This window comes from Anastrepha obliqua, chromosome 5 (genome assembly GCF_027943255.1).
Source record: "Anastrepha obliqua isolate idAnaObli1 chromosome 5, idAnaObli1_1.0, whole genome shotgun sequence".
Taxonomy (NCBI): Eukaryota; Metazoa; Arthropoda; class Insecta; order Diptera; family Tephritidae; genus Anastrepha; species Anastrepha obliqua.
The window spans coordinates 125,643,038-125,715,126 of NC_072896.1; the positions used below are offsets into that span (position 1 = coordinate 125,643,038).

The 72,089-nt window shown below is 38.0% G+C and overlaps 1 protein-coding gene across 1 annotated transcript; it reads left to right on the forward strand.

The window, feature by feature from the left end:
* Nucleotides 1-1,640: 1,640 nt before the first annotated feature.
* LOC129248607 (uncharacterized) lies at nucleotides 1,641-41,505 on the forward strand. Its single transcript, XM_054888228.1, has 6 exons — nucleotides 1,641-2,648; nucleotides 37,187-37,511; nucleotides 37,690-37,889; nucleotides 38,006-38,261; nucleotides 39,618-40,243; nucleotides 40,361-41,505. The coding sequence occupies exons 1-6, from the start codon at nucleotides 2,294-2,296 to the stop codon at nucleotides 40,627-40,629; spliced, it is 2,031 nt and encodes a 676-aa protein (XP_054744203.1). The 5' UTR covers nucleotides 1,641-2,293; the 3' UTR covers nucleotides 40,630-41,505.
* Nucleotides 41,506-72,089: the final 30,584 nt, after the last annotated feature.

Consider the following 72,089-nt stretch of genomic DNA (forward strand, 5'->3'; position numbering starts at 1 on the left):
ATTGCTTTGCTACGGTCAGGATAATTGCCGGTCATGGGTCAGGCAGCGCTGGAGTACTGCAGTAGTGTAAAAAATAGAACGGAGTGAGCGGACAGAGTTACACCTTTGGTTAATTTTTACAGTTTTTCCAAATCAAATTACAGAAAATATTTTCCATTAGGGAAATTAGTGCCCAATTTTTTGAGTTGAATGGATATTCAAATTACAGAAAATATTTTCCATTAGGGAAATTAGTGCCCAATTTTTTGAGTTGAATGGATATTTAGGATAATGGGTTTTCATTTTAAAAGAAATTAAGAAGAGTAACTAAAAATGCAGACTATTTTATTTATTAAATTTCGCAACGCCTATCTCGTCGAGTTGCAAATAAAGCTTTGCAGTGAATGATTTTTAAATGATGATTCTGCAGGATGAATATGACGCTGCTGCAAAGAGCAATTTCGCAACTTACTGGGTCATGCCGCGTTCAAATGACCCCTTTCTAAAAAAAAACACAACCAAAGAAAAAAAGTGCGTGTAGCGTAGTACACATAACAGAAGTGAAACTTTCAAAGCAGACAAAGAAAGAGCGAGAGACCCGATAGAGAATGAGAGAGAGAGAGAGAGAAAGAAAGAATATATGTATACCTAAATAAATTCACAACATTCTCGCTCGTCCAAGGCGCCTAAGAAGTTTCATTTCAAAAATACAAAAAAAGGACACAGAAAAACGTTAGTGCGTACCAGTTGATATGTTGGCTGAAAAGAAAATTTCCCGTGATTTCACTTGAAAGTACGGCGGCTTACGCAGGCATTATGTAATTTTTGGATTATGGAGTATTACTTTTCTAAGTTGTTGAATGATTAAAAATATAAATAAATAATTGCCGCGTACACTTCTGTTAGGTGTTTGGCCGAGCTCCTCCTCCTATTTGTGGTGAGCGTCTTGATGTTATTCCACAAATGGAGGGTCTTACAGTTTTAAGCCAACTCCGAATGGCAGATATTTTTTATGAGGAGCTTTTTTATGACAGAAATACACTCGGAAGTTTGCCATTGCCTAACGAGGGAAATAATTTTTTTTGTTTACATTTTTTCGATTTCAAATACCATCCTAGATTTTACTATTGAATATTGATGATATTACTAACTATAATACTAAATTTTATTATCAGTTCGTAAAAATTTTCTTGTTCAACTGGTCTAAGTGGGAACGGAAACCACTTAAGTGCGCAAAAAATGTAAAATACTAATTATTATGACAAACATTATGAAAGTATTTAAACTGCGTAGGTAAATACATAAAATATAAAAAATACATACATAAAATAATACTAAATTATTCAAGTTGCACTCACCATCAACTCTCCCATTCCGTCATGCGCCTTCGAGTGAAAGCTCTGCTTTGTTCAACTTGGTGTCGGCGTCGCTCTGTTTATGGCGAAAAGCACTCAGCTCAATTGGACGCCAACTAGCGTTCAGCCTTGGCATTGGCAGAAGGCCAAAGCCGGCAACTGTTGCTCCACAACAACAACAATCATAACAAACAAAACATGAGTAGAAGCGTTAGCCGCAATAACTTTGGCTGGCTGGCTGGCAAGTTGGTTGGGCGCTTCGTTGACGGGTTGTACATGCAGTTGCCGCAACCAGCCCGAATCAGTTGTTTACTACACTGGTAGGAGGACGGTTGCGTTTTCGGTTGCACAGAAGGTGGCGAATAGTGAACGAGACAAATCATCAAAAGAACGCAAAAAGAAAATAGTAGAATCGAAATTGCGATTTTTCGATTTGGCGTCGTGTGCCGTGTGTCGTGTGTCGTAAAGTGTGGCAAATAGCGCGTTTGTCGTTTAGATCTTTTGTTACACACATACACACACAAACTAATGTATGTATGAAGCTGTAGAAGTGTATTTGGATTCAGACAAAAAAATTGTCAACATCTTCGACAACAACTATATTTGTGTCACTTACCAGCCAGAATATCTGTGCTTGCTGTTGTAACCTGACCGCAGCGCGTTCTTTGTGTCGTCGCGTTTGCCACTCCGCGTGCGCGTCTGTATGCGCACCCACTTCTGCGTTGTGTATGCATCCACCTGCGAGCGTAGAAAGTGTCGCGCTCATTATACGCTTCTTTGTGAAGCGAGCAATTTGTAAAATCAACAAAGAAATTCTTTCCAATACGCGAAGAGAGATTTTTAATTAAATCTTCTTTTGCAACCAAAAAAAAAAACAAAAAATATATAAATAAAATAGAAAATAAAAACTCTTTGCGAAAGCATTTCATTGAAAATTTCTGCGCAATCAAAGAGCGAAGATGCGCTTTGGTTCCACAGTTAGGTTATTCCGGCACAGCTGTTGCAGACTGCTAAGCACCAGCAGCATAGCCAAGTGCATTCTATTTGCTGCGTTGTTGTTGCAGGCCTTAGTAGTGGCAGCAGCGGCCGATGGCGTAACAGCTGGTAGAGGTGGAACGAAAGGATTACCGCGCATGCGGGCAGCGAAAATAGCCCGCGTTCATGGTCTGCAAGCAGTGCCGGAGGGATTCGGTGCAAGTGATTCCAACGCCAATAGCAAGAATAACAGCACAGCGCCTGGGACGAGGGCGCGAGGCGAGCAGAGCAGATATGGTGGCGTTACGGACAGCAGCAATCAGTTAACTGGGAAATACGGTGAGTTATGCAACCAAAAGCTGAGATGAGAAGTTTCTTAGCAAATTTCTGTACTGAATAGAAGGTTTTCCGTTGTTAAATAAATATGGTTATAATATGTGGCTTCTCGAAATTAATTTTCATATAATAAAAGGACTTTCAGTAGGGGCATACACATTTTATACTTAAGCACAAATGCACCCTTCACAGCCTTTTTGTGACACTGCAATGCACAACGGAAAGCAATGCTTGCATTTTTATTATAGTCAAGTTCAGGAACAAAAAACATCGACACATCACACGTTAAGATCCCACTGTAAGTGCCAAAGATATGATGAAAAATGTAAAAAGGCACAAAACAATTCTCAATTGTCTCGAGTCGAATCGAAGTACTTTCTCAACAAAATTTTAATGATTTTTGGCGAGCATAAATTTATTGACGTTAGGGTAGAGCGTTAGGGGTGCAGGAACTGAGATCTGGCGAGTAAACACTAGAATGGGGTACTTGAGGTCATACATTAAGATACCACTGTAAATGCTGAAGACATGGTGAAATGTGATTTAAATGTAAAAAGGCGATCCATAAATTTGGCAAAAAAAAAAAAAATACCAGTCTAACGGTTAGACGCGATAGAAGTGAAACCTTCCGTAAAACAAACTGAGAGAGAATGAGACGAAAACAGCATTAGGGGCGGGATAATTATAGGTTCATTATAATATTGATATAAAGTTCATATTTTATTTTCTTCATTTTATTATTATTCATCCTCAATGTTTTCAATTTCAACAAATGATACGAGTGGCTTATGATAGCTAAAATATGATACAAATGCTTTGGTTTCGATGTTGTCAACATATCTTTGAAATACCGCGTCAATTGTTGTTTTTGATCGTGTTGTCGATTCAGTGCGATTGTTACACATTTTTAAATTGAATGTTGTATTGAGAAAGTCAATTGAAGGAACCGCTGTGTCCAATGCAAAATTTACGTTGAAATCACCTCTTAAAATCATTGGAACTTTATCGTATCCGCGATACTTCTGGTGTATACTTTATTAAATTTTCGTGAATGAATTCCGTGATACTATTTATTGATTTTGGTTCTCCGTCACCTTTGGAAAATGTGTAAACAGTAAGCAAACTTTATTCAAATATTTTCCCTCATTTTTGCATCAGTAAAATTAAACAAACGCCGTAGCCGAATGGGTTGGTGCGTGACTACTATTCAGAATTCACAGAGAGAACGTCAGTTCGAATCTCGGTGAAAACACCAAAATTAAGAAAAACATTTTTCTAATAGCGCTCACCCCTCAGCAGGCAATGGCAAAACACCGAGTGTATTTCTGCCATGAAAAAAAGCTCCTCATAAACATATCATAAAAAAAAAAATAACTGTATAAAAAAATTTTTTTTCTTGTGATTCGAACCAAGGATTTTGGATCGGAAGCTCACATTGCTAGTCGCTCGGCTACCGCGCCATGCTGTCGGCGCTGGCCTAAAAGTTATTTAGTTCGTCGCTACGTTTATATCAACATATAATATAACGTTTCGTAGCTAAATAACTTTTAGGCCAGCGCCGACAGCATGGCGCGGTAGCCGAGCGGCTAGCAATGTGAGCTTCCGATCCAAAATCCTTGGTTCGAATCACAAGAAAAAATAAAAGTTATTTAGTTCGTCGCTACGTTTATATCAACATATAATATAACGTTTCGTAGCTAAATAACTTTTAGGCCAGCGCCGACAGCATGGCGCGGTAGCCGAGCGGCTAGCAATGTGAGCTTCCGATCCAAAATCCTTGGTTCGAATCACAAGAAAAAATAAAAGTTATTTAGTTCGTCGCTACGTTTATATCAACATATAATATAACGCTTCGTAGCCAAGAGGGTCGCTATTTCCGTTTCACTTTTTCTCAAATCACTCCCAACGATTCTAAAGAAGTTTTCACTTCAAAAATAAAAAACTGCGAAATCACCTTGCAAACATACGGTGAATTTTTTTTCGGCGTAAAATTATCTACCAGATTATAATGAAAAAAAAAAATAATTTCAACAATATTTCAGGCGGCATCACAATGGCTATGAAGCTGGTGTATTACACAGTAAACAACCGATTTAACCTAACCTAATAATATTTCTACTTTGTATTACCTTTTTAATTTCTCCAGCCCTGAAAAAAAAACACTTGATATAATGTTACCAAATAATTTAGTAAAGTAAGAATACTAAAAAAATTACTTTTCACAAATTTTGGTACTTTTCAAAAAATTACCAGGGCATTCTTTTTTCAATTCTGGCACATTTCCTTAAAAAGAAACAATTTCGTTGCATAGCGCAAAAATTCGCAAGTTAGGTACAAGCACTCCACCAATCCACGGTAACATAAATCAATTGGAAAAATATCTACACATACATACACATCTACAAATATACATAGGCATTAGGTAGCTCTAAGAAAAAACTTCTACTTACCGAATAAAACACTCAGAAGCACTTTTCGTATAGAATTCGCTTAAAAATATTTTTCTTAGAGGTTCTCTCCAGCTTTTGCTAGCCGCGGATAACCTTTTGAACTCACCTGTGCATGGTGGTTTCCCATTGAGCAGCGTGAGAGTTGTTGCCCAACATACGAAAAAACGAGCGCTTATATTAAAAAATTACCAAATGCTGATTACCACTCATTAGCATTATTTTTATTCAAACACTAATTAGGCAAACTCAAAAACTTAAGCAACAAAACAAAACACAAAAAGAAAAATACAAAATACAAAAAACAGGCAAACAGGCAAGCAAAAACATTTACGTAAAAACCACCAGAGTTTTCTTTTCCGTAAACAATGACATATTGTGAAGGAAAGCTGTATTGGTTTTGGCTTTGTTTTTGCAGCGCAGCTCAAGCTTCGATTTAGAAACTTGAAGCCAAAGACTTAAGCAGCGAACCTTCATCACGATTAGCAATTTGTCTGTTGTGCTTCGGAAAAAATGGCAAATAAATTCAGCGCAACAAAGAAAAATGTAAAAAATGTGTAGCGCTGGTGTTGCGGTAAACGTACGCTTGCTTTTAAATCCCATCATTAAAAGCAAAACAGAAACAAAACTCTAAACAATGGTAACAAATGCGGTGAAGCAGCGCAGATACCTCCAACATCGACTTTCAACTTTTAACTTTCAACGGAAACACTAATATTTATGTAGCTGAACACAAATCAAAAAGCAAGAAATTAACTTTGCAAAACACCAAACAAAAAAAAAAACAAAATACAAAACCAAACATAAGACAAACGCGGCCAACTATACACCTCAAACCAAAAACGGCGCAAACAGCCGAACTTTGCCCTGTTACTCGGACTGTGGCCAAATTATCCGCCGGATGAAGATATTTAGAAGCAGCTGAGTCAATTGCATATATTTTGTTGTTGTATCCGTTTTACCTTTTTCGCTTTTGCTCACCTTTGTTTGCTTTGTCCTACTATTAAGCGACCTGGCTGAGCTTTGTTGCTGTCGCAGTTGGACGAACTGAATGATGGTGAAATGAGGTGTAAATGCATCTAATGAGTCCATTTTAATATAAAACAAATGCAAACACGGAAAACGGAATCAGCAGGCACAAACAACACTGCAAACAAAGGGGGCGAACGCACGGTAATTAAATGCAAGCAGTCACACTTTTCATGCCATGCAAATTGGCTATTCGAAAGCGAGTACAGGCCACATATTTCACATAGGACAGAAATAATGATTTTAAGGGTATGGCTGACAGAAGATATATTAATAATATTTTGATATTTGCATTGTTTGGGCTTGGTGTTGAAGTTACTGCAGTTAATGTTGGGGTACAGGGTTCTGAATAGTGCAACTTATCAAAATTCAATTCATCTGCTCGCGAAAATAAATACTTGGGCTGTACCTCAAAGTGCACCAGTTTTGTTTTGTTTGCTTCCTTCGATACTCGCCGTCGCCAACTTGTAAAGTTCTAAAAGTCTTGCGCAGAATCTTCTTCTCAAACAGTCCAAGGACGCCTCATCGGATTTTGTTATCGCCCACGCTTCTGCGCCACTCAACAGGAAGAGTATGATGGGAGCCTTGTAGAGTGTTAGTTTTGTTCGTCGAGAGAGAAGTTTATTACCCTATTGACTACTTAGGCCAAAGTAGCACTTATTGGCAAGAAATGTCGGTGTTAATGCTGGTTCCTAGATAAACGAAGTCTCTTACAACCTCGAAGTCATAACTGTCAGCGGTGACGTGGGTGCCGATACCCGAGTGCGCCGACTGTTTGTTTGATGACAGGAGGTACTTCGTTTTGTCTTCGTTCACCACCAGACCCCTTCGCTTTGCTTCTTTACCCAGTTTGGAAGCTGCAGAACTAATAGCGCGGTTGTTATGGCCGATAATGTCAATATCATTGGCATACGCCAGCAATTGCACGTTTTTATAGAAAATTGTGCCTGAGCGTTTAAGTTCTGCGGCAATTAATCGACCGGGAAACTTAGATCGCACCCATGCTGAGTGGCTTCTGACCCTATCATTTTGAAATTAAAGATCGTCTACGTCAAAAGCCTTGTCTAAAGTGATGTCCATTGACAGTAACTGATTTTTAACTTCCATATTCGAAGAAAATCTTCGGGTCAATTATTCCACCAATCCAACACACCAAACAGTACATTTTAGAGGATGTAATGATTTTTCTGAAATTACTCAAGGGCTTTCTTCTCCCAGATGTGGCAATTTAGTTTGTTGACAAATCCATCCAGTGGGAAATGAACTTCATCACTAAAGAAGATTTTGCGTGAAAAACCAACATCAAGTTCAATAACCAATTTTCACTTTTAAAAGACCTGTATTTTGCTGCACTCCACATACCATCATCATCATCCTCATGGCTAGCATTTCTTCAAAGCCGATGATGGAGTCACACCGCTCTTTCTCGGTCTTCAATCAGAGCCTTTTTAGCGTATACAGTAGGCACCACGCGAAGGCGAGGTTAGCGGTTGCGTAAGAGTGGCTTTATTTGCATGTTAAGGAAAATGCTTCCGCATAACCAACCAGGAATTATCAAATTAGAAGTTATAACCCCACCCCCAGCACTCCCTACACTATTCACAATATTTTTTCGGAAAATAAAATTTTTAAAGTACACGCAATTGTAGGGTCAGTTGTATTGCAATATATGGATGTAGATGGATGTTCATTACACTATTCACAATATTTTTTCTGAAAATAAAATTTTTAAAGTACACGCCATTGTAGGGTCAGTTGTATTGGAATATATGGATGTAGATGGATGTTGGCATTATAACTCTTGTGAAGAAATAAAAAGAAAAAAAAATAGAAAAAAAAATACTAAAAAAGAAAAAGCAAAACAAATAGAATACATCATTTCGTATAAATTTAACAAAGAAGCCATAAACATTTGTCTTTCTGAAAAGTTGATGTCTGCATATATGTGTGAATGCATGCATGTATGGGTAGTTGTATAACAAAAATATGATATACAATAGTATTTTTTGTTAGCCGTTTTTTCGTACTGCAGCAATTAGGAATTTCCTAACACACTTTCTTCACACCATTTCGTCTTATAGGCAGCTGAATTTTCACTTCAATTTAACGATCGCCCTACGAATAATCTGCTACTGGTACTAAGCCTTGTGTACTTACATACATTGGCATGTAAATGAGGGAAGGGAGAATCCGATACTAGCGCTGAGAGAATGGCAACTCATTTATCACAACCTACACTGCGTGCAGACCTTTTAGATATTCAAAAGCCAAAGCAAAAAAAAAAAAAAACAAATAACAAAATAGAAAATATTTAGAAAATAGAAAAAAAGCACTGCACAAAATTTAAATAATCTTTTGGCATAAGCAGCGGTCAGCTTTCTAACCACAATTCAAAAATGGATTTAAAACCTAATGAAAAAATTACGAAAAGTATACATTGACGCTAAACAATGGCGTATCATATGGCATGCCATGTATGGAAATGCACACAAAACTACTATGAAATTACGTTAGCAAATATCGTAAGTGCAAGTGTTTCAACAACTATTTTAATAAATAAAATAAAAATAAATAAAATTACAATAATCAAAAGCAAATGAGAAATCAAAAGTGCATTTTTGCTGCGCCGAGTGGAAAATGGTGCATGAGCGCCAAGTGAATTCACGCGAGGTACGTATCTTCATAGAGAAAGCTATGGACAGAGAAATAGTGCACTTCCCTCAAATAACTAATTATAATGATTATTTTTACTAGATGACCTAGTAAAACAGTTATTTTTCCACAAGTATTTCCCTTTATTTCAGAATTATCAAAAAACGAAAAATAAATAAGAATTGCCATTATAAAGAAGTCGAAAAATCTTAATTTATCATATTTTAAACTGGACATTAAAATAGCGCACTTTTACCGACCTGCAAGAAAAACAGAAATTAGTTTTTTCAACTTGGTTACATTTATATATTTATTTCTTACTTTATTTGTACTATTAGTACTTTGTTGAGTATCCAATATTTTCTAAAATTGCTTATCACCTTTGAGGTAAAATTTCTATTAACTTTTGGCATTTCCCCAAACTTCTTGTTCTTCTTTGCCATAGTTCATTGGGATTTTTTAATTTTTAGCGCATCTCTAACTTTAGTATCGCTCTACAGATTTTCCTTGAGCTTAAGTTCGTGGTTTTGTGCTGACTAATTCAGTAGTAAATTTTTTCCTTTCTAAAGCCAATTTTTCATCACTTTTGCTGCATGCTTGTGGTATTTTTTATGCATGAATAACCAGTTTAATGGCAAGGACTCAAAAGAATATGACTTCATAGTATTTTTGAGAATATCAAGATATGCAACCATATCCATATTGACATTTATGCTCACTATTGGGCCAACTCTATTCTAAAGGCGGAGGCCCAATACAGGCTTGCTTGACTTAGATAACTGGAAAAAATAAATAAAACAATACTGAAATATATGAAATGAGACCAAATGGCAGCTTTACTTCAAGCGCTTGAAGTACAACGAAATTTCAAATAGCTCAATGTTCTATTTGCAGCGGTTTTGACATTAGGAATTTAACATCCCTGTCTATCATTTAATTTGATTTGGTTTAGCTTCATTCGTGAATTTTATGCTGCAGAAAGAGTGGAAGCGTAGGCGAAGTCGAAGATGAAGATACAGATATTTCGTTAGTGCTACCCTCTCATAGCAGTAGTCACAAAAAAAAAAGGTTAAGTGCCCTCTGTAGTTGGAGTAATAGTGAAGAACTTGGAATCGGCCGCAGCGCTTTTTGCGATATTCATGTGTACGAACTTTAGCAAGTAGGCGAGTGGCAATGCGAGACAATACAAGCTAGCGATACTGGAAAATCCTAATGAAAATGCTTGGTGAGATAATTAAGCTGTGAGCAGCTGTTACCTACCCCAAATAGATAAAAATGGAAAAAGGATCAAAACCACTGTATTATCGACGAGCGCAACCATAACAGTAAAAATTTAGATTTCTGTTGTCTGCCTGCTCTTTCATGTTTTATCTTGTACAGTTTTCCTACATTAAAAGAAAAATTGGCAATATTTCTTCACAGCTTCTAGTTAATAAGATGATTCAAGAAGTTATTATGTATTACTGAATATTGCTAATTTTTTGTGAATCATATCCTTGTTATGACAGCGTTCAAAGCGCCCATTTCCCCATACAAGTATCCAATACCAAGCAAAACAAGTACAGCGAGCAAAGCCCGTCTGCATTGGGCCAGCACCTTAAGAAAATGATACCCAAACATTCAAGTTACCTCACCTTGCTTTACGGTCTTTGTTGTGCGCCAGGGATTAAATTCTTGGTTTTTTCACGGTGAACAAAAGTCGGCTCTCCAGGACCAAACATATTAATTTTAGTTTCGCCCGCAAAAAGTATTTTTTCCAGAATTTTACGCCTTTGCCTCTATCGGCATTTGCGAAAGGCAAATGTGCTTTAAAAAACTTTTCGTCAGTAGCGGTTTTTTCCATTGACTCGCCCATAAAATATATTTTGGTTAAGGGGTTTTCGCACAAGTCTGCTTGATATATTCAGGCTATATTCCTCACTTATTTCTAGCGTTCTCCCTGGAGAGGATTCAAAAGTGGCACGCGTACTCTTCTTAACGATAGCTTTGTCCCGCTGAATTGTAGTCTTACGCGCAGGCGTCTTTTGAACTTTCTTCTTTTAAGCATATTTTTGTCTGTAGTAACACATTTGATGCCCATGATTTGAATGTAGATGATGATTTGAATACCATTTTGCGTGAACAAATAATTATTTCTCCACTTTTTGTTTGTTTTGTACTTTTTTCGAAATTTTTTTCCTTTTCAGTAGTCAGTGAGTGCCCAATAGCGATTTTAAATAATTTTAATTATATTTGCAATTATAAAAAACAAGAAGTTAGCGAAAAAAGTAGCTTTAAACATCTCCACTAATGATTGAAAGAGAACTGCGTTGTAGAACGCAAAAATATGCGTTTCAAAAGGCATTTAAAAAGAAGCATTAAAAAGTTAACGGAACTTATTGTCCGATTTTAGAGAGTACTGAATCACAGCATAACATTGGCATACAAATGTGTACGAATATCAGTTAATCTTCTAAGAAATACCAATTCGCATAGAGGAGACTAAAGGTGCATTATTTCTCTGGCCATCGCTGTATGTACGAGCATAAGCAGCTAAGCGTTGGACAATGTGGAAATATTGTAAAGAAAATACAAATGAAACAAGTTAAGTTGATTGTGTAACACCTAACCGCGCTCTTTACATGATTGTGTTACTATTTGTATTTTTTGTTCATCTTTTTTTTTAATTTTTGTTTTCTGATGGTCGGTTAAGTGTTAAAATTAGATGCTTTTCATATTAATTAAATTGCCGTGTAGCATGAAAAAGTGAAAGTTTGCTTCAATAAATATTTGTGGTGCTTAGTGTGCAACGCACTGATTGGCAGGGGCGTCTTTCAGTTTGGAGCGGCATAACGAGATTAGGTACTTTGAATAAGCAGATAATAAATTATGTTCGTACACTTACGATCTTACGCTGAATTTTTTTGTGAAAAGCCTTGTGAAAGAGTTTCGAGTGTTAGCTGCATGTGGCTGAAAGTGAAAATAGGGCAAAGAATTTAACAAAACATCAAAAATAATAAACTCAAAACCGCAAGATGCGCCGCACAATAATAGATGGTCGGCGGTATTTACTGTTCGCTGCTTCAGTCTTTTATGTCAATGCTGATGGCGGGATTGATGGTGGCGCAGCGGGCGGCAGTGGTCACCGCTAAGAATGAAAGTCTATAAAATTCAATGAAGCGCTGCATTAAATTGGCGTTGATGAGTGTTTTCAAGCGGTTGCGCTCGACTTTGTGTGCACGCATTTGCGGTTGAAACAACAATAAAGTACACACCGAGTGCCATTACATTCAAGCGAGCGGTGAAGTAGTTTTACTATCTGCTTGGCCTTTTGCAAAATGCTGACGCAGAAAGTGCAAATATTTATTTTGCACTAAAATGTTCAACTTAACTGCCTGTTTTGAGTTCTGCGCAGAAAATAACACTTGAAATGTGCGTCTGTATATGTGTTTGTGTGTGTGCGTGTGCGTGTGCATTGCTTTCGCCACGCCAAGCGCAGTAAACTGCGCCTCTAATGAGATTCCACTAGAACGCAACTTGTTCTGACTCGGCGGCACCACAACCACAGCTCATAGATATTCTAGTCACGTTTTTATAAGCGGCGACTTGGTAGTGACTTTCTTTTTATCTACCGTAATTTTTGTTTTTGCTTTTGCCATTGCTAGTGTTGGTGGTGCTGCGTTTTTATGAGGGGGATTTTTCTTCTTTTTGTATTTGTTGCTATGCGCCATATGCAAGTGTCGCACCTTTATAGCCAAAAACAAGCAAAAGCAACAACTAAAAAGCATATTTTGCGTTTTACAAATGCCGATTGCCACATAAATTGTCAACTTTACTGTATACGGTTCAACGCCTGATTTCTCACTCGTCTGTTGACGATGCAGAAACGCAAGAAAAAATCAAAAGCCAAAAGCCGTCGCGGACAACTTCATACCGAATCTCGAGTTGCAAGTGTGGCTGTCAAGTACTTGTCTGCATATAAACAACCACACACACACATACAGAGACATAGTAGTCGAACTGTCGTTGACCGCCTTGTCTGCTGTGCTGTCAGTAAACATGTGTGTGTTATTGTTGCTTTCGGTACTTAATGATATTTTATATACCTATTTAGCACTAAATGCGCACATAAATAAAGGAACTTAAAATATAATTAAATAAATATATATGAACCAAGCTTTTCGGGCCTCCCTGCAGGGAAAATTGGAACTAGTAAAGAACATTTCTGGTATGGAAATAACAAGTATGTCTTTCCAATGGCCGCCCACCTGCACACATATGTAAAGCTCTATTGGTGTCATCTTGTTTCAGAGTATCACAACAAGAATACCAAGGTGGCTTCGGCCAGGTCGTGGAGTCAAACCGTTTCTCTACAACCGTTTTCAAATTGCCACAGCATTATGCAGACGAGTTAAAACCTCGCAACCTCTTTAACCGCTCAGTGCTAACCATCGCATATGCCGATGCCATCCCGATAATCGCGCGAGCCTGGCAAAACCCCCCCAAAAAAAAAACGAAAACCTTATTTTACATTTCTTCTATTTATGGGATGGAACCTATACTTCCTTTGCGCCTCATCGATTCTATATATTCTCGAATATTGCGCTAGTGGCGTTAAAGTGAATTAAGTTACACTTTAGTTTCTCATAGGCACTTTTTTCGGATTTGAAAAAAAGAGAGTTGATGAGATGGCCATTTCCCGTGCTCATTATATGAAAAGAGAAGGAACTCGAACCAGTTATGATTCTAAATTCATAAGAAGTTCATCAAACCGGTACTGGTGAATTTCCCTGCAGGGTTGAAGTTCATCGGTATGGAAATTTTATAGGACCACTTTTCTGCGAACAAGTTTCGTATAATTACCGTATGGCGACTGAATACAAATAGAATTTAATAGGCAAGACTACAACTAAGTAATATTAGTACATGCAATAATTTCTGGTATTCTCAGAAGTGAATAAATTGAAGAGAGGAGTCACATTGTGAAATAGTTACTTCACAAATAGTTCCGCATAATAGAACAAAATGCATAATATGGAAAAATTTTCGGTTCAAGATAGACGGTACGAGACAGAATGGAGTCATGTTTGGTCCATCACTGCGTTAAACAACTAGATTAGGTTAGGTTAAAATGGTTGCCTAAGGAGTGGGCACACTTGGACAAAAAAAATCAAACTCATCCTTTGTAATACCATTGCGAAGGAAGTAAGGTGCGTTAAATAGCGAAAGCACAGTGACTTACTGACCACTTCGGACTATTTATTTGTTTCTTATTTAGTTTTATTCATTTTTTATAAAAATATAGTTCATTCTTCCACAAAAAACCAGCGTTGTTTTAAAATTTTTGTAGGTTACAAAATTGCTTATTTGAATATTTTCTAAAAATTCTGTTTAAAAAGTGCGAAATTTTTATGAATTTTTTTTTTTGAATATTTGTCTAAATTTACATTGACCTTGAAACTTGGATATACTTATACATGATTTTTCTAGGAGAACTGACCCGTGCCTTTTGTGAGTCACTCGCTCTCGTTCACATGGAAGTTTTACTACAAATTCCTCCGAATTGAATTGCCTATTTCTCGTGATCTACTTCTAATAGGTTCTTGTTCTTTCAATTATACACGAGTACGGCAGCAGAGGTTTCGAAACTCAGGCACCTTACAGAAATGCATCTGCAGGTAAACCTAATCGAAAGGATGGGAAAATATGAGATGTGTAGCCATCAATTAGACATATTTCGGGGTTTTCAGACACAACTTCCCCAAGGCTTACCTACACATTCACAGAAGTTTAAACTTGAAGCTGATTAAGGTACTAGGCCTGAAGAAACATCCACTTACCGCTACATCTACAATACTTTCTCAACTATCTAGCATGCAATTGCGTTTTTTTGTACAACTATAGACATAACCCTATCTGAATTCTTAGTTGCATTAAAATACCAAATGAGGGCGTTTTTTATATTAGGTCAGCTGCTGCCAGCCGTCGAGAATGTTATTTATAAGTTTTTTTCTTTGTTAAAGGCCGAAATTAAGGTGTCTTAGCCATAATCTTAAATCTTATTTCGATTGGTTGGTTGGTTGGTTTAAGTGGTGATTCTTTCAGAATCCAACTAGCGCTTCCATTCCGCACCATTTTGTTGCCACATCCTCGTTACCAACTTGTTTACCAGTTATTTACAGCATGACTATATCTAGTCTGTGCGGTTCAGGAACTTTATCAGGTTGTTGGCATCTAAGCCAGACAGCTATTCCAGACTCTCGAACAACGGTATACCCAGGGTTAACATTCTGTCCTTCCATAGGGCAGGGCATTCGCAGAGGAAATGGAAGATTGTTTCCTTTTTCTCCGGTTGTTTACAACTGTGACGGTATGTGTTGTGAGGGATGCCCTGCTGCTTGGCTGCTTGTTCTCCCACAGACCAAAAGCCAGTTATGATTGCCGTTAGTCTCCAGGCGTCCTGTCGTTTCATGTTGATCAATGTTGACGATTGCTTAAGGTTGTAGATGGGCCATAACGTTCTGCTAATTTTGCAATTTATCTGGTCTCTCCATCTAAAATCTGCGATTCGAAGGTATTTTAGGGAAATTGCACTCTTGACTGCACATAGTGGTGTGAATACCGATTCTGCAACAGCGTTATTCATGGCAGATCCCCTTCTTGCCAGTTCATCCGCTTTTTCATTACATTCGATGCTCCGATGTCCCGGGACCCAGATTAAAGTAACTTTATGGTTTTCGCTCAAGGTGGTAAGGCTATTCCTGCTTTACTCTACCACTTTGCACCACTGGATTGCAGCTTGGCTATCCGAAAGAATAGCTATACTGCCCTTAAAAGAGGGATCTGCGATTAGTAGCCTACAAGCTTCCCCAATTGCCAGTACTTCCGCCTGAAAGACACTGCAAGCATTAGGGAGACGCACAGATCTTTCAATTTTAAGTCTATGAGAATATATACCAGCTCCAACACCACAATCCATTTTACTGCCATCTGTATAGACTGTAGTGTCGAACTTGTTTAGTGAGAATCCCTTATTCCATTCTTTCCGAGATGGAAACAGATTGACAAAATTTCTGCTGAATGTCACCGTCGGGACGATGTAGTCAGTCCTCTTCGAGGGATACTGGGTTTGTCGATTATTTCGATTAGTCCGTAAACATAATACCGTAAACAACGGATATTGAAGTGGAAGTAACAACAATAAAATATGAAAGTAAAATTTATAGTTTTCCACTAAGCCAAAAACAAATTTTCGTTTACTGATTTCTAATTCTCATTTTTTTTCATGAAGCAATAATTAAAGGTGATGTAAGTAGCCCAATTTCACCCTGTGTTAGCCATCTTGAAGCTACTTAATAAATCCGTGTTGTCCTCTTGGAAAAGCTACTTTTTATTTCAGAGCAAATTCTAAAGAAAAAGTACTCAAAAGCGTAGAAATTAAAATTTTTGCTGAAAAAGTTAGCAGGCAGTATTGTTTTGCCTATTCTATTTTGCTTAGACCTTCGCATCTTTCAATTCTATTGAAAGTTCTGTGAAAATTACATTGATAAATAGCTGCTACATAGCCACATTTAGGTAAGTCTTTTGTTGCAGATTATCAATCTGATTTTTTGTTAATAACTGCTTAAAATTTATTTACACAGGTGTGAAAAAATTTGTACACAACGCAAAATTAATACTTCGTTGCTCCATCTTTTTGCTTTTCAACGGCTTGGCATCGATTCCACTAACTTTTTGCAAACATCAGGGCTTATTTTATTCCATTCTTCCTGCAGAGCAATTTTCAAGAGTTGAATTGATGTACACTGCCTTTCCTGCATCCGGCGACCTAATTCATCCCACAAATGCTCAATGGCATTGAGGTCGGGACTTTGTGCAGGGGTTTTTATTACCTTTGGACAGTTATATAACAACCAGCTCTTGACGTCATATGAGGAATGTTTGGGATCGTTGTCCTGGTAGAATTGAAAACTACTTTCGATGCCTAGTTTTCTCACGCTCAAATTTTGTTTCGAAGAAGTCTTCTTATTGTTTCGGGATTTACCTCCACCCCAGAAGCTTCTTTAACCATCGCAGTTAATTTTGGAGCAGAAATGAATGGATTTTTCTTCACTTCCCTTAGCACCATGCTCTCATCTTTGGAGGAAAGCTTCTTTAGACGGGTTCTACGATGCTTATTTGCAATGAAACCATTTTCATTGTATATAGCAATAATATCGTGCACTGTTGACTTGCTTTTTTTAATCAATTTCGATATTGCTCGCTCAGATTTTCCGTCTAAGTGCAGTTGAATTACTATTTTGCGTTCCTCCAATGTAGACTGTTTACCATTACGCGGTATTTTGCAAAATACTTTTATAAACTCACCCAATGATTGACAAGGCAACAATGAACAATAACTTTTAATACAAGTATAGAAAATTTAGAAATAACGGTATGCATATTTGCAAAACATGGTTTGCCCGACTTTAAATGTGAGACAGAGAAGTGGCCTTTTTCAGTTTTTTATACATTAACATTTTATAAAGCAACTTGGAATATATTTTTTTTGTTGTTTTTGAATAAAACAATTTTTGTGAAAAAAACAGAAAAAGGTAGAACGTGTTTTCTTTCATCAAAACATAGATATTATGTCTAGAAGTTTTCGTATGCATCTGCCCGACTTTGAATGTGAGTAATCTCGTTAAAAAATCAAATGTATGATTAGCGGACGTAACGAAATAAAAGTGGTTTTTCCTTGTTAAGAGTTTCCACTATTCTGAAGTTGTTTTATTTTTTACTTCAGTGTAGGTTTACAAATGGCACATATAGATTCCAATCCGATGCATGGTCAAAATACATACATATATGACACAAATCCATGGGAATAGTTAAGTTAAAAATATAAATAATTAAGTACCACTTATAAAATAACATAAAATTATTCTATGGCTTACAACGACCTTTTTCAATTTTTTACTACATTTTCAGAAAGGGGATAAACTTATGCCCTTTTTTCCCTTGCTTCCAAATTGCATCAATGGATTAAGTAGCATCCGAAATCAGTTGTCAAACTTTACTTAACCTTGTATAATTGAATCATGATTTTTTTTATTACTAATATCGAAATATTTACTTTCGTCAAATATTTCAGAGCTGCTTCTGATTATGGCGAAAAAACAAAGTTCAATACATGCATACCTATGTTTAGCGTTATGACTGTGCTGTAACATCACTTAAGGTTCTAAATCAGTGAATTTTTTTTGTACTTCTAAGTATATACCCGCTTGTTATCCCATTGCTGTCGAACAGAAATTATTTATGCAACACAGCTATTGCGTTCAGAGATACGCGAAGAAGACATTTTTACTGTTGCTGATGTTTAAAAATTAATTAGCGAATCCTGAAACTAAACGAAAAACGAGTTAATCTGCTCCCACGATTTAGTTTTATTTCCGTATGCTAAAAAATATTATTCATTATTTCATGGGGTAGAGTTCACTGAAGTGAAAGATGTGTTTGCGCAGTAATTTATTTATTTATTATTTACTTTTTTGTTTTCTTGCTAAAATTCTATAATTCCTTTACATTTCACTTAGTTGCTCATCATCGGTGTTGCAAATTTGCTCTATGCTTTATTGCTCATACACTGCAATGTCTATACATGGTATGTGTACGAGTATGTGTAGGTGTATGATTTGTATGTATTTTGCTGTGGCTGGTTTCGCCGAGCACCACTTGACCCATTAACCGCCTGACATTATTGCAAGCTTCCAACTTACTTCCAATTCACTTAGTGAATGTTTGACAGTGGCGTACTTTGCTTGGTTTTTTGTTTAATTAAAAAATCTATAATGCGAGTAAAATATGGCTGGCTGCTGCTGGTGCTGTTGGCCTTTCGTTGATATGTGTTTTTGTAAATTTTCCAAATACGCGTGCCAATGCAAGAAAAACAACGTTGGCAATTTGCTTGATTGCCGACAGCGAAGAAAGCAAATTTGATGCCTTACTTGTTTTTTTAGCGAATTTTGTGTGTCATGCTACTTTTTTTGTCATGCTACTTTTTCAGGTGAATATTATTTCTTAGTAATAGCGGCTTTGTGTGGTTTTCGGTAAGAATTCTTGATCTTCGATAAGCCGGAAGCAATAGCGGAAGCCGACAGACGTGACAGTGGATTATTGCATGTCTAGCAAATGTAAATAATCAGTTGGGGATTTCGGGGCAATCTGGTGTTGAGGTACAGAGGTGATTTAGTGACTGGATAATTTTTCCTCCAAGCCGGAAATGTTTTTCTTTTATTTAATTTCCATAATCTCATGAGAAGTAAAAGCTTTAAATGTGTGGACTCATTTTTGACGCTCATAGTGTATTTTTTATAAAAATTAAATGCAATTTGATATCATTAAATTCTGCCAATAAAGGTTGAGTGCTTCAAAATTACAGCTGTATTTTACTACTCTTTTATAGCTCTTTACACCAAGCACTCTATGACGAATAAAAAATTTATATATGCCTCGTTGAGTTCATTTATTTAGCTGCACTGAAGCATGCAAATATTTTAAAATCAGACATACCAAAGTCAGCAGATCTCAAGCCATTAAATGTTATAACTGCCAAGAGAGAGAATCAGTAAACCTATCATTAGCGTTGAGCCACGTTGCGGACGACACAATCAACAAAGCCGCTATAGAGAATTCGCATTGTCAGAATGATTATAAAGTAGTTATTGTACCTAAGCCTACCGTTAAAAATACATATAAATATGCGAATATGCAAGGAGAAACCGGACTTCAATCCATAAACGATGCGCAATGCCTGTGTTCAGTTATCGACAATAAAATGTTAGCGTAGACTTTTGTTTGCATACTGGAATTCTGATTCTGGCTTGGTGATGCCGTACCCCTTTTGCCGGCATAGCGAGTTTTCGCTTAATATTCATGCCAATCTGTGACTCGAGTCACAATTTGGAGTATTCGGTGGTGGTTAAGTAATTAAATGTCTGGCATTAGTCGAATAAGTCATGCATCGTAATTTTTTTCTGCGTAAGTGGGTATCTTAAACTTATTAAAAGCCTCAAATATAATAATGCCCAACCCTTGTAATCGTTGAATGGAAAATAGAAGCTAGTCAAAGAAATAATAGAAATCGTCATTTGAAAAAATGAAATTTTCAGTATTAAAATTATTTATTTGTATTATATTTCAAATGATCCGTACAGTGCTTTTTTTAATTCAAAAAAAATAACATACACTTATTTTTCGGTATTTTATTGAGCTATTAAACGAGCGGCCCCGTTGCCGCATAGGTTGTTGTCTTTGAATCTCCGTGCATGAAATACCAAATGACAGTAAAAGTGTTTTCTAATAGCGATTGGCCCTTGGTAGGAATGGCATTTCCGAGTGTACTATATTTCTGCCATGAAAAAGCTCTTCACAAAAAACGCTTAGAACGCTTGACTGCACTTTCGATCGCATCCGAAAACTTTGATATCAGGCTCATCTCGGTCTCTAATCATAGCGACATTGCAGGAAACTGTGAGATGGATGATTTAGCTAAACAAGGGACCTGCGAGGTAGTTTCTCCGCAAAAGGAGAGGGTTGAGATCCCATTGACTATCTCGCTTCGCCTCAGCTCAGCGAGGGAATTTCAAAAGACGCACTTAGATGTAGTTTCAAATTTAGATTCTTTCATGTTCCACTATTTTTATTCAAAATATGACTCATACCAATTTCATGAAAAATTACATCATTTAAATGCCCACAAATTTTGTGTGAAAAATTACTTCATTTAAATGAAGTAGAATTAAAATTCTCAAGCACTCGCTCACACATTATCGTATTGAGTTCAGCGAACCCAATTCGAATGTTGAGTTTCAGCAGTGTTGGCTCATTCACACAGACTTTACTTTTCCAAAAACTCAAGTCGGGTCGGGACCATTTGTATATCCGCAACAGAACAAATTTTTTGAAATTTTTTCATCAACCTTGGAATTTTCGACTCATTCGGACGTTTATTACCACAAAAAAAAAATACGAATTTTGCGAAATGTTGTTCTTAAAGATCGATCATTTTCCTCATAAGTTTCAATAACTCTTACGCCTTGTTCTACCGTATAAAATTTCATATCTGCCTACTTGACAAATGCCAAAGATGACATATGAAAAGCTACCATCCAGGAATTATTTGCTCCTGACATCTTTTTTGTCTTTTCGGAAGGCCCTTTACAAACTTGCAAGGTCACGAAGTTTTTCTGGCCACGTATGAAACGGAGGTTTTCGAGGGATCTTTTGAGGGTAACAAAATCTAACAAAATCCTTAGATTTAGGTATCTTGGCGCTCATTTCTTTGTTATGCCTGCTGATAAAGCAGGTCTTGATATTAAGAACATAATAAACTTCATCAGCATGCAGCGTTTAACACAACCGTAACTGAGTCATCGTGAGGACGTGAAATACTTTATACAGAAAAATCGATAATTTGGCTAAATGTGCAATGGCACGCTTCACCATTAGGAATGTCGTCCAGAACACCTGCTATATCACTCATTCGATGTATGATTCTGAGGATATTTTAGCCTTTTAGACATATTGCATATGAACATGTAAAGGGAGAATTGGTTGAGAAGACGTAAAATAAGGGAGCTTCTCCTCCCATTTGTGGTGTGCGCCTTGCTGTTGTTCCATAAACGGAGGGACCTACAGTTTTAAGTCGACTCCGAAAGGCAAACAGTTTTTTTATGCCATTGACTGCCGAGGGGCGACCGCTATTAGAAAACCATTCGAACCTACGCACTTCTGAATGGCAGTCAGGCACCATCCCTTTCGGCCACGGCGTCCGGCAAGAATGTGAAATTATCAACAGCTACTTTGAAGGTCACAAAATCACAGCAAAAGCTGGATTACATTAGTTAACTAGTAAATAGAGTTTCTTAGTGAACAAGAATTACAATAAAAAATCAATAAAAATAACATACGCCTTGACAAAAACCAACAAAACGTTATTAAGTCAAGCGGCACGTTACATGCACCGCAATTTTGGCATTATTGAATCGTTGCATGAATATTCACTTCGCAGACAGGTTCCTCAGTAGCGGCAACAGGGCAGCAGAGCAACATGTGGCAATTGTAACGCTATTTTTCACTGCATATGAGAATATACATGCATGTGTATGTGTGGCACTGCAACCGACAATAGCAACGGCAGTTGCACCGGCTACCGGACTACCGCACAATGCTGGCCAACTCAGTTATTGGTTAGAGACGTTCCGGCGCATAGTGAACAGGGAAAATGGTCGAGTTGGCTGGTTGTAAGCCATGCGAGCGATATAATCATTTACCACTTTTGTACTTGTACGGATAGAGGCAGAAGTGCTTTGTAAGGCCAAGCAACTAACGAATTGCTACAGTTGCCACAAGAACGAAAAACCACTTACATAAAAAACAAAAAAGTGGTGAGTTGATGGAAAAAGTGGAAAGATGCCATTGAACCATTTATTATGCAATCAAAAGGCATTTGATTGCCAGCAATCACTTTTACGCTATCAACGAAAGTGAAGACAAACAACGAAAAATGCAGTCCACTTCCACTCGCCCGTTTGCCATGAATTTGCTCATCCTCAGCACAATGTTGCGGCAATTTGCGTTAAATTACACTTTGCATGCAACAAACAGACTAAAAATGCATTTAATTAAAATTGAATTTACTTGCCAACTGCAGATATATAAGAAGAATATCTACATGCAGTTTGGTTGAATGTTTGTTTGCGTGTATGTTTGTGTAGGTATTTGCGTGTGTGCGTAGAAGTAGGCACGTAGTTTTGAGCCATTGTGTGGCTGCTACTGTTGGCCAACCACTAGCAGCCTGTTGCTCTGCCGCCTTGCGATAAACGGTCAAATATTATTTCGCTTTTTGCTGTCAGCAGCCGGTAATTGTTGGCCATTTCCTGACACAACAAAACGATAAGTAAAAAGCCTTGGCAGCTGCTGTTGCTGTTGTTGTGCGCTCCTTACGGCATGTGCAAACAAATGGACCCTATTGTGTTTTGCATTTCCATATAAACTCACGCGCAATGTCGCTATGCATGTGTGTGTATGCGCATGGTTTCTGTATTGAAGTTGTTTGGGGTGCGAGTAAAACAGGCGCCTTATTAGCTGTGGATATTAGCATAATTGCAAATGTATCGCGTATTTCCACGATGTACTTCGTTTCTCATTGTCATTATATATACATAATTATTTATTGAAGTATGTAAAATAAGTGCCTACTAAATTATTGATCTGCATAAGTGAGAGTGAAACGTATATTTAGCAGGAAGTGGCCGGTAAGTAGCCGCCGGAAATGGTGAAGCGCAACCTGTATCACTGTGTGAAAAAATAAACCTAGCCTGCTTATTTACATTGCAGTCGGGTAGCACAAATTAAGCAAGAAATAATTCTTGAGAAATTTTCTGCACGCGTGAAACTTTAGCGATGAGAAAAATAATCGCATTCCAACATTAGAGCTGTTTTCTTTGAAAGTGGTGTAACTGTATATTAAATGAAATTTAGAATGTAATCATTTTTTATGACTTCAAAAGAACATACAGAAGTTGAAAGCCAGCTTGAAGTAAAAATCTTTCATTTACAAAATATTAACTACGGGATCTCAATTGAAACAAACCAATATGTATATTTTTATGACTTTTTAAATACTTCAAAACGGCTATTACATGTACATTTTCTAAACGCTTCATGCAACAAGAAGCAATTTCTTATGCACCCCTGGATGACTTTAAATTCTATAACAAACGGAGAGACACCGCAATTCCGGGAAACTATAAAAATGTTTGTCATATACAATGTTGCCACACACTAACGAATTTATGTGGTATAATTTTGATTTAAATGGTAGTATGTCTTTGAAGAAAGTGGATTTACACTATTTTCAAAGAAAACGGCTCATATATTAAATAACAGCAAACACTTCAAACATGTAAACGCGAGTTTCGAGAGATTCAGTGAATACGGCAGACCAGATAATACATGCATCGTTGTCTAACTATGCCACAAATATCGAGCAATGACTTAGCTTAAAAGGAAAATTGCAAATGCTTTAAGGGGACATATACTTGTAAAATTTCGAAAAAAAATTTTTTTCATAAAATGTTAATATAATCCTTTAAGAATATGTCAAAAAAAATTTTACAACGTAAATTTAAGTATTTCTTATATTATAGATCGTCAACCGTGACGACTCTATTCTTTGCGTTGGAGCGCTGGGAGAGGCGTTTTAGACGCGTTCTTCTCAAAACTATATTTTTCGAATTGACGTACACGATGACTCGAAAAGTTATTGACCGATCTCCCAGAAATTTTGCACACATCTTTTTTATGATATTACTTTCTATGTGAATTTACAAGTTTTCGAAAATTTTTCGAAAAAATAATTTTTTCGATGCAACAATAGTAGGAAAATTCGCCCTAAAATTCACTTTTTTAAGCATTTTATTCCGAGAATTTTTTTTCCATTTTTGTTTACTTCCTATAGAATTTATGACATTCATAAACAAAAAAATGTTTGGTGTTTTGTATTCAGGTCACTGACGCCGATATGATTAAAAGAAATTTTATATTATTTTAATGTATAAATAAACTGTATGTCAATTTTGAAAAAAATATATTGACTTCTACATTTTAAATAATTTTAATGAAAATCAGGGAAAATATGGCCGTTTCCAGGTATCTGTCCCTTTAAACTACTTACATATGTCCGAAAATTGACTCGCATTAGACCCATTTTCGCTGATGTAATGCGTATAACTTAAGGGTAGATTTAAGAATAAATTCTTCAAAAATGTTGGTTTTTTTATTTTTACGAAGAGTATTGGACTTTAACCCGAACTAAACCTACTATCGTCAAAGTACCGAGTCCCTTTCGATACAACCGTTAAGTAAATCGTCGTGAGGCGGTTTAAGCACTGGGCTCTATGTCAGTTACTCTTCACATGCATGCAAAAAGTTGCATGTACTTTATCCTTCCTGCAGTTTTTGTATTTCCGAAGGAAACCACCCCACTGCGTGCTTTATGCTTTAATGCATATTGTACATCACTGATTCCTGACGAAATCTTATTCCACGCATGCTTTGTAGTCATAATGATGTCGACTAGGTTTCCTGGTATTATCGGTAAAGTGAAACCTCGATATAACGCACCTTGATAAAACGAACAAATTCAATATCAAAACATGTTTGCTGAGTCCGCTGAAAGATTTTCGGACCAATTGATAACTTTTAACAAAATGCTCATTAATAAAAAATCGTAACAGTGTATGCTCTCGTTTATTGGCAAATCTGGATACAAAAACAAACAAAAATTATAATATCTTTGGGTACGCGGGAATATAAAAAAACGAAACTATTATTAAAATAACTTTTTTCTGAATTTTTCATTGGATCGAGGTTTTACTGTATAACGAAACTATAGATACGTCTAACGAGCAATTCAACTCCTTGAATCGAGACTTCACTGCATATAGGAAAATAACATTTTTTTTATCAAGAATCGCACTATGTTAAAAAGCAAACATAACTAAACAAACTTCTTGCGATATCATCCCAAAAAACTCGTATGAAAAATCAAAATTAAAGACTATGATCACGTGGCTTTAGGATTCAAATGAAAAACTATTGTAATTTATTCGACCAGACAAAAAGTTACTGCAATCTTCTATTTGCAGGCCTAAAAACGTTAGGGGCAAAAATACGTTGATTTAGATTTAAGTCAAAGGCCTCGGTAGCTAGTGCTTTAATAGTATACGTGTAATAATTATTATTTAGTTCCGACTCCTTCAAATAAACAAATAAATAAAATGTAAATATAAAATAAGCGCACAATTTCGTTACGCCATTCGTCGTATTCACCTGATTTGAAATTGAGCAAGCAGAGCCTTTTCCTTAAACTACATTTGTCATTAAAAGGAAAGCGTCATAAATCGATTGCAGGTAGCAGCGTAAATGACCCTAAGCAATATTACTAAAAAGTAGATAGCGCGCTTGATAACTAGGAAAAGCGTGAAATATTATTAAAAGAATAAGAACGAGATGATAATTGTACGATAATTAACAAAAAATGCTTTTTACAAAATAATCAGTGGTTAAAATTTTAGTTTTTTCCTACGAATGTGTTTGTAATTTATCTACGTTGTATAACAATAATTTTCTATCATAAATTATATTAAATACAAAAGTAGTAAACTTGTATTTTCTTTGGTAAAAAATTTGTATTGCATCAAATCCACTTTGACTTGTTATTAAGTATTTGTTTCCTCCATTTTAGCAGCAAAGCCTCAAACACTCTTCTGAACACAAAGCCCGATTAGTGATAAATGATTCCACCGCATCTTTCTACTAAATCTTATTAACATCACTTAAATGCATAGCTTCTAAAATGAGGTTCAAATAAATGGCTTTACAGTTTCCAATCTCAAGCGAGCACACAAATTTTCTATTTTCGATACATCATTTCATGTTGAGCTTCGAGCGCATCGTTTGGATTTTCGCTTTAGCTTTAAAGTATTGGATAATTAATTAATGATTTTAACCCAAATCGAAAATGAGTGAAGCAAAAGTTGTTAAAGTGGGTGCTCCCTTGGCTTACAACAAAGTTTTATTTTCGAAATCAAGCAGCTGGCGGTAAGTTCTAGGCGAGTTAATCGTTGCGCAGCTGCACCAAATTCTACAGAGATCTCAATTAGCAGCGCACAACGCTGACCACTGAAAATTAAGATTCAACAAATGAAACGAAACGAACTTACAACACCTGGCTAAGCTTAAAACTATTTGTTGTTGTAGTTGTTGGGACACGATGCACATACCTGCGCTTGATTACGCAAACCTTTTTGCACATTTGCCGATTGATAATCGATGATGTGACGTTATGAAGAAACTGAAGACGCCCTAGAGTGGAACATTTTTGTAAAGCGAGTGGCTATAATTAACGAAACCTCTTATGAGTTATGGAAGATATGTGGTAGTGCTTTGAATAACTACAGCACAAGGATTTATTCACAAATTTAAAAAAATTATTTCTTATTTAATTTCTTTTGACAGCATAGTTAGTTTTCCTATAAAATAAAATATAATATAAATCCATAAAAATAATCTTCTTCTTTATATATAAAAATTAAAAAAATGTTTGTCTGTATGTCATCGCTGAACTCAAAAAATACTGGACCGATTCTTATAAAAATTGGAATATATTTGTATTTTTCCACGGAGAAAGTGGCGCTGCAGAGTAGCAACTTCTGCCCCGTTCAACCCCCGAATTGGTGCAAAAAGTTTTCCCAAACATTGCACAAAACTACAAAAACCATCACTGGCTCAGTACGCGTGCTATATTAGCAGCCGAAAACATCGATGTCAATATCATCAACTTCACCATTCAGCATGGAATACCCAGTGAAACGACAACATATAAGTCCATCGATACTGTGGAAAATCAAGACGACGCTTGATCTGCCAGGCATACCGCCGCACGTTCTTGCATTGAAAATTGTGTCAAAATTTTACACATTTTAAACAGAATTTTTGGAAAATTTTCGGGTATGCAGCTTTCCAGCCCACTAAATTTTGGCAGAACAAAGTTTGAAGAGACTTAAAAATCGCGTTGAATTTTGACAACTTTTTGTTTTTCTTGCAGTTTTGTGCATTTTCTTCTTATATGTAAGAAAATACCCAACCGTAAAAAAAGTCAACGCGAGTTTTATTATTATTTTTAATTAAAAAATATTTTTTAGTATTTTTTTCTGAGCCACTTCAAACTTTCTTTTTGTTAAACCAAATTTCAATGGGCTATAAATCTGCATAACTGCAATTTCCTTAAAAATTCTTATTAAAAAGTTAGTAATTTTGATGAAAATGTGTACATTTTTTTTTTATTTGCGCAAAGCTTGAAACGGTTTTCGTAACCAAAAATTATTACAGTTAAACAAGAAGCAGAAAATTATTACAACTTTTCTAGAAGTATTTATGTTATAGTGCTTTAACGCACTGTAGTTGGCAAAAATGTTGCAATTAAATTCCATATCATAACTACGGATGAGAGACTTTGGCATATCGAGTAGTAGTAGAACATTTTGAAGCTAAATTCGCAATTTGGCTAATTAAAAATACCTTCACTTTTTAATAACTTTCATTTAATTTATTATAAATATTTTATTTCCAAAAAGATGACCCACTCTAATGTGCATATTTCCATACACATAAATAAATATATTACTAAAATATACAATCACGCATTCGTGTAAGAACATAACTTAAGCGCTACTTCGATCGTGAACTTGGCCTTTTATTGCTCAAAATATTGCAGTAACACAACACCAGTGACTGCAGACGTACTTGTCTACAAATACCCTAAAACACATGTATGTATATGTGTGTGTATGTATGTAGGAATGCTTGATTATAACGTTTAATGTTACAGCACGAATCCGTTGTGCCAAGAAATCGTGCCGCATTCATCAGCAATAACAACAGAGGCAAATTAAACACGAATTAAAACAACAAAAAACCTCGTATGAAGTTAGTTACAGTAGTGGAACGGTAGTGATGGCACGCGAAAACGTGAAGGTCTTGTCAGAATTCTGTAATGCTTTCTGCAGACACACACAGATGGAGTAAGTCCGCTGAGGAAATAAAATATGAAAAATTGATTCCTAATTAACGTCCTTAATTAAATTAAATTTTTGATGTCATTCTACAAAATTGCCAATCGTGGCAGCAGATTGAATGAAGTTGGTAATTCATGGGATGAAATATTTTAAGTCCTATATTGCCAACATCTGTGAAGCAATGCGCCGTCTTTTTATTTGGTATTTTTTGTGACGCTCGCATGGGCAGGATCTTTGATCATTTTAGTTTTCCAGACTGTGCATTTCCCCTTTTTGCAAAAGAGGATTCAGCCAGAATCCCGGCGCCCTTCTTTCCTCTTCATCGCATAAATGAAACAATGACGACATTTTCAAGACGACGATAACGTAACATGGCAATGCCTACACCTAAAATGGCAATCAAATTTGACAGTTGTTATGAAATGCATAATAGCGCGTTGAAATGTTGAGGTAGGTTTGGCAGCCACATCGCACATAGAGGCAACGATGCCATTTAGACCACGAAATTGGCCCGTTGTGAGATGTTGAGTTACTAACAACTGACTTTCACAAGGCGCATTCATTAAAGGTGGTGGCACTAGACTAATAACAATAATTTGTACGTCTGATTGTCAAAGCAAAGTATTGGTAAAGTGGAAAACAAAGAATGAATTCGCCTTGTTTCTTTCTGGGCTGAAGTCAAATGGACACGGCGAAAGAAAAAAAAAACAAATTTGCTGATTTACCGATTCCACCTTTAATAAACTACTTGTGGTTTTCCGCAGACAACGTAAACTTCTGAGTACATTTCCGTTATGCAAATATATGCACAGAACTGCGAGAAGTCTGATGAATCATAAGATTAGGCAAATATAAGTGAAATTCTTGGTGCAATTTTCACTTAACATAACTTAAATGATCTCTCTCTCTTTCACTGAATTGGGTTTAAGTTGTAACAAAAACCGAAATTTCGTAAATAAAAATGAAGTTAGGGTGAGGCAATGTAAGCATTGAGGATTAAAGCGTGATTAGAAAAAAGTTATTTTTAAACAACAAAAAATGTAAAAAGAACTACAACTTCATCAGCTTGAAAAATTAATGAATGAAAAGTTATATTTAATCAAGAAAAAAATGCAAAAAAATTTAAAATTTCATCAGCTTGAAAAAGGGTTGAAGGAAAAGTTATTTTTTAAATAACAAAAAAAAACTCTAAAATTACGTCAGCATAAAAATTAATCTGCCAAATTCACTGAGAACTTAGCAGAACTGAGACGAAATACGAAAGTTCCTCTGTGCTCTTAATAGTGCCACCATGTGCAGGACACTTAGGTCTATAGGATTTTCCATTTACAAGAAAACATGAAGGATCAAGCCACAAGTGGAATTTTCCTAAACACCTTTCAAGGATGCACGCGCAAGTATATTTTTTGTTTTTATGTATTTCCTTTTTGGTCCACTTTCGACTGGACTATTTTAAATCAGCCGCATTAGCTTTAGTTGTGAACTAAAAATTCGTGCATTAGCACCGCCATTTCCTACAGAGTATAAACGCAATTGTGGTGCACATATAAACATAAGTGCATTTATACATATGCATGTGTTTATAAATAAAATGATCATCATGCAACTGCGCAAATGCTGCTGTATTAGGTGTTATCTGCCTGCAGCAGCCGCAGTTCGTGGCTGGATGTCTGGGCACGCGCCCCGAGTTCATTGCATAAGATTAACCCATTTCATGGCATGCCAAAACTTATGAACTAACTAATATGTTGATCAGTTGATACATATGTGTGTATATGTGTGCACATATGTATGTATGTGTCTTCTCTGTAAATGATAGTCACATTTCAGGTCCTTGTCATCCCTCTATTACTTCATAATGAAAACTACACTTAGCGGAGTCTAGCAAAGATATCAACCAAAAGATTTAAAAATCGAAATCTCATAACATCGTCAGGATTCAGATTACAACTTAATGTTGAGCAGCAGATAAAAAAGAAAACAAAAACACTCAAAATCTGACCACTAAAATGCAAAATAATAAATAACTCCAGTTGCAAGGAGAATGGGCACAGTCTACCAAATAATAAAAGCACACAATGCTGTAACAACACCGTCTGCTTGGCATCTCATTAACTTTGCTTACAAACGCGCGAGTGCACGTTGAACTCATTCACTTTTTTATTTGCGAAATTTCGCAAAAGAAAGTAAAACGTTTTGTAGAAGAGTAGCTTGGCGCCAGTGTACTGGCTTGAGGTCCACCAGCTGACCTTCAACTTCTAGCAAAATGCGCTCAATGGCAGAGTAAAGTTTATGACTGAAATGCACACAAATACATGCCTGCATATATATGTACATATGTATGTATGTAAATACATTGATGCGTCCACAGACTGGTATGATCAGTGGCGAACTCTATTGACCCTTGCATTAGATTTGGTAGTGCAAAAAAAGTAGTGAAATTTTCTAAAGAAAATCCGTTCGCGGTAACTACAGAATACCCAAAATGGTCGCTGCAGCAGTAATTCGAAGGGAAGTGTGCGTTGGATATTTTTTTAAAATAATTGGTATCGCAAATGTCAAGCATGAGGTCGTGAAGCATGTGTCGCTCGTTTCCCTATTCGTTTTGTTGTTGCTCAAAACATCGAGTACTGTAATTATGTACGAATATTTCTTTCCAACTAGAAGCAGAGGCTGCTGCACAGCTACTTTCCCAACAAATGCAATCTGCAGCCATTGTTCCTGTTCGTCACGTTGTAGCTATTTGCTGCAGTAGTCAGCACCAGCAGTGCCATTAATTTGTTGCCCATACTGCTGAGCGACCGTAGTCAGAGAATTGGGTTAATACACTCGCGCTTGGTCGCATCGGGTGCCGAGAACGAGTTTGAGCCAAATATGCTTAGAATGAACAGCGCTGGCCGAGTTGTGTTTAGTGCTCGCACGAATAACAGCTGCTACTACGAAAGCAATAACAACAACAACAACACTATCAGTAGCACCAATAACACTGGCACCAATAATTGGCATTGGCAACAAAAGTAGCCACGGACAGCAAAAGCTGTGCCGTTTTCACTTTTCGCATTTGATTCTTTCGCCTCGTCGCTTCTGACTGACTGTTTGTTGGTGACGAGTTGAATGAAGCGTTTGGGGCTTTGGCTTGTCTGCAGTGAGTGATGCCTGCTGTTGTGGTTGCTGTGTTGTATGCACAAGTTACTCGAACGCCTGTTCAGTGGCCAGTTTATGTGCGGCTCGTAAGTATTTGACGTCTATTTCATTTGTTGTCAATACGTTTACGTTTACGGCTTTGGCAGAGGCTGTGCTTAATGTCTGTCGGCTGATGGTTTTCGCGCTGCTGCAACCAACGCAAAGTATTTGCCAACATGTGTGTGAGGATTGGCAGTGCAGTCCATTCCAGCTCTCGGTTCGTTTTGGCTACCGCAAGCAATTTGTCAATTCGTTACACTTTGATTGAGCATCTCTTGGTTCGTCGCAACTAACCAACGGCCAATATAAGTAAGTATGTATGTGCTTGTACGAGTATAGTGCAAGTGTTTATCAGTTGCTCAGAAATCCACACATACATAGATGCAAATATAAAGAGATGGTTATTAAGTTATTGCTTCCTTATTTCAATTTTTTCTTTTGTTTTCAACATTTTCGAGGCTCTCATGCTACCTTTAATATTTTCAAAACTTCCACGCTATCGGACAGTTAACGTTGATAAGTGAATTTTAAAATGATAATTTAAGTCCCAGTTGCTTTGTGAACAGAAATATCACTGGGTAGATGGGAATCAGACGGCATTGAGGGCTCTAAGATCCAAATGAGTGAAGTCAAGAATTTTGAAGAAATGACAGGAAAATCCCGGGGTTGTAGCCTCAAAACCTGTTTTGTTTATTCCTTGTTCTCTTCACTCGGGAGCATAGGACCTTGACAATATTCTTCCACCACACATGGTTGTAGGTTATTATTTTTGCGCCATCTCATGTGATGTCGACATCGTTAGTTCGCACAACATCGACCTTCTCCAAGTATTCAATGGTCAACCGCGACCTCTGCTTCCTTGTGGATTCCAGTTCGGTAACACTCTCGTAATGCTATCTGGTGGCTTTCCAACCGTGTGATCTGTCCATCGCCACATTCCGCGTTTGATTTGCCATGAGTTGCCATGGTTCCTCATTTTTTAAACTCCACAGCACGCCGTTGCTGATGGTGTTCGTCCAGACTATTCTACAGTTGATGTGGAGGATTTGTTGATGAAAGATTGTAGTCTCTGTGTGTAGGGTGGCTACCATGGTAATTAGGCCAATGATAACATACAGATCGGTTGCTTGGATATCAAGTACAGCCCTTGGATATGGTTCCCGAACCAACACCTTTTCATGTAGCCATTCAGCGATAAGCCAAGTTTAACCTTTCCAAACACATGGAATCGTTGAGCTTGTCCCTCCCGCTTGTCCAACTCTACAGGGACCTTAATATTTGAGAAGAGATCAGAACTGTACTAGATATAAAGTGTATGCCATTATATATGTTTAGACATAAGTTTAGCAAGAAACCTCGAAACCTCGAGCGAATCGCCATTCTGAGCGGCAGTCAAGATGCACTGAAGGCTTTGTCATTCTTGGAGGAAATACATTTACTAGGAGCGCACAATCTCACCTACTTCATATCAATCCCAGAGCACCAGGGAGTACCAAGGAACGAAGCAGCGTATGCATTGGCTAGAGATGCTGCAGCCTAGCACCGAGGAGGAACTTACAAGCGAAGAGCTACGGCAATGATACGTAAGTTGGCACCAAACTGTGGAGCTACGAAAGGCCAGGCCCTTATTGGGAGGGTATAACCAGAGAAGATTTAAGCAATTAATTAGCAACCCTAAGAAAAAACCCAGAATTCTTACTGGCATTATCATAGGTTTGTCGAAACAAAATATGCTATGCGGCCGCCGTAGCCGAATGGGTTGGTGCGTGACTACCATTCGGAATTCACAGAGAGAACGTTGGTTCGAATCTCGGTGAAACACCAAAATTAATAAAAAAAAAACATTTTTCTAATGGCGGTCGTCCCTCGGCAGTCAATGGCAAACCTCCGAGTGTATTTCTGCCATGAAAAAGCTCCTCATAAAAAAATATACGCCGTTCGGAGTCGGCTTGAAATTGTAGGTCCCTCCATTTGTGGAACAACATCAAGACGCACACCACAAATAGGAGGAGGAGCTCGGCCAAACACCCAAAAAGGGTGTACACGCCAATTATATATATATATATGTATATATATATAATCATAGATTACTGCCAATCCTCGGAATATAGTCCACCGACAACTGTCGTTTTGAAGTCAGAATTGCAATCCCAAGGAGCTTCAATACATCTTCTTCTCAGGCGCGACCTGATATTCCCAACGCAGAGGTGGGGGCAATATCAGACCGTTAGCCAGCTCTCATCGATTTTGAAGGAATCAGCCGATTCGTTGACGTAATCGAGGTCATTGCAGCGGCAGATTTACGAAAAAACTAAGTTTGTGTTAGTGCCATACGAAAAAAGTCAATGCAGTCTTCGTTCATGTTACTTCGTTGCTGTCCGTTGATTGGTGTGTGAATGCGTGTGAAATGACCAATTCTCGTAAACTATCATCCTTAAGCCTTGTGTTTGAGTACAAGGAGCCGATCTGTATCTACAATCATTGCGCAACGGTGCCCGGTGCTCTATTTTAAGCTTTCTATAAGAAAATTGAAAGAATTATGGTTTTAAATTTACATTACTTTGCAAATTAATGCATTACGAAAAACCGATGCATATCACTAAAGCTCTCAGCAATCATTTTGCTGACTGTCTTTGAACAGAGAGCAGACCGGCGGTGGTGGCATTAAATTTAACAAGCTCGCGAAATTCTACTTTTCTCTAACTCCAACAGAACTCCTGGGGGAGTAATTAAAATGTTAGAATTGCGATGAAATCAAAACACTGGAGTAACCACAAAAACATAAACATACACATGAATTCACAAAAAAAAAACACTCAGCTCACCAACGCAAATTCTCATTGCCCCACAGCCCGTGGCAAGTAACAGCACTCGAAGCCAAGCAGTGTGCGCATGCGTTGCAGCACCGTTGGGAATATTCATTCAAGTTGTCTAGCTATATATGTATGTATGCATGCGCTTGTAGAATACTAAATAAGAACAACGGCAACAGCTGTAGCCAGACAGACATTGAAGAAGAAGAATAGCAGTCAGCATCCGTTTGCTAATCGACAATGCAACTGGCAGAACACGAGCTTGACTAGTGTGGCACTTCACTATAATACCCGTAGTTGTTCAAGGGGGGAGGGTGTTATAGGCAGAGGTAGTAGAAGTGGTGAAGTGGTGAAGTGGCAGAGCCAATGCAGTAGAAAAAAGTTTAGTATAACTGGCAATGCAGTCAGTTGTGGTGAGGTGAGGTGAGGCGAATCGTTTGGCGCAGCTGCCACTGCTTGAGAATGATTCCTGATTTCAGCAGCTTTCGCATGCAACAAATAACAAATAAGAGTGTCAACTAGTAGGGGAGTCCCAAGCACAAACACATGTAAAGGTATGTGTGTCCATAAGTGTATTGCGGCAGATGAATATTTGAGGGATAAAAAAAAGAACAAAGGCAATGATCAATGTGGAGCGCGAAATACCACCAGAGGTTACTGAAAAATTGTCTTGCTTTTACATTCCAGCTTCGTAACACCTGAGAAACTGAGAATATTTTTAACTTATGTAACCGATGAAAAGAAATATTTTTTTAATCATAAGAAATTAAGTGTTTAATGAGTTGCTCTGCAGGTATTGTTAAGTTGGAGGCAGCGGCCGAAAATAATTACTATTTAAAAATTTCCAAATAAAAAGCTTCCAAACATCGTAGAACTAGTTTCATTAAGTTTCGAATATGTATTATATTTAATATATAATAATATGTATTATATTTAATATATTGTATATAAATTTTAAAAATTTTTGCGCGATATCTATAACGAAATATTTATAAGATTTCGATTTTTTAAATTATCGCACGAAAATGCTAATAACTCGAGTTATATATAATTTCTTGATTAGAGGCAATAATTTCTATGGAAGAAAAGTTAATAGGAAGGAAGCTTAATAGTTTGTGCTGCTTTATAAATTACTTCGTAAATCCGATACAAAATCTTCAGTTAAACCAATGAAATTTTAGGCCAGGCCGTTTTAGTGATTGGAATTAAAGCATTTTTGTTTTCACATTGTTGCTCATTTTTACATATCTTACGAGCAAAATTTCAAGACACCATCCCCATAGATTATCGATAATGCTCCTGAGGAATCGGTGGCCATGCTCCAACGTATTGGAACACAACCCAACTTAAAGTGTGTAAAGGTGCATTATCCTGTTGAAATATCCAACTAATAGGCCCAAATGTTTCCCGAATCTCGAGAAAAGTTGATTCCAACAACGCTTTATGGCTCTTTCCCGTCATTTTTTAGTCTATACTTTTCAATTCGAAAGCGCCATAATACGATCTTGCCTCCCATACCGTAACACCTCCTCCACGGCTGTGATGTCGATTCAAGTAGTTTTCCTCCTTTCTTATGTCATGGAAATACTATTTGTATCCATGCTACCCATCCAGATTGAACTTCTTTCCATCAGTAAATATTACTTTTTTCCATCCACCGGGATCGGTATTTGTAATAGAACTCCAAGCTATGCGGTCCCTTGCAAAATCGAAGCAGTGTTCTTTGCGAAATTCATTCAAAGGTGGTTTTTTATTATTTTTTTTGCCGTATTTTTGTGGCGCTATTAGAATAGCCTTTGAAAAACATTTGCCATTTCTTTAATGTTTGCTGTTCGAAGGGCGGAATTTGATGCAATCCTACGGATTTTATGGGTTTCCTTCGGCGCTAAAGTCATCGCTGCGCTGCCTTTGTAATTTTCACCATAGGAAGCACACTGTTTCACGTAAAGACCCGAATCATAATTTTGGCAATTTTGCCAGAGGGATCGCGTGACTTTGCACGTTTGAGCACTAACACAGTGCTCGCTGAGTTGACACGCCGCCCATCTTTCCAGGAGCAGATAACAGGTTCTTTAGAGAACACCAAAACTCTCATTTCGCGGTGAAACGGTCTCAAGGCTTCCCTGTCTAGCCAGCTCATTAGGCCAACAGTTTCCCGCTTTGTCACTATGACTGGGAACGCAAACGAGCTTAATATCGAAGTATTCGAATGCAGTCGCGCGAGAAGTTAAGCAGTTCACCGACTAATTTCGAACGCACAAACAACGAGCCCAGAGCCTTAATTACCGCCTGGCTGTCAGATTAGATATTTATCTCCCTTACAGTAATAGCAGAAGTAAGCAACCAGTTTGCTGCTTCCTTAATTCCAGCAACCCTTCTGTTCAACTACGAGCCATCCATAAAGATGTATAAAGATATCGATTCTAACTGTGAGAGCAGCAAAATTAAATATCTAATAAAAATAAAATAAATAATTGGCGCGTAAACTTCTGTTAGGTGTTTGGCCGAGCTCCTCCTCCTATTTGTGGTGTGTGTCTTGATGTTGTTCCACAAATGGAGGGACCTACAGTTTCAAGCCGACTCCGAAGGGCAGATATTTTTATGAGGAGCTTTTTCATGGCAGAAATACACTCGGAGGTTTGCCATTGCCTGCCGAGGGGCGACCGCTATTAGAAAAATGTTTATCTCTGTGAATTTCGAGTGGTAATCATTCGGTAACCCATTCGGCTATGGCGGCCTTCAAATCAACTATAAAAAAAGTATAAGAATTACACCCATTTTCCACTTTTCTAATTCCGATTCTCTAATTACAGAAATTCGCAGTGTTTCTGGCGAACCCAATTACAAATCCGTTAATCTAACCTGGGAAGTGGAATTTGTGCCCTCCGCCGATTCGAAAACACCAGCGAACGATATTGATGCTATCACCAACAGCAGCGCCGAAGTGGAACCGCCGAAAGCCTTTCAGATTTTCTTTTGTGAATTGCAGTCATTTGGACCGCATCGTTGTCGCTCCAAATTAGTCAACCAAACTCAACAGCTGGAACCAAACGGTAACAGCCACTACAGTAATAGTAGCAGTCCCACTAACAACAACAAAGGCAACAATAATTTAGAAATTGAGCAGGTGAAGAGCAAGTAAGTGTTAACTCAACTAATAACAACTAGGTCACTGAAAAAACAAAAAACAAAAAATCAGATATAGAACAGAACAAAATAGTCAAAGAAAATAACTTTGCTCCTGCGCTAGCGCATAATTTGTATATTTTGCTTAACCTAATCGCCATGCACTTATATAAGTAATTTCTGCAATCAGGCGACAAGTACGTCATTACGCTGTCCAAATCGACAATCTCCGCATGGCCACCAAATACAGCTTCCACATCCGACCGCAAGCGAAGCGCAGAAATATGAAAATCACCGGCCGCTCCGAGCTATTCGGCAACGAAATCGATGACGATACGAAGGGTGTGCCACTCGACGGCGGCCAAACCATCATCATACCAACGAAAGGATGTAAGCATTCAGAATTTATTATTCATATTTTGCTAATTTTGAGCGGCGGTGAAGTGGAAAATTATAGAGTTTTGATAAACAAGTAAAACGTTTTGGGTTTTCGCTATTTTTTGTAGTTGCTGCGCAAGCCACAAAATGCTTGCCACAGGCTTCAGAGATTGAAGTGGAAACAGGTCCTTACTTTGGTGGAAAAATTGTGGTAGATGGCGGTAATTGTGGAGTGAAGGGTAATCAAAATGATGCCACAGATCGCTATACGATGCGCATCGATCACAAAATGTGTGGCAGTTTGGTGAAACCAGAAACGAATACAGTTGAGACGTTTATAACGGTACAAGAGAATTTGGGCATCTACACGCACAGCACACGAAGGTGAATATGAAATAAATATTAATTTTTTCTGTAAAAAGGGGAATTAGTTTTAATTCATGTATTATTTGAACGGAAAGAAGAGCTTACTTTTTTGGATTTCACAATTTGCAATTTTGCTCCATTCCACTGGCGAGGCTTTTATTATAATTTATTATTTTCACAAAAATGTGTGCTGCAATAAATTTGTAGATTGTTTTAATATGGAATTTAATAAACTTTTCTGTTTAATATGAGTGCACTAACAAATAGAGTGCGATCCTGAAGAAGCCTTGTTGACAAAAATCGGCTCCAAAACCTCGTGTACTGCATCTCTTTAGGGTCGATGAATTAATGTCTAGAGTCAATGCTGGCTTATATTTGGCCGTGCTACTTATCTCATTTGTGGTGTGCGTCTTGATGTTGTTCCACACAAATGGAGGGACCTACAGTTTTATGCCGATTTCGAGCAGCAAATGTTTGTTGGGAAAATCTCTTTCATGACAGAAATGCCATCGAGGCTTTGCCATCGCCTGATGTCTGCTCGGGACAAATGAAATAAAAACCACTTGAAAACACTAGCTTAAAGCGGTTGATAAAGCTACAAACAGGTCTAAATACTGCAATCAGTACAACTACGAGATGTCTCCTGATGCCCCCCTGCAACACCTACACAATGAGGCACCCATGCTTCCTGTAAAAGATTACAACAAAATACTCAGCCAGCAGTTTCTGCAGACACTTACTCGAGCTCGAGCCATCTCCCAGGCACGTCAGGAGACATCTCCTAAAGTACCCTGAGGAGATCGTGGACAAAATACATTTACAACTACTGGACCGGATAGTATATAAACAAATACTAAACGACAGAGAGACCCTTACTATCTTCCCAAACTCCTGACCCCCGAATGCCGTTATTAGAGTCCAACCCCCACCTATTGCAGACGCAAAGCTTTAGCTGTCCTCCGAGACCCCGTAACTTTGGCCCAATTGCGTTCTGGATAATACAGAATCGACCCTATTTATCCAGAAACGACCCCGATTTACCCAATATACATACTTTATGTCCTGTATGTGAAGGCACACCCCTTTCCCTCTGGAGTTATCCTGTCGAAGCAGCACGTTTTCTGGGTCTACCGTTAGATGAGTTAGACGAAGACGACCGGTGACTTCATAGCACTGATAGGCTTTAGCAAGCTGCTACTACAACAACAACTAGCTTAAGAAGATGATATAATAATATAATATAATAATTCCTGTTGACATCTCAATTTGGGGAGACCTTCCTTATTCTTGTATACCTAAATTAGGGGATCTTAGAAATCAAGCAAATACATTTTTAAGAATACTTCATTTCCATACAAACCTCTCTTTCATCAGATTCGTCGTAGTGTGCAGCTTTCAGTCGGGAATGCAAACCGTGCGCGCCAGTTTCACGGTGCCCGGCAGTGATGGCGTTGCCGCTCCCGTAGACAATGATCCCTTCGAACCCGACGATCGCCTAGGTCGTGAGCAACGCTACATGCATTTCGTTGACAAGAGTGCGTTGGTATTAAAAGAGCCCGCGCCACTGGAACCTGCGCCGCCAGCAGCGCACACACAAGCCTTGGCTTCGGATGAAAGTGTGGCGCTGGTCGAAGAAGTAATCGATACCGCAAATAGCAGCTATAGATATAATGACAACAACAACAATGTTGCTAGTGAGCTATCGGCCGTTGACAGCAATGATGTGCCGAATAGTGTAGCGCTGTTGGAGGACATCGTGCCGGGGGTGAACGAGCAGCATATCAAGCATGAAGATAAAGTATTGAAGCTACAGGCGGTCGATGAACAGCCAGAAGTTGAAGTACAGCCGACGATGCCGGTTGTGGCAGCACGAGCGGCTAAATATGCAAAATTGGTGCGCGAGCAGGCAGCAGCAAATTTACTAGCGGATGAGGTGAACGCCAGCGGTGTATTGGGCGTGGAGCAGTGGTATCACTTGCGCAACTCGGTCCATGGGCGAGGTGAGTACATAGTGCGGCTTGTGTGATATGTTTTTGTTTTTGGGAAATAAGATTTTAATAATTTCGTTAATTTTATTCATAATCCCATTATTTACTTTCTTGCTTGCGCCATTCTAGGCTTCGCCACTGCTCTGGATCAAATTTCATCAAACGCTGGCAGTATCATCATCACCGTGTCGCTGTCTGTGATAGTTTTAGGCGTTTTCATATATGTCGTGTTTCGTGAAGCGCGTCGACAGCGTTTCATACGCAGCAACATTCGAATGCAACAACTACAATCATCGCGCGCTTCTTCGCCAACGACGTTAGCGACAGAGAAGTCTTCGCCTGGAAAGCGAACCATGCCGCGCGCTCTGCAATCGCAGCACGCACAGGGCAGCATGTAGAAATACTAGGGCGGGTCTTCTCAGTAATAATATTTTAAATAAACTAAGTTCAGTAGGATAAAAGCAAGAAATTAGAATAGTAAATGAGGAACGATGACATTTCTGAAGTTTGATAAGAAACAGCAGATTCATTAACAAAAAATAATTAATATGAATAGAAAGTGGCGCAACCACACGCAAGAGCTGCGGTGCGGAGCGCATACAAAGTCGCCAGCCTATGCTCATTTGTCTTGCTAAAGGATAAAACTAAAGCAAAACTCGATAGATATACTGAAATGATATTATTTTTTAGTGATTTAGCTGAAGGCGACTGAGCATAGAAGAGCAGATAAAATGCCACCCAGTGGAACAAAAATATGATAAAATAAGAAAAAAAAATACATTATTAGGTTCTAATATTGCTAGATTAGAGTGAAACCGTACATAAATACTCTTTTTGATAAAAATTCTTTATTTTAAATATTTTCTAAGTAAGTAGGTTTCATTAGTAGGAAAGCACTCAGAGCGATTTAGGTGCGTGAAAATGCAGGTTTTTACGTGATTAAATTATGTATTTTTAAAACTTACAACAAAACACTCAATACATTCATTGAAGCACACAATACATGTAAAATTGACTAAAATATTGTAAGACCAGCAGGATATTCGATATATAATATTTCATACATTTAAGCTTAAAACTTAGGTACTTTTACTATAAAAATTCGCATGCGTTACAAATACAAAACGTCTGCATGTTTTTGAAAGCTGTATCTTAACTTATATTTTACATATTACGCGTGGCTTTTTATTTCTATCTGTAGCTCATAAGAATAGCACCGTTTTTACTAATTATCTTTAAGTGAAACTTGTAAAAATTATTAAAATAAATTTTAATCTCACCACAACCAACGATTGCTACACTTCTTTCTGCACAAATCAAAACTCAAAAGCAAAATTCCAATTTCTACTTTTTCTTCAGTATTTGCTTTGCATTTCATTAAATTTAGTAGGGCAAAAATATTTAAATTCAGTTACCGCTTATGCGTTTGCACAGTAGCCGCCTGCTGAAGTAGGAAACTTCATTTTCTAGGTTGACCGCGCTTATTGACCCTTCTAGCACGCACTGCTACAAGCACTCAATGCACTCAAACTCTGTGCTCTTGAATTGAACGCGCGCATGCGCAGCATCCCGTCGCCGCTGCGCTCATATTCTCGTTAGCAGCGCTAGCGCGACATCAAAGGCCACGCAGCTGCGCACACACAAGTAGGTGAGTCGGCCGCTGCCACTCATTGGCTTCAACATCGCTGCCATCATCGCCACAACCTTGCGAGTAGACATGCCTGCCTCCAACACACAGGAACATCAGCTTCAGTTTCATCGGCCGACCCACCAACCGACAATCGCAACGAGAATTGAGGGCGAGCTGGAATCGTGACCGGACTGAATGACTGAGCGACTGAACCACCGAACGTCTACTCCACCAACAGCTGTTTTATTTCAAATACAGTAAATATTCTAGTTGCTCATTTACTTACCTAGTTATCATTCCAGAGGCGGTGGCCTCACTGTTGAATTTAGTTCAAGATCTGCACGTTTCAGCATTATTTCGAGTGCGACGTGAAAGTATTTTACTCAGCGTAAACAATTTAAATGCGGCTAAATAAAATCAGAGCTCATAAATATGTCAAAGTGTCGACTGCGATCAGAGACAAGAGAATTTATGCAGAAATGTACAAAAAGAAAAACATTAAAAAAGTGACAACAACAATATCTACAATACTCGTAGTTTCTTGGTGACAGTTTGGTGCTTTCTTTGTGGGTATTTAGAAGAACGTTGCAAAGGTATGCGGCCATAGATTTATGACAATCTAACAGAAAAACATAAATATTGCATTTTTCAACGGCCTCACTTTTCATTTAGCTTTTCTGCAACTTCAAACAGTTGCTGCCTAATTAACGTAGTGCTCATAATTTATTGCAGCCGCCGCACAACAACTGCGCTAACAGTTTATCATCGGCCGTAAATCAGCGAACAGCAAGAAACACAACCAAGCCGAGTATTCGGCAATTTTTATGCAACTGCCGCAGAAGAAGAAAAATAGAAAATTCGGTGACCGCACAGCAACAAAAGAGACAATAACAATAACAACAGTATCAGCAATACAACAACAGCGGAAAAGAACGCGCCTATCTGATGGCAAATAGGTAAAGAAAGCTGCAAATGGCCTGCCTTGACTTCATCTGCGGCCTTTTGGTGCGCTTTGACTTAATGCCGCCGCCGCCGCCGCCGCAGTGACAGGGTTGCCAAAGAATGCATTGTGTTTTACAATGCAATATTAATGAAAGAGACACAATATATATATAAAAAAAAGTTCGTACTCATAACCAGGTCAAGACTGAATTTTAAAATCTCGAATATATTTCAACATTTGCACCCAACCGTAAATTGAGCAAAATCTAAGCAATAGTTTACATTACGTATTTTTTTTTGCACATCATTATGTTTGGAGAATGTTGTGCGAATTATGCAAATTATGAACAAATTTTACGTTATATGCCTTTAGCCAGAGCTTTAGAGCTCCTCCTCACCACCATCATCATCGGGCAGCTTTGCAGCTCGGGGTGAGCCATAGCTTCCGCTTCCATGCATCTCGATCGTCGGCATCAGTTCTCTAGTCCCTAACACTCAGTGTCCTCAGGTCCATTAGAACTTTTTCAAACCACTCTGGACGTCCTCGTACTTTAAGCGCTACAAGGTTATGTGCCACGATTGATTTCGGGCGGCGTTCATCTCTCATGAGTAATAAAATAGGTTTAAAAATTATTCTTATCTCGATATTTACTAACGCAACACAATTGCGGTTTATTGTTTTTAGTAGCCTTAATCAGATGAATACTCGCAAGCTTAGATTATATTAGTTGTCCCCAAAGGCTATACTTAAAAATATAAATAAAAGAGTGGAGAAAAAAGGATGAATATTAAAAACTAGAGACCAATAATGTGCGCAAAGAGGTACTAACTGGAATTATGGAATGCAAAAAGTCGCTACTAAAGCTCCACAGCTAATAGGTGCACAGGTAAGTATGGAAAGTGGGTGCCAAAATGTTTGAATCTAAATCTCACAGAAGCGGTGCAATAGTTTCATGGGATGGTTACACTTCACCAACTCAATGCAGAGCTTCCTCGATCCTCGTGCACAGAACTTTCCCCTTCTTCTTTATGATTGGTCAATGAAGACGGAGATGCAAGCTCCAGTGCAGATTTTCCCCTCGTTCGAATCGAAATATTACCCTGGCACGATCCTCAAACTCCAGTTTGCGGATAGAGAGATATGTACGAAGTTCAGAGAAATACGGTATAACCTGCCTAAACATGCTACTCGAGAAATAACCGCCAAATGCCAACCTCCTTTAGCCTGATTGCACTTTGAACAGTGATGGAAACAACGTAAAAGTCGATAGGGAGAGATTCAGAGTAGTACTGGGACAAGTTCTAAATGCTCCAGTGATGCCAATACAAGTAGGCCTTTGCACCACCCCCAGTTTAGTGATATTATAGCCCTTTCGGAAAGCTTCCCATCATCCGTATGTTAACATTGGCAGAACACTACGTTGTACAACCAAAGAACGACCTGCGGGTTGGGCTCCCATTTTTTGCCGAACATAGTTTTGCAGGAGTAAAAAGCTTTACTGGCCTTATTTACCCGATTTTCAATGTGTAGCTTCCAACGGAGCTTGGAGTCAAGTATCACTCCAAGATACCTAACTTCCAATGAAAACGGGTGAACGTGGTTATTTAATCTGGGAAGTCGAAAGTGTGGCGGTTTATATTTGCTCGTAAATAGTATCAACTCCATTTTATCACAGCTGACTCTGAGGCCGAAACTGGCAGCGTTCAATTGACTAAAATTGACCTGTGGCTCAAGAGCATTTTTTTCCGCATAGGTAATTCAACTGAATTTGCCTGTCTTTGGGTTTTCGAAAACAGCTTGCCACCTCAGCCAACGGAATGTTTGAAGGTTAAGCTGAAATTAAGAAACGCATACATACACAGAAAATAATGCCACCGCCAGTCGTTGTCGAAGTGCCGCTGAAGCTGGTTGAAGCTGGGTAAACCAGAAAATAGGAACAAAACTAAGTAAGCAACAACGAAAATTGCCAAACTCGCAGAGGTCAACCTCAAGTGGCAGTCAAACAAAGTAAAGAACAACTTCCACAACTACAACGAGGAGTGGGGCCATGCACCGTGGCGGGAGGAAAAACACATGTACTTGCTTGTTTTCGCATGTTGTGGCAAGCTTCATTTGTCTGACGTTGCAGCAATGAATGGACAGAAGTGAAATGAAAGAACATGAAGCAAAATTACCGTAAAAAATGGCGAAATGCCGATTTTACGGCAGCGAAACTTTGTGTCTTCTTAGTGGCAATGAAAATAAATTATGACGAGGTAGCCACAAATTAGAGACTAAGAAAACAAAAAAACATGTGCCAACGCTTTTTCTGCTATTCACTGGATTTATTTGTATATGCACGTATGTGTGTATCTGAGTTCATTTTAGCTTCATTAGTCGTGTCAGTAACCGACACTATGTGAATTATGCAACGCTTCAGGAAATTATGGCCTTCAACCAGCCGTCCAAAGTTAGCGTTGCACTGAAAGACATTGAATTACGCTTTTCTCATTGAAATGTCTTGAACTTCTGGCACTTTGTGGCATAATTAGAAAAGCTGAACATTTTCATAACACCTTCCTTGTGGTGTACACTGTTATATTCTCCGTTTCTAATTCACTATCTGCACAAATACACAGCCACGGCAACGACTGGGTTGCCTTAAGATAAGTTCAGTTAAGTCAGTTCAAAAGAAGAAGCAGAACATCTTTACTGCAGCTTAACCACTAATGCTCAACTTAAACCGCCTTGATCCTCTGACTTTGCAACAGCCATCAACGCCCACCACAAACACACGTATCTAAAGGTGCCACAAATACTCAGATAGAGTTAGGCATAGCCATTTCTTCTTGGAATTTAGCTGACAGCCATGCATCTGCTGTAACTCAAATTGCTATGTACGCAACATAGCATCGCATCGCATTACCTCATCAAGTTTTAAGAAGGAAGCTGTTAGGATCACATGGCATTTACCTCAGCAGCTCAGCTTCCTCAGGGACAGCAGAGTGAGTGAGTAGAGTACTCAACTAATATTCCGGTGGTGCACACGTACGTATGTGTGTGTGAATACTATGCATGCATGCAAAATCAAGTATGCATTCTCCAGACGCTTTGCATCTCAACCTGCTCATAGTCGGTAGCAAAATTAGACAATTTACTTTAATTTATTATTCATTCATTTTTTAAATGGACAACCTTCATTAAGGTAATTATATGGTAGTTACTATGGTGAGCGATGCATGGTATGGCATATGGCCCACGGTTACTTATATGCCCATCCGAAAGACTAAGTATTTAATTTGTAGGTAAACGACTCATTTTAGAAGCATTTAAATGCCTAGAACTGCACATTAAAAACATTGCATTGCATTAAAACATTGAAACCATAAAATCATGAAAATAAATGTTTTTGGGAGTTACTTAGAATTGGTGAGACACACAGAGACAAGCAGTTAAGTTGGAAAGTAGCCCAAGGGGAGCTTTCGTATTTTAATGTTCTTCTTTGTGCTACTATTTTTTTCATTTCAAATATATTGATGGATTTTTTATGAAATTTTTACCTCATTTTTCCCTGTTGCGCACATTGTGTTGTTTAATTTTGTACCTGTCCCATTAGGCCTGTGTCCTGATGTACATAAAATGGGCCCACGTATGCACCCGGCTGATTGTTTAGTAACAGGTGGCGCAAAATTAATCAGGCAAGTTGGTGATTTTAGTCTTGCATAAGATTTTAGTTTCTCTTCCAAATAGTTAGCGTATCTCTTAAGACAACCGTTAGTACACTGCAGCAGCGAAAAAATAAGGAAATTTGGGATATACAGCGAATCGAAAATACACTAGGACACTTGTTTGTTCTGACTTCAATCCCTCATAACTTGAGAATGGTTCAATAAATTTTCAAAAAGCAAAAAGCATTATAAAGTAATCAATTCAGTATTTTATTATAAAAAAACGAAATAATAATTCAACTATTTTGAAGTTTCTAGTAAACAAAACAATAACTAAATTTTACAACTCAATCATAAAGTGGGACAGTAACGAAAATATGAAAATAAACGAGAATTAATGAACTAATAATTTGTGTACTACATGTAGACTGTAATACTTCCTAATGTCGTTGCATGGAGTCTGGCATCAGATGTGCGCTGACTAAAAAGTTAGAAATTTTAGTGAAAATTTGCAGAATTTTCATAATTTGTCACATATTGAGTTAGACATTCATAAAAAATTAACAGATATTCTATAAACAAAAATATAATAGCCAACTTTCACACACAAATTTTAATGGCTATGAGTGTAGACATTTTCTCCGCTTTAATCCTTCGAGTAACTAATATTTAAAAGATATTAGGGGCTCCACCTGTTTTGTCATCGGTCGGTTGTCGGCTCATCGGTTAATTAAGTTGTGGACTTAACTTTTTCAGGTATACCACCTTGATCAAAAAGTCCCCGGAATATACGCAGAAAATTCAAAATACAAGTTTATTCCTCAAAATTGATATTATCACCATCAAAGTACTCCCCATCAACTGCAACGCATTTATGCCAGCTTTTGTTCTAGCTCCCGAAACATTTCTGGAACTCTATTATCGGTTTAGCTATTAGAGCCGTAGTATTTCCTCGCAGTGGGTTTTTGACTCGATCAAACAGAAAAAAATCTCAGAGAGCCATATCAGTTGAATTCGATAGGTGGTTGGGTGGCATTCATTTTGTTCTTAGTCAAAAATTCTCGAATAATGATGGCCGGTGCGTTCTCGTGGTGCAAAATTCACGAGTTTTTCCCCCACAAATCCTTTCCTTTTTGGCAAACTGCTTTCCGTAAACGGTTGTTAGAGTTCAAATAATAGCCCTGGGCAGTAAGCTGTCTGACCTCCTTGAAAAAAATCGTGCTGTACAATACCGTTGTAACTCTGAAAACCGTGAAAGCATAGGAATGCTAATCACAGGTGTTGGAAACCTAACAAAAACGGAGCCTAACCCTTTGTTGGGCACCCAGGTCTGGCCAGATTTCTTCGAGTTTGGACGTGAATTCACCATATTTCTATTATAGCTGGTGACTTGAGCTTCCAAGTAGTTTCCTAGAGTTTAATTTTCAATCAATTTATGGATGTAACCTTTTAAAAAGAATTCTCGAACAGGACGAAAAAAGGCCAGACCCGGGTGCGCAACCAAAAGTTTTAAAAAAGGTGTCCAAAGGTGGTGATTGTTCCGCGGACTTTTTGATCAAGGTATTATAAAGCAAAATCAGCTGGGAAAATACTGCAGAGAAAATAGGAACCCCAAACAAAATACAAAAACTCTCACTCTGTCAAACATTTTACTCTACACTGCCTAGGTCCACCTCTGAAGAAATTATGGGCGTGTCGGGTTCTTTCTTCTACGTATCTTTTCTCGATTTTACAAGACACACGCAAGTGATGGAGTTGGCTTGAGGAATGGTGTAGTCTAAGTTTGCTGGCCTCATTATGTGAACCAGCTTTTCCTTTCATTTTAGGTTCATCGCCGACTTCGCCGCTTTTTAACACATTTTTATTAGCTCGGGTTGTATGTATGTATGTATGTAGAGGAATCTTTGAGCTTAATTTTCACTGGCTTCTAAAAATCTGATCGACTTGGAATTTTGGACACCTATCAAGGACCGATGACAATGTAATAATTTGATAAAAGTTTTCCATTATCCTTATTAGGATTGCCAGGATTAATATTTTCTTTTTTTAGATCTTCTGTAGAAGAGTAAGAAAGACAGAGCTAACGCGCGGTCTGCACATGCCTGCACTCTCCGAGTTACTCTTACTGATTTCGGGAGTCTACGACTTACTCTTTCGAATTCGAACTTGCTCGGGCACGCGGCACTGCAGTACGAATAGAAGGCTAAAACGTTTTCAGGGTAGTTGCATTCTCACTTTGTGTAGTCTTTACACATGCTTGATATAGTAAATATTACAATCATTCTATTGGCAACTACCTATGTACAGAAGGTTATGAAAGTGAAGCAAAATGCATCCCACGCTTTTAACTCTAATTTGAATTATTCTATTTTAAAAATTAATTTTTGTTATAATTCTGTTTTGAGGTAGTTGGCTATGACTGATCGTTCGATTTGCTATTACTTCATTATAGGTCTCTTTGTCATTAAAATTTATTTTCTACTTTTTAGTTCGATTAGCAATAAAAGTGTGTTTTTTAGTTTTTTTAAACTTTTTTTTTTTTCTCTATCAGAAAATCTTTCTCTGCTGATTCTGCATGGAGGATGATGACAACTATGTAAACAAACAAATATCAACGAATTGGAATAGTAGAAATGAAAAAACGGGATTATAGGTTTTGCAGTCAATGGCTCCGATTCAATTTCTATAGAAAATGAATGCCATTCATAAAAAAACTCAACGTAAACCAAAATATTAATATTTTCATTTTATTTTACTTTTATGTTCATAGTTGAACAAATCGTTTGGCATTATTTTTTACAAACATTTTTTTCTTTTTTTATTAATTGGGCACATCCAATGAGCCAATTTCTATTTTATTACTATCTCGTCATTCGCATTATTAAACGATCAGCGCCACTGGTATTTCGACAACTCACAAGGCCAGACGAGACTCGACTACTTAGGGGCCACTAAGAAGTTAAGCCTAGCCAACCAAGGTAGTCATTATTTGCTCGAAAAACAAAAACCAAAAAGACAAAAACTAGATTCTATATTCTAAGCCTTTCGCCAATTTCCCAAGCTCAATCAAACCACCATTGCCTTGAAATTGGGTCATAAAAGCCGTGTAGTCAACTGCCAAGCGCTGGTGTAAGCGCAGGCTTCATAATAGAGAATTCGCACACAGCCGCAGTTAAATTTTATTACCTTCATTTGCTATTCGTCAAATTTGTTGTAGGTATATTTTTATGACCTAAACATCTTTTGCTTCTGTTTGAGTGTGGGTACAATTTGCCACTAACGATTTGCTATATTTTTGTTCTATAGAACTTTTGCTTACAGAAAAGTAAATTTGTATTGTTCTTGTTGTTGCATTGTTAATTTGTTATTTCTAATGCTGCTTTAATGCCTTCAGTGGGAACTCCCTCAATTTGTGTGCATATTATTTTCCAGAAGCCAAGGCGTAATTATGAAATGTGGCGCAATAAAGATGAAGTTATAATGACAAATTTCTAAACAAGTTGTTGGCGCGCTGAGAATGTGGCAGACGCGGTAAGTGGGCCTTCTATGTCTGTCTGTGTATAGACTCATATGGCCATTAAAATGGGAACAAGTGCTTTAGTGAGTGCGGAACTTTCTTTCCATCTGTCACTATCTTTTCCCTATAAAATGACTATTACTGGAAATATTTGTTCGCGATTAATAGCATGGGCTTATCTCCGACAAACCTTACCATTTTGGCTGATATTCAAGCAGCGATCTAGACACTGGCCTCCGTGCGCATCAATACAAGATGTATTAAAGAATGCAGGAGGTCGCTCTCGCTTATTCAACAACACAATACCACACTTTGTTGACTCCCCGGCCACTCTGGAGTGGAGGGAAATGAAAGAGCGGATGAGTGTGCAAGGACAGGCTCTGAGCTAGGCCTTCAGCGAGTGGTAGTGAACATAAGCATTCCTCTAAAAACACTGTGATTGACTTGAACGTAATCGCGGAAACCAATTGTAAACCTTAGGTGGTACTTTGGTCTCTTCTTCTTAATTGGCGCGATAACCGCTTACGCGAATTTGGCCGAGTTTAACAAAGCGCGCCAGTCGTTTCTTTCTCGTGCTAACCGGCGCCAATTGGACACACCAAGTGAAGCCAAGTCCTTCTCCACCTGATCTTTCCAACCCAGAGGAGGCCTTCCTCTTCCTCTACTACCACCAGCTGGTACCGCATCGAATACTTTCAAAGCCGGAGCGTTTGTATCCATTCGGACGACATGACCCAGCCAACGTAGCCGCTGGATCTTTATTCGCTGCGCTATGTCTATGTCGTCGTAAAGCTCATACAGCTCATCGTTCCATCGTCTGCGATATTCGCCGTTGCCAACGTGCAAAGGTCCAAAAATCTTACGCAGAATCTTTCTCTCAAACACTCCAAGCCTCGCTTCATCGGATGTTGTCATCGTCCAAGCTTCTGCGCCATACGTTAGGACGGGAATGATGAGAGTCTTGTAGAGTGTTAGTTTTGTTCGTCGAGAGAGGACTTTACTACTCAATTGCCTACTTAGTCCAAAGTAGCACTTGTTGGCAAGAGAGATTCTACGTTGGATTTCAAGGCTGACATTGTTATCGGTGTTAATGCTGGTTCCTAAATAAACGAAGTCTTTTACAACCTCGAAATTATAACTGTCTACAGTGACGTGGGTACCGATACGCGAGTGCGCTGACTGTTTGTTTGAAGACAGGAGGTACTTCGTTTTGTCCTCGTTCACCACCAAACCCATTCGCTTTGCCTCTTTATCCAGTTTGGAGAAGGCAGAACTATCGATATCATCGGCATACGCCAACAATTGTACGCTCTTATAAAATATTGTGCCTGAGCGATTAAGTTCTGCGGCTCGTACGATGCTCTCCAACATCAGGTTAAAGAAGTCACACGACAGCGAGTCACCCTGTTTGAAACCTCGTTTGGTATCAAACGGCTCGGAGAGGTCCTTCCCAATTCTGACGGCGCTGCTGGTGTTGAGCAACGTCATCTTGCATAGCCGTATTAGTTTTGCGGGGATACCAAATTCAGACATCGCGGCATACAAGTAACTGCTTTCCGTACTGTCGAATGCAGCTTTGAAGTCGACGAAAAGATGGTGTGTGTCGATTCTCCTTTCATGGGTCTTTTCCAAGATTTGGCGTATCGTGAATATTTGGTCGATGGTAGACTTTCCAGGTCTAAAGCCACACTGATAAGGTCCAATCAGTTGGTTGACGGTGGGCTTCAGCCTTTCACACAATACGCTCGCTGGAACCTTATAGGCGATATTTAGTAGACTAATCCCGCGGTAATTGGCACAAATTGCAGGATCGCCCTTCTTATGGATTGGGCAGAGCACACTTAAATTCCAATCGGCAGGCATGCTTTCATCCGACCATATTTTGCATAGGAGCTGATGCATGCATCTTACCAGCTCCTCGCCGCCATGTTTGAATAGCTCAGCCGGCAGTCCGTCGGCGCCCGCGGCTTTGTTGTTCTTTAGCCGCGTTATCGCTATTCTCACCTCGTCATGGTCGGGTAGCGGAACGTCAATTCCGTCGTCAACGATTGGGGTACTTTGGTCTAAGTAGGCAATTTAGTAGTTCTTTCACGACGAAAAAAACTAACATTTTAAAAGGATTTCATAATGACCGTCTTGCTGTATGCCGCAGTAGCTTGGACGATGGCAACATCCAATGAGGCGTCCTCGGAGTGTTTAAAAGAGAGATTCCGCCAAAGATTTTTGGAGTTATGCACGTTGGCGAAGGCGAGTATGGCAGGCGGTGAAACAATGAGCTGTGTGAGCTGGACATAGCGCAGTGAATAAAGATTCAGTGGCTCCGCTGGCGAATTATGTCATCCGAATGGCTAAAAACGCTCTAGCACTGAAAGTATTCCATGCGGTACCAATTGGTGGTAGCAGAGGCAGACCTCCTTTATGTTGGAAAGATTTGAGAACTTGAGCCGGTTAGAACGAAAAAGAAATGACTGACTCGCTTTATTAAACTCGACCAAAATCACACAAATAACTTTATTGACGAATCATTAAAAAGAGAAGAGCACGCAATAGTTTTCTAAGTTACATAAAAATTATTAATTACTAAACAGTTTTTTTTGTTTTTGTCGGGATAACTAGCAAATACAGCACTCAGACAACATGGAAGACTGCACTCGGGCTCCCTTTTTAATTTTCTTTAAATCTACCCAATCTCCGAAGAAATCTGAGTAGATCTTGTGGTGCATTTCTTAGCACGTCAGTACCAAAGGCCTCACAGCTGGTTCGAGCGAAGGCCGAGCAGACGCACAGAAAGTGGTTCGCCGTCTCATCCTCCCCTCCAAATGCTGGGCGGAGTGCACTGTGTGAAATGCTTACCTTTTCCATGTGCTTCGCCCATAAAAAGTAGCCCATCATCAGTCCAACCAGCTGCCTACAGTCTCTTCTGCTTAATGGCAGGAGGATCTGCGCCAGTCGGTCGGAAATGGCAGGAAACATCAGTTTTGTTCATCTGCAGCCTCTCTCGGCCTGCCAAGCTCGCTTGTGAGCTGAAATATCCCGTTTGCTAACCGTGGCTTTGATAGCTGCAGAATGGAGCGACAGAACGCTGGTCATCCCAGACAAAGAGTGAGAGGTCTACCCTTGAAGTAGTTGGAGGGTTGTCTAAGGCGATGAGTGCAGCTTTTCTGTCGCTGCAGGCACATACAGCTTTGCCTCTCCATCTGTTTTCCACAACAAAGTTCATTGCTTCTGGAACAACATACCCCTCCGCTTGAAACATGGATACTTACATTTCAAAACCTAAGTGTAGTTTGGTTCCGCGTAGGCACCAGAGCCTGAACCGTGCTCGGTCCTGCAGCCATCTGTGAAAATGCGAAAACAGTGTTTGCCGGTCTCATTTTCAGAGTTTGACCACAAGTAAGCCTCTGGCAACACCACACTGTATCTCTTTTCAAGTACGACTCCTGATGGCATGGAGTCAAGGGGCATAAAGAGAATCGTTGGATCGAAGTTCATTGATTCTCTGTTGTCCAATGTCGGACAGGGACCGTTCCAATTAAACAGTTATTGAAATAATTTTTTTTGCGTGACTATTTTAATGGCCACCTGTGTACATACGCTTACATACAAGAGACTAGCGAGCGGAAATTGCTACACGGCATTTCAACTGTGGTTAAGTGCTGGTATTGTTGTTGTTGCATATGCCTTTGTGTGCTGTGTATATTTACTACTTAAATCTTAATTTAATAAAAACCGTTAAACTTAGCGTCGCACAAAGGCATGGCAGCGGCACGAGCAGACTGCGCTTCATAAGTACATACCTACATACCTACATATACGCACACATAGCCATATGTACGAGTACATGGGCGTGTGAAGTTTTTTACTGGCCAACTTTCCGCTCAGAGCTGCTATGTTGACTAACTGTAAAGCATTTGTAATTTTAATGAAATTAACCCATTCACGCAGCTCACGTGCCCCTGTAATTTTGTTCACTTTTAATTGGTAGCAAATTTGGATTCCTCACCACATATTTGGTCTACATTCCCTATCGTGGCTTTACATCGAGGGGGCTGGTGGTAAATGCATAAATCCCATTAAAAGTGTCATCTAACTCAATTTGGCCAACACTGCCGACGCATTACAATGTTGCCACCTACACTACTATACTTTTAGACATACAACATACATACATACATACTTAGGTATTGGTAAAATTTGTTGATTTTAGGCAGGCGTGAACTGTTTTTTAGACTAACTATACACCGGTAATGTTTTCACATATGTACATATGCAAGGTGGCGCACAATTAATCACCCTATGGGAAGACTACTCAAAATATTTTTTTGTATTCACCGAAAACGTATTAAAACAAAATGGATGATTAATTTTACACCACATTGTACAATACAGTAAAGGTCAAAAGAAAGATTTCCATCACTCCAGATATTGTTTTCAGTAAAAAAGTGAATAATAAAAAAAATGGATGATTAATTTTGCGCCACATTGTACAATGCATTGAAGGTCAAAAGATAGATTTCCATCACTCAAAATATTTTCTTTTAGTAAAAAAGTTATTAATAAAAAAATGGATGATTAATTTTGCTCCAATACAATAATTTTGCTCCAATGTACAATACAATAAAGGTCAAAAGAAAGATTTCCATCACTCCAAATATAGTTTTTTAGTAAAAAAGTTAATAACAAAAAATGAATAATTAATTTTGCGCCACATTGTAAAATGCATTGACGGTTTTCATCACTCAAAATATTTTTTTAGTAAAAAAGTTATTAATAAAAAAATGGTGGATTAATTTTGTGCCACCTTGTACTTATGCATACTTTTATGCGCACCTGTGTTCTCTCTAATAGCGCGATAAAAAAAATTCGAGCGTTCGTTATATGGAGGCTGAGATTTTGGTTGCGACCTCAAAGTCCACTCTGATAAAACGAAGTTGGTTTATATTTACCAGAAAATATACATAGTATAGACCTGCACACTTTACACTTCCTAAATAAAATACCTACGTTCTCCCGCTTTCATCGGAAGTGAGGTATCTTTTAGTGGTACTTGACTTCAAACTCCATTGGAAGCTACACATTGAAAATCAGGTAAATCTGACCAGTACGAGTATAGCTTTTTACTCTGGCAAAACTATGTGCGGCAAAAAATGGAAACTCAAGCCATTGACCGTTCTTTGGATGTACAACGTAATGGTTCTCTCAATTTGAACGTACGAATATCTGGTTTGGTGGGAAGCTCTTCAGAAGGGTTATAATATCACTAAACTAGGGATGATGCCAAGGACTGCATGCTTTGGCATCACCGAAGCACTTGCACTTACTCCCCATCGACTTTTCCTTTATTTATATGCATACCTATATTAACATTTGTATCTAAATCCCAGCAATCTTCTCCATTCCATCAACATATCTGGTTGGCTGTAGATATCTGCCTGTTTGAGGTCTCATAATGGTATCAAAACGAAGCTTTAGTGCTACTTGGGGAGTGTCGGACTGGTATTTCAACTATTTCACCTACCTGCCAAACCGCCAACCAAAAAATTAACAAAAAACCAACGCGAATTTCGACCGACTTCAAACTGGCACAATATTATACCAAAATTGAATGCGCCATAAAATTGTATAATTAGAATTTTTCTAAAAATGCTGAATAAAAAATGGAAATTTTCATACAAATTTGTTGAATTGTATGACCTATTTTTTAATAAAAAACATCAAATTTAATAAAGAGTAGAATAAAGAAATTGTAAAACATTTGCAACATGTGGCGCTACTATTATTGTGAACGCATTTGTATTTGTGGATAAGTTCATTCAACATATTTCGGTAATTGTTGTCAACGGTGCACAGTGGGGATTTTGCGGAAAAAAGTCAAATTTCCAACATACCACCTACGCAATGTTTAATGGTATTTCTAAATTCCAGAATAGAACCAACAATAAAATCAAAAAGAATTACTAAATTCCGACTTACAGTTTTTTTTTTATAGATATGTGAAAAGTATAATTGTTTTATAGTATTGAACTGACTAAGAAAAAACCTCAAAGCCCAAGGTGGTTTTTTTTCCTTTTGCTTGAGCCGACTTCGAATTTTTTATTTTTCATTTAGGGTACGATATTTTTATATATTTTAACCGGAAGAACAAAGGCTGTGAAGCATTTGATTATCTATTTATAATTAATTTTACAAAAACAAAAAAAAAAAATCATATTCCTTCATATTCTTGGATCTGCAAGTTGAGCTACATTTACCTACGGTCAGAAACTAGTATCAACGTGTTCCTTAATAGCGTCTCTTTCAGTTTTAATCAATTGCAGGTGCCACCAGGCGCCACTGCCTTTTTTTTTGGCAATGATAACACAGGGCAACAAAAAAAAAAAAAAAAAATCTGCGGCAATAATTTTGTTAATGGTTTTCATTAGCACTATGAATAAAATTGAAGAAGTTCAATCCAGGTCCGTAAATGAAGAAGCACTGAAATTCGGCATGTCACCTCTCCATGCTCGTATCAAGCTGATGGAGTGTCTTCTGCATGTAGCCTATAATATGGAATTTAAACGAGGACGAGTCGACTCACATACTCGCCCAATAAAAAAAGCCAGAAAACAATTGATAAAACGAGAGCTAAAAGATAAAATTGGGATACAGGTTGATACTGTCAAGCAAGGATCCGGCACAACAAATTCCGGAAACACGTCACGAAGATTCTTTGCCAATCCAACCTTAGTTTCTGAAATAACAGGTTTGGACGAAGATTTAATTAAAAGATTTACTGTTATTCTTGAAGCCATAATCATACGTGAGCCAGTGAACCCAACAAAATTTGGAGATTTTTGTATGGAGACAGCAAAAAAGTTTGTTACTTTGTATGAATGGTACAATATGCCAACTACTCTCCATAAAATTCTCATACACGGTAAGGATATAATGGAAAATTGTATTTTCCCTGTGGGTATATTGTCTGAAGAGGCTCAGGAATGTCGAAACAAAGACTACAAAAAGTATAGACCCAGACACTCCAGAAAATGCAGCAGAATTGCCACGAATCAAGACATCATGCACCGAATGATGGTGACATCAGACCCGTTGATATCACATTTGACACCTTCTTTCAATAAGAAAAAGCACAGTGATTTAAGCAAGGAAGTAATTGCGCTTTTACAAGAATAAAATTTGCAAAAAAATATGTTTTATATGAATATGTAATGTGTATAATTTGTGTATGTATGACATCATTAAAAATAAATATTTGTTCATTATTTATTCACTTGTCGGCAGTCCATATAAAAATTTTCATATTTTTACAAATAACGCAGTAGTATATATTTCTATATGGAAAAAACATTGATTTTCAACATTTTTTTAAAACAGTTTTTAAACATTGTTTTAAATCATGTTCTTTCCATATATTTTTAAAAATAAAATTTATGAACTTTAAAAAACATTATTTTTTAAAATTTAAAAAAAAATTTTTTTTAAAAAATAGTTTTAAAAAATAATGTTTTTAAACATGTTCTTTTCATACACAAATATATACAACTTCGTTAGTAGTAAAAATGTAAATATTTTTTGGTATGTATACTTTTTTCCGCATCTCAGTACAAAAATCCCCAGTGTGCGGTGTTGCATGGTTGCATGCTGCAACTCCCACACGTTCTGCGATGTTCTTTTGCTGATTGCTGGATTACGTCTTGGCATTGCTACAGATTTGCTATGCTCCAATTGTGTAACTAATTTGGTTAGACACGGAGTCGCAGTAGCAACCCGACGTAAAAGACGCCATCATATCAGCTTACTCTCGAGTGGGTTTGTAACGCCAACCGCTACTAACTAAAAAAAATCAAGCAAAAGCCTACACACACATATGCATTTGCAAAAGTGTTTTATTATAGTTTGGAAGTGTTTAGGGCACTTGATAAAAACCTTGGGAAGAAACGATATGAGGCTGTTAAATTTTTTATTACTGTATTATTCGACGCATTCTCATTAAGCAGTTTTTGCTGTTAGTAAAATAAATTCTGGGTTTATTAGAAACGAAAAAAACAATTTACGGATCATTTCGGCCAGCTTACCTTTACTCACTTCTGCTTCAGTGGCTTTGCTCTTAAGTAAAATTGGTGTATTTGATTGTATTATTTTGTCTCTTGCTTTAAGTCCCGTTATGTTTGAGCGTTGCATGAAATCTGAGTTTCTTGACGGAAATAGTTATAAGGGAAAAATGCTTTCGTAAATTTTTTTTTTCTGTGGCAATCGCGTGATATTTTTATACGCATTTCACAATTTAAAAGATCCCTTAAGGTAAGTTGAGTGGTTTCCATTAGCAAATAAATAGTTTTCATGCAGGTAAAATAACTTTTTAGGAATGTAGCTATGTATCTACAGAAGAGCGCACTAAGATTGTGGCTTATAACCAACCAAATTGGATGTGAGCTTTCTCTCGATGTTATGAAGAGAAGAATACATCAAATTTGAAGTGAAGATTCTACTTTAAAATATCAAAATAGAGTGGCCAGACTAGAATTCGCCGATAATCATAAGCTCTGGGATGACGAATGGCAATCCATCACTTTTAGTGATGAAAAAAAAAATTGTTTCCCCATCGGCCTGATGGTTATCAAAAGTACTGAAGAGGCATGCGACTAAAGCGTCGCTCCCAAAACTTCCACGGTAGCCCTCTTATGACCCGCGGTGCTTTTAGCTACCGTGACCAGACCCCAATTTGTTTTATTGCGCATAAGATGAACGCAGAAAATTACGTCGAGGTCTTGGATGATGTTTTATTGAGGTTCGGTAAAGAATTTCACGGTGAGCCGTGGGCGTTTCAACAGGACAGTGCTCCAATTCACAGCGGTAAGCGTACAAACAAGTTTTTCGCGTCCATTCCAATATTCCTACGGTGTAGTGGCCCGCAGCTGGTACAGGCCTAAATGCAATGGAAAACCTCTGGAGCATTCTTAGCAAGCAAGTTTATAAAGGCGGACACCAGTTTAATAGCCTATTGCACATTAAAAAAGCTATTCAAGAGGAATTGGCAAAAATCGGCCTGAGTTTCCTTTAGTCACTCGCAAATTTGATGCCGCGATGACGATTAGAAATCTAATTGAATAACCAATTAAAACTTTACTGGCGATACTTCAATGAATTGATTTCGTAAAACAAAATTCTCTTACATCAGCGATTTAAATTTTAAAACAAAATTTATCTGCAATAAAAACCTTTAAGCACCCATTAAAGCAATGCAATACTGAGGTCAGCCGCTTCCGGTTTGCTGCACTTTTATTGGTCGTAATTGACTCTTTTACTACTCAAAGGAATATCAGATACAGCAGCACAACATAAAAGCTTTCAGTATGTGTACGTGCTATTGAACGCGGCTGGATGTCCATCACACGGCTAAGCCACGCAAACTAAAGACTCAAGGCGCAAACCTCCGCCGTTGCCTAGCCTTTTTTAAGTATCCGAGTAAATAAAGAGTTCAATTTATTTGAAATTACTATTGGCGCATTGGATGTGGTTGGAAAAATCGCACGTAATTTACTCTAAACGTGCAAGCAATTTGTAGTTGAAGTGAAAATTTCACTTTGAATTCTTTAAAAGAAATATGGGTAAAAGAAATACACAGCACACTCAGCATGGCACAGCCTGCGCGACCGCCTACGGCAATGGACTCAATTTTCGAACAGTCGCTGATTGACGGAAATCAATTCGTTTACTCAACACGCCTTAATCTCACGCCAATCAAATACAAATATAAAAACAAATAAAAGTAAATTTTACAATTTTCTAGGAAGGGGAGAACGAATTATGGGTAACGTAAAAAGGAACTCGATTTGCGACTCAAATACATACGAAGTCAGCTGAAAATACTCAAGCTACTTAGCGATTCATGAAATCCTTACTAATAACTGGGTTATTTATTGGGTTTATCAACAGTTATGCCGGAAACTGGAACTCCTCGTAAAATGCAAATTTTCTACAGAGGATTCCGAGAATTTTCCACCTTCATATACGATTATAAAATAATTGGCTTGCTTATTTCAATAAGAAATGCTCAGGTCCCAGAGAAGATTAACAAATGCCCAGGTAACAGAGAAGATTAGCTAATGTGAGAAAGCGAAGCGCTGGGGTTTGAACCCGCCATTTAAAAATCCTCCCACAATGAAAAAGAAAAAAGGAGAAACTAGAGTAAAGAAATTCAAAGCGGAAAAATGGGCATTAAAGATTATGGCTCCCATTTTCTGTGAGAGGGACGGAATTTGATTGATTATTTAGCTAAAAGAACTATAACGAACTATTTTACTGGAACAAACACGAGAAGATGTCGTGCAGAAGCGGTATGGCAAGCTGGCGGGCTGAAGGTTGCTTCTGCAAGACAATGCGATCGTTCACACTGTTCGGGTTGCGAGGGTATCTTAAAAGATACGGGACTCGCAGAAATTGACCATCCACCTTAGAGTTCAGTTCTGGTTACCAATGACTTTTTCTTTTGAAATTTAATAAAGAAATTTTCGAACGACGAACTGATGAAGATGATCGTACAAAACCCTTTTGAAGAGAAATCTGAAAAAGATTACTTTCAGCGGCATAAAGCCAAAGTATTTACGTTATGAAAAACGCATTTCACATTCGCGAAATTGCATAGAAAAATAAAAATAAAATATAAAACCATACCTTTAGGTAATTAAGTGACTCTGCCTGCGCTCACATCAGCTGGCCCCCGTACATACGCGTATACTTACGTCGTTGCACCCGCGAAGCAAAAGCGGCACAGCAACAAACACCGAATGGCTTTGCATGCTAATCCATAGGAATGCGTGGAATTAGTGCAATGACAGCTGGACGCGCCAGCAAGGAGACATATGGTGGCAGTGGCAGTATCCATCGCGCAGCATTCGTAAGATGGCGATGCGCAACGCGGCAGTGTGTCAGATTAAAATAGCAGCCAAAGCAGTGGCAATCAACAGTTTTCACAGTCAAAAGAACACTTCAACAGCTGGTGGCATTGCTATGTTGAAGTTGCAATCATTTTTACACTTACAACAACAGCAAGCATTCGCTATGTCCGACATTGACTTGGTGGCAGTAAATTTGTTTTAGCGCGTGAAAAACATGTGTATGTATGTACATACGTACATTTGTGCACATAGATCGTCATAAATCGAAATGAATTTCAATACGGATTCAGGTTACTATGTTGACTGGATATTTCGTTCAGAATCAGTGTCGCGCTGCTGTTCCAGATATTACAGCCATGGTGATGAAATTACAGTGAAATAAGTTGGACAACTTCGGTTGGCTGAATGGCAATCACAAAAGCATCTGAAGAATATTTCTGTGCTGCAGTGAGAAGCAAATTCACTTTTTATATTTGAAGAATCCGAGTAGTTAATTCAGTAGGTGGAAGTGACTACTCGGATAGCTTACAGTAAAAGAGCTTAATTAGAATATAAAGCACCATTAAAATTCTGTATCTTTGAACAGACTATTTGAGAATTCCAAATTATCAGTCATCACTTTATTTAGGCTATATGAAAATTCTACTGCATTTACCTTTTATTACATAGTGCGGGAACGTTACGAAAGAGTTGAAAACCCATTCCAGGAGCATTTTCCGAAAGACACGCCTGGTCCAAGTTGCCCGACGAAGGTGGATTCAATGTAATATATCCTGTTTGGACAATGAGTTACAATTCGTGACGCATTCCGATTCCATTTTGGTTAAAATTTTCTCCAACAAGTTCTTTCGGTATTATTAAATTATAAAAATCAGAAAAAACCTTTTTTTTTAATTTTTTTTTTTATAAATTGTATTTTTAATTTTTTCATTTGTTGTTTGCGTTTTACAAAGCGAAATGCAGAAAAATTTTAAATGCTAGTTTTTGCATTTAACATAAGCAAAAGCAATATATCAAAATACAAGGTTGCGCAAAATTAATCATCCACATTTGTTTTTGAATAACTTTTGTGTTAACTAAAAGAAAATGATTTTGAGGGATGAAAATCGTTATTTTGATCCGGTGCCTGTATGTTTGTTTAATGCAGCTGTGAAGTTCACAAATGTCAGAAATGTTTGACGCAAGATAGTACTTGCATAAATTATAAATCTTGCGATAGAGTGATTAATTTTGCGCCACATTCTATTTTCCTGATAGGCAGTTTCTTGTTTGAGCAATTGTAAAAATTGTACCCGTATCGAGTTATTGCTGTTATATTAAGCATCTGCTTCAGAGATCAACGACAGTTCTGAGCAAGTTAAAGACCTAACGGAAAAGAAAACTGAAATCCCTATTTGCAGCTTGACTCTCACTAAAGACAAAAACATGGTTTCCCACTTGCTCTACTTTCCTCCATAAGCGCTGAGATTTTACTCAGTCGGCGTTGCAGTGATCACACCGTCGAAAGGCGAAATGACTACTGGACACGCCAACTGAATCCCGGAATCCAGTTGTGTTTTAAGTATTGAAAATTCGGGGATTTGTTGACCTGGTTCGCAGGATAATTTATATTTTTTTCCTATGTCTTTTGATATTAATCTAGATGAAGGAAATCTATTTAGATTTACACGAATATTGTTGTAAGCTTTGAACTCCATGGCCGGGCTTCGAACTCAATTTCATAATTTTTTATTACGTATATATTAGTGGACATGGTTATTGTCCAAATTAATATATGATACCGTTGAAGTTGTGTTTGCTGCCAAGGCTTATTCCCCATCCAATAAAATAATATTTCACCCAACAACAATTAAAATTCGTTTCCAGTTTTTCATATAAGCAGAAAAACAGAAAAACTTTTCTTCTTCTGAAAACTGTTCCTCGTCTTTTGCAGATTATTCGGTCAGTCCTCCTCTTTTTCATTGTTGCCATTTTCACCTCACACTGACTGGCTGCTCATTGCAAACATGACAATAAATTTGCGCTTCGCTTGTCAAATGAGGCAAAAATATTCTAACAAAGTTGTTAACATATTCGTCAGCACATACCAGCATATAGAATGTGTGCGCATACACACGCACATGCACATACACATATACGCGTACGTTGATTAACAATTTCAATCAACTCTGACTATGGTCGTCAGCGGCTCGAACAATGGCAGCAGCAAAAAACTAACAACGAAGTCGTAAGTGGAAGTAACAGAAGTATGACATTTGTTGTTGTCTCGCCAAGTATGCGCCGTGACGTGGCTGTCAAAGAACAAAACGCAGCGCAGCAGAAAACAACCAACAAAAACCAACCTCACATGCAACCAAGCATTGCATTGCATCGCAGCGCTGCCACATTGTCGCTCGGCCGCACTGTCGCTCGCTTGACACATTGATTGATGTGCGAACATTTGTTTTATGCAATCGCGTAACTCAATCTGTTGCAGTCGCCCGCCGACCTGTGTGCCTGAGTGTGTGTGCATGCAGTTGCAGTGGAAGTTAAATGTTTTCCTTTTCATGCCACACTTACAAAAACTTACTTCAAGAAACCCATTAAACATACAGACGTTATGCCCAACAGCTTATAATACATGGAAGAGCCCATAAGAAGAGTTGCGCTATTTTCGGCTTTGGCTGCATTTTTCTGCTTGACGCTAAACGTTTGACGCTTGCGATGTGACGTTTCGCTGGGCGCTGGCAATAGGTTGTTTGCCGCATTGCTTTGTTTTTATGCATAAAAAGGGTCTGTTGTTGCTGGCTACTCTTTGTTGTTGAACACCACATTTGGCATTGAAGGAATTGTGGTGAAATTTCCATTTCAACCTTTTATGTAGCATTTCAAGCATTTCTTAGTACGAATATTTGCATAAAATTACTTGCCACTCTTTGCGTCTTCATTCTATTTAGGCGCATTGCTTTTGAAAATTTACATCACAAAAGGAAATGCTCTTTTAAAAATGAGAAATATTGCTTAAAAAATGTTTATGCGCCACTAATTTGCTCGGAGTACTTAGCAGCTTAGGGAAATTCTTCGCTCTGTTTGGTTTTAGGTAACTAACGCATAGTTTGTACCGCGGCTGCCGTAGCCGAATGGGTTAATGCGTGACTACGATTCGGAAGTGCCTAGGTTTTTATCTCCGTGCATGAACACCAAATAATAATAAAAAAGTTTTTGAAGTGAAACTTCTTAGGGGTCGATGGACGAGCGAGAATGGAGAGTAAAATTTCAAGGTCAAGCAACGTTTTGGGCATTTTCGTTCCGCGAGAGAGAAAAAAGATATAACGTAGAGGAAGAGGAGAGAGAGAGATACACCATAGATATGTCTTAGTTACACTTTAGGCTATTCACGTCTCCCTTTTGTGCGGCCCTTCGTCTTTTCTCCCACTCCTACGCTAAGGCTCTAGTCTAAGTCGTAAGACACGACTAGACTTGTAGGAGCAAGAGAGAACCACGTATACATAATATTCAAGGCGTTAGAATATAACAGAGAGAGAAAGAGAGTGCCACGTAAACGTACAGCACTAGCGCCATATTACTATAGTAGAGCGAAAGAGAGCAACATATTGTTAGAATAGAATAGATAGTATTGCGCATGCGCGTGCCTTGTATATGCACGTTATTGTGTTAGACGCTATATGTGCGCACGGCTCTAACGCTAATACATCGGAGCGAGAGAGATCAACGTGTAGTTAGAAGACGATAGATCGTATTTTTGGAAATTTTGTCTATTTGTATTCTCTGCAAATGCTATGAATTTATTTAGATATATATTCTTTCTCTCTCTCTCTCTCTCTCTCTCTCTCTCTCTCTCTCTCTCTCTCATTCTCTCTGGGGTCCCTCCCTCTTTCTTTGTCTGCCTTGAACATTTCACGTCTGTTATGTGTATTATGCCACACGCACTTTATCTTTTTTTGTAATAGCGCTCGCGCCTCGGCAGGCAAAGGCAAACCTCCGAGTGTATTTCTGCCATGAAGAAGCTCCTCATAAAAACCATTTGCCGCTCGGAGTCGGCTTAAAACTGTAGGTTCCTCCATGCACCATGTAGCCTAACCGTGTTTCGTTTCTCCAGCGGTCTTGCCATAACCTTAACGTTTCGTCCTTTATTTCGCTCGGTTGTTTACCTATGTTACCAACAGTCTACTGAGTAGGGATGCCATCTTAGCGCTTCCTCTGCTGCGTCCTTTATTTGGGCCCAGTAGATTAGTCCTGAGTCCAATCTTATGCCTAGGTACTTCAGAACCTTTTTTGTGATTTGCGTACTTGAGCAAGTTTGCATTCTTGCTTCTAACGGGATGGGCTTCTTGCTTAGAAGTATTCGCTCCGTTTTCTCTGTGTCCGTTTGTGTCCGTACCATGGCTTGGTTAATCTTTCTACGAGCTTCTTCAAAGCTTCGTGCTCTAATGACCGCGGCGATATCGTCTGCGTATCCGATTAGAACTGATCTTGTGCCGCTCCGGATGTGACGTCTGTACAACGAGAACCCTCTGGAGTTTGATAGACGATTTTGCGGTCTCGCAAAAATCCTCATTATTCGTTCTAGGTTTGCCGAAATTTGAACCTTAGCTCTAAGGCGGCTAATATTTCCGCACATCTTACGTTGTTGACAGCGTTCCTCACATCTAAAGTGGCAAGGAGGACTATTCCTGCCCTGTTGCTCTGCTCCTACGGAGTTTATGACAGTTTCGATTGCCTCTATTGTAGACTTTCCGTGTCTAAAGCCGTGCTGTCTTGCTTATTGTCATCCGCCGTTACCTATGGCTGCGGCCAGCAATCCATTAGTAGTTAAGTATAGTAATTGTATTATATTATTTTGTCTAATTTTATTTAAATAATTTGGAAAAGCGTAACAAATTTTTTGCCGAAGCATAGGGCGAATATACCATCTTCATCAAAAAGTTACCGGAAAATATTCAAAAAATTTAAAGTTTGTATCTCAAAAGTGCTATTATCGGCTTCGAAGTACTCTCCATCAACTGTAACGCACTTACGCCAGCGTGTGAACCAGCTCTCGAAACATTTATGGAACTCCATTTTCGGAACTTATGGAACTCCGAATTTTACATTGTCAATAAAAACATATTTTACACAAAATATGCACTTGTTTGTATGCTAAAAAGCTTGTTTTTTTTTTAGAACGGAGGGTATAGTATATGAGAAATTGTGTTGAAAGTGTTTAACACTAAACAGTTATTCAAAAACTAACTTGAGCCAGTCTAAATTACTTATAAATTGCTTAAAGCTCCATTTATGAGATGATTAGATTATTTATTTCTGTGTACTAATTTCGTTATTCGAAGTTACCTCTACTACAACAACGAACATGAAAATAACTGTAATTTCCATTACGCCACCTTCCTTGCCCTGCAGTCAACGCCGACAGTTATAACGAGTATTTTACCCAGTTTTGGAGATTTTAATTGCATTTACAGTTTTGACTAATTCTTTGTTTTTTTTTTCATTATTTCTTTTACAAAGGTATAACTCACTGTCTAATAAAAACCATATAAATCTAATTTTTAAATATTTATTAAAAAAATTAAAAAAAATACCACAAATTACTCGTCTCAATTTCCCGACCTTTAACTCGAATTTCTAGAAAAAATTCTGGTATGCAGTTTTCAAGCTTAGTTAATTTTCATATAATAATGAGCAAATTTGAAGTTGCTAAAAAACTGCGTTGATTTTTTATAAGTTTTTTCCCTGATTGTTGACGCTAATTTTCTCCATGTAATAAATGCACGGCCATGCAAGCCTATACTTTATTATACTGAATTTTAATTAGCTATAAAACTGCATACCAAACATTTCTTTTAGTAATTAAAGGGTCTTTCAAAAGACGTGCCTAGATGTTCTCTTAAAATAAAACATGTACAAATTTTAACTATTTCAGGTTTCACTATTTTTATTCAAAATACGATGTGAAAAATGTCATTAAAATTCGATGTGAAAAATGTCATTATTTAAATATCCACCATGAGTACTCCAGCTATATAGGTAAAATCCGCCAAACAGTCGATTCATGAATGCGTAATTGTTGAAAACGCCGAGATTTCGAAGTTGAAGGTTGTTCAGCAACACCTTGCGCTTTAGGAATCTCGGGCAGCGAGGAATGCGATAAATGTAGTGAGCAGAGCTCAAGGGAAACTGTAGAGCATCTCCTTTTCGGATGTCTAGCGTTATTTAAAACTCGCTTAAAATATTTAGGGGGCACCACAGTTTGAGGAATTGGAAGACATCTCAGTACTGGGTTGGAAATGCCTCCTTAAATTCGGAATACAAAGAAGCCCCATGGGGGCGGACTATTTCAAAGTGCCTAACTAATTCACTCGGTCTGGTTTCGCTCTGCACCGCCCCGATCTATAAGTGACTGCAAGTCAACCAGTTCAACCTAACCTAAAACTTAGCGCTACAACAGCAATATTCTCAATAGAACCTCCAGTTTTTAGTCTGAAAGTCTGCAAGTGTTTTTTCTATCCTCGAAAGAGCTAGATTCCTCAAATTTTTTCATCAACCTTTAATTGTCAACTTATGCGGATGATTATCCGATTTCAGAGATATGTTTTTCTTACAGACCGATCAGTTTTATAATAGGTTGACATGGTTGCTCGTTCAGCCTCTAAGCGCATTGTGATTTTCATAGAAGTTTCAATGATTTTAACTCGTTATTCTATTGTGTAAAATTTAAAAAATATCAAAGATTACATAAACAGAGGTACCGCCTAGGAACTGTTTACTACTGTCATCTAGGCGTCACTTTTAAAAGACCCTTTATATTTAAAAACGGCGGAATTGTTATGAAAAGTTTATGGAAATTTTCTAATTTTTGTGTAGCAATTTTTTTCGAAATTCTAAAACTAGAACATTTTCAGGATTTTTTCTTGGGAACGGATGAAACCTGCTTTTCTGAAAGTTTTAACATCAGTGAATTGAAATTATCTATCAGATTATAATAAAACAAATCCATTCCAACAATATTTCTGTTTTATGTTATCGTTTTATGTTCTCAAGCTCTTAAAAAACACCCGATACATATGTGTGCACGTGATATGCAGATATGATCGCTGCTGTCTCTTAAGCTAAATACACACCAGGCAACCGTTGAAGCAACGGTTGCAGCAACGTGTTGCCTTTGTTTAAGAAACACGTTGCGACAGTTGCTTCAATCTCAGTATTGTGTATAACTGTGGTGGAGGAAAGGTACTAGCGGAAGATACGTAAAATTAATTTTTTTAAATGATCGACGAAATACGTAAAATTACTTCTCTTATTATAATTGACGAACTTTTGTACGAAAATGAGGAAGAAGAGATGCAACAAAAGAAGAGAGAGAAAATTTGGTCCAAAAATTGGCTTTTAAAAAAAATCGAATTTTCGAACGAGAGGCTGCTGAAAGAACTGAAGGAAAATGAACCAGCGGACTATAAAAATTATATGAGGATGGACGAAGTCCTGTTTAGAAAATTGTTGGACTTCGTAAAGCCCAAAATAACGAAACAAGATACCATAATGAGAAAGGCAATATCAGCAGAAATTAGACTGGCAATAACTTTGCGGTATCTTGCAACAGGAAGCTCTTTTGCGGACTTGAAATGTTTATCAATTTTATTTTATTCATTTATATTATATTTTTTTATATTTTTTTTTTATATTTTTCACTACTTATATCCCACAGCTCTCTCAAATTTTTATATTCGTTAATAAAATTAACATAATTTTCATTATTTTCAATTGCCATTTTTTCCTTTTTTACTTTATTTTACTCCGCACGAACCTTCTTCTTCGCTTGTTTTCAACGAACTGAACGAGTAAAAGCAGTAAACAATGATACACACGAAGCAATGGTTGCAGCAACATATCCTAAAAATCAAATTTATTTGATATTTCAGGCAACGGTTGCAGCAACACGAAAATCAATTGGCAACACAGCTACACACGAGGCAACGGTTGCTTCAACATGGCCGTGTTGCTGCAACGGTTGCCTGGTGTGTATTTAGCTTTATGAGTAACCGCTTTGCAGCCGCCCGAAATGTTACTCTGCTGCTACAAATCTAAGGGCCTTCACGACTCTCTTTCATAAATCTAATCTGAGACTCTCAATGCAGGTTGTGTGCGTGTGTTTTCTCTTTCTTTGTTTTTACCATAAATGCTCGGCTGCGCATTGGCACAGTTTTTACGATGAACTGCGCACGTGCCCTAATTTCTATAGTTTCTTTTTTAATTGTATTTGTAATTCGAACTGAAATGCTACTCCAGCATCAACTCTAATTATGGTATTGCATTTTTTTTCAGTCAATTTTAAATGCAACTAATTTTACTGCAAGGAAGTTTTGTTTGACATTTTGAGTTGTGGGAGTATTGAATTCTTCAAATTTTTTAATGTTTTTATGTTTTTTTTTAAATAATAGAAACAGTTTGTACCTACTAGCGGTCGCCCCTCGGCTGGCAATGACAAACCTCCGAGTGTATCTCTGCAGTGAAGAACCTCCTAAAAAAACCATTTGCCGTTCGAAGTCGGCTTAAAACTGTAGGTTCCTCCATTAGTAGAAGAACATCAAGACGCACACCACGAATAGAAGAAGGAGCTCGGCCAAACACATAAGAGAATTATTAATATTTTATTTATTTTCCTATGTTTTTATGTTTTTGCTGGCCTTTTGAAGTTGTCGCTTCACAAAAGCTAATTGTTTTCTTAAATTTTTTCTCGATTACTTTTTACCGGCACGTGAAGTGTGCTTTAAAATATTTTTCTAAGAAAAAGCAAAAAAAATGATTTATTATTATTTGCTTTCACTCTTTAAATGGCGCGTCCGCTGCAAATGTTTTGTAAGTAAAATTTTGGTTTTCGTAAATGTCGCGCTGCGTTACGTGCTAGAAAGCAGTGATTTTTATCAAAGCAAAGTTAAATTGATGGCTGGTTTTATTCACAGCGTAGTATTATTCCTATTTTTTTATTTATATATTTGTCTTTGTTCCTTTTTTCGCCAATTTCTCAAACAAAAAAGAAATGCATAAATTCTCACAAAATAAACTTATCAGCCAAAGACATAATCGATTATTTCCTCAGTTATTACGAATTTTCTCTTTTTCCACAAACGTGCCTGGCTTAATGGTTTTAATGTCTAAGTTAATTCCAGGAAGTTGGCGTTTATTTAGAAATATTCGACAATGCTGAGTGTGTTAATCACCACCACAAATGGCACACATCCACGACCTAATTACGCGAAAACAAACAAAAGTCAGCGGCAAAATCTGCAAGTATCATTTTATGTATGCACATTTATAAATATTTTTGTTTGTGCATTACATATATTGACAATTTGTATGATGCATGCGCACACTCAAGCACATAACTGAATGTCTTCGTAGTCGCTCAAAGCCGCAGTAAAATTTTATTATTATCACTGAGAAAAATTACCATAATTGTTGTGCTCGAATTAGGTTGAGGTTTCCTCACCACTCATGCTCACCCATACATACAAACATTCACGTTTTCCCGTTGCAGATAAGATACGCACAGAGTGGGCCGCGTAAAACTTGATACTTCATATCCGATTACCAGCAAAACCAAGAAAATTTGCTTCTACCACCGTTGCGTCTGCGCAGCGCCTCTATGTACAGCACTGTAACATTCTCATATAAAAGTATATGTACATACATACATGCACATACATATATACACACACATGCGTGCATATATCAGTCAGCTGTTCTACATTTCTCAGCGATTGCCCATTCTTCAATGGGTTCCATTGCCACTTTTTACTGTTCAACAATTCGTTTGTTTTCTTAAGCATTCACCAACAGTTCAAATAACACATTTTCAGCTTGCGTGGTATTGTGTGTTTAGATGCTGGTGTGCTTATGTGCTTGTTTGGATTTGCGTAATCTGCACTCACTTTGATGACCTATTAGCGGCTCTGGAAAGTGCTGGAGATGCTGCTGTTGCCGCGCTGGTGAACTGGCATAAATCGGCAGACGCAGCCACAAACTCAGTGATTGAAAAATGAGCGATTTCCATACGTAAGTGCACGCGTCTATAAGTATGCATAAATTACGTGTATGTTTGTGTGTAGTTATGCAGGAGAAAATTACAATGTTTGAGTAACAGCAACATCTGCTAATAACTGTTATTAGTTCTTTCAAAACTGCGCTTAGCTCATTCGTAAGTAGGTCTGTACTCTTCGAAGATCCTCCTCGATTTGACTTCAGTATCCACTATTTAGATATATGTGTGGATGTGTATGTGTGCATATGTGTGTATGTATGTAAATACGCAAATTCATGACCAAAAGTGTGAAAGAAAAACATTACTGCTACATTTTGTAGTTGGCCTCTAGTCGAGCTGCACCATTTTCTAGCCGTTGCATTGATTTTAACTGTAGTAAAATGTATTTTTGAAAAAACAATCAGCGTAACAGCTTTTCATTATGTCATTATTGCGGTGCTTTAATGATTAGTTGTGGTTGAAGAGTTCGAGAAATCGATTTGCATCTTCAATTAGGATTTTTTCTGCTTTTCTCAACTCTCGCACTTAAGCAGGAAGGTTGAACATTGTGCGTGCATACCGTACGCACATACACACATACATACATAGGGCCAGCAAGGTGGGTGATAGCTGAACGGCCTATAGATATGTAGGTTAGCTGCGAATACTTAATAAGCAGTCCCCGACCAAAAGCGGCAGAAATGGAAGGCATAGTTGAAAAGGCTATTCTGCTCGGTGAAATCTCTGTGACGGGGTGAGCCGATACCGCCCAGAAATAAGTGTCGCCCAGAAATAAAATCCTAAAGCGTCTGACTCAAATTGAGCGGCTTTTTAGGCAGCGTCTGCCTCTATGTTAGGAGCGGCTGAATGAGCACCTGTCAGTAGGTCTAAAACAGTGCTGTCCAAAATGAAAAATGTGAGTGTATAAGTGAGAACGAGAGAATGGGAGCAGCCCAGTGGGAAATTTAAACCAAAATAAATAAATATTGGATTGGAGTAGAAAATTTTTGTGGGAGGAATCGAAATGCCTTTTGATATTACATCTATAGCTTCCTTTGAACGACTTGTAACATAAAAGGCATTGCAAGTCGCCAAAGGCATTTTCTAGCATAAAAAAGTTCTCACAGGGCATTTTATTGCATACATTAAGCGTCGCGGATAAACGTTGTGTTTATTCGTTGCTGGTTTGCTAACGACTGAACGATGGAGAG

Bases quoted from the DNA above. Each gene is read 5' to 3' on its own strand.
- LOC129248607 (XM_054888228.1), top strand. From the start codon at position 2,294: ATGCGCTTTGGTTCCACAGTTAGGTTATTCCGGCACAGCTGTTGCAGA. The intron at 37,890-38,005 runs GTAAGCATTCAG...TATTTTTTGTAG, and splicing joins CATCATACCAACGAAAGGAT to TTGCTGCGCAAGCCACAAAA. The intron at 40,244-40,360 runs GTGAGTACATAG...GCGCCATTCTAG, and splicing joins CAACTCGGTCCATGGGCGAG to GCTTCGCCACTGCTCTGGAT.